Source organism: Melopsittacus undulatus, chromosome 8, assembly GCF_012275295.1.
Source record: "Melopsittacus undulatus isolate bMelUnd1 chromosome 8, bMelUnd1.mat.Z, whole genome shotgun sequence".
Lineage (NCBI taxonomy): Eukaryota > Metazoa > Chordata > Aves > Psittaciformes > Psittaculidae > Melopsittacus > Melopsittacus undulatus.
Window position 1 is genome coordinate 10,189,438 of NC_047534.1, and position 58,572 is coordinate 10,248,009.

The following is a 58,572-nucleotide window of genomic DNA, read 5'->3' on the forward strand; positions in this document are numbered from 1 at the left end:
GCTACATACCTATAAAATCCCTTCCTATTATCTTTAACATCCCTTGCCAAGTTTAGCTCCAATTGGGCCTTAGCTTTCCTAACTTGGTCCCTAACTACCCTGACAACATCCCTGTATTCATCCCAGGCCACCTGTCCTTGTTTCCACCTTTTATAAGCCTCTTTTTTCCTGTGAATTTTTCTCAGCAGCTCCTTATCCATCCAAGGAGGTCTCGTGCCCCTCCTGCTGCACTTCCTTCTAGTCGGGATGCAACACTCCTGAGCTTGTAGCAGGTGATCCTTGAATATTAACCAAGAGTCTTGGCCCCCCTTACCCTCAAGGGCTATATCCCATGGAACCTTGCTAAGCAGGTTCCTGAAGAGCCCAAAGTCTGCTCTCTTGAAGTCCAGGGCAGTGAGCTTACTGCACGCTCTTCTCACTGTCCTGAGGACCTCAAATTCGACCATCTCGTGATCTCTGCATCCAAGACTTCCCTGGAGAGTCACATTTCCAACGAGCCCTTCCCTGTTGGTGAGCACGAGGTCAAGCAGGGCACCTCTCCTCGTCGGCTCCTTTATTGCTTGCAGAAGGAAGTTGTCTTCCACACAATCAAGAAACCTCCTGGATTGCTTGTGCCGGTCCGTACCGTTGCCCCAACAGATGTCAGGGTGGTTGAAGTCCCCCATGAGAACAAGGGCCTGTGAGCGTGAGGCTTTTCCTATTTGTCTGTAGAGATCTTCATCCACAGGTTCCTCTTGATCAGGCTGTCTGTAACATATCCCCACAGTAATGTGTCCCATCACCGATTTCCCCTTAACCCTGACCCACATATTTTCTGTTAACTGATCACCTGTCCCCAGACAGAGTTCCATACTCTCCAGCCTATCCCTAACATAAAGGGCAACTTCCCCTCCCTTCCTACTGGGCCTGTCTTTTCTAAAAAGCCTATAACCCTCCATTCCAACACTCCAGTCAAAGGAGCCATCCCACCATGTTTCGGTGATGCCTATTATATCATAGCCCCATAGATGTGCCCACATCTCTAATTCCTCTTGTTTATTCCCCATGCTACAGGCATTTGTATAGGGGCATCTGATCCAAGCTCCAAATGAAGCCAGCTCAGTGGCTGGAGCGGCTAGAATATTACTACATTGCTCAGAGTATTTATTATAGGTGCTGGCAACTGACTGGGTGTGTTGGGATGGAATGATGCTCCCCTCCCCCAACACAACTAGTTTAAAGCATCCTTGACAAGTCTGGCAAGCCTCCCAGCAAAGTCACTCTTCCCTTTCTTTATCAGAGCAGTTCCACCAGCCCCCAGTAGGCCTGGCCTACAAATGTGGGCCCCATGTCCAAGATGCCCAAACCCTTGACTATGACACCACCCTTTTAACCATTTATTAACTTGTCCAATCCTCCTTGCCTTTGGAAGGTCCTCCCCTGTGTCTTGGAGAATTGTCGAAAAGACTATCTGAGCTCCAGAACCCCTGACCACCTCTCCCAGGGCTCTGTAGTCCTTTATACTCCTCAGGCTACTACTATCTATATCCCTAGCACCCACATGTATCACTAGAAGTGGGTAATAGTCCGTGGGACTTACTAGAGCAGGCAGCCTCTCCGCAACATCCCTGATCCATGCCCCAGGTAGGCAACACACCTCCCTTGCGACTGGGTCAGGCCGACAGATGAGCACTTCTGTCCCTTTCAAGGCAGAGTCCCCTACTACTACAACCCACCGCTTTTTCCTGGCGGCACCAGTAGAGATCTTCTGTACCAGTGCACCAGCCAACTGTTTCTGATGCAAGTGCATTTCCTCATCAGCCCCTTGCAGGGCAGCAAAGCAGTTCTGGGTGGGAATGCTTTTATTTGTATTTCAGTAGTGTTACTAAATCACCAAATGATTCCTTTCTTGCAGAATAATAATTCTATTATTTTTGAAAAGTGTAGCAGCACAGTAAGTGCATTCCACTCTACTCCATAACCACTTACTTCCTTCAGTCACAGGAAGAAACATATACTTGGTATAACACAGCAGCTTATTTTATTTGGAAATATGTTTAACTTTGCTGAAGAGATTCAGTAGGCCATGGTGAAGGTACAAAAGAACCATTTGCTGGTAGAATTAGTGATTAGTACAAATAGCACTTCAGCACTTTTTCTCAGTAGACCAGGATCCTTTCCTGAATATAGCCATGTTCATATAGGAACAGTGTGTCAAATCCACCTTATTTTCTTCACTTTCTGATGCCTTACTTGCTTTCTGAAGTGATAGCCAGGATGTCCAGAAGAGATTTTGGATCAACTGATGTCCCTCTTTCTTTGCAGACAAGAACAGATATCTGAAAATCAGCTCTGAAATTATGCCAGTTACTCGATGTAGTCACCTAAAGATCCTTGTCTGATCCTTTCTGCTGATTTTATATATGGGGATTGCTGTAATAATGTGCTCTGTTCATAGGATCATGGAAGTTACAAAGCCATTGTTCTTGGGAGTACTGAGGGGTTTAGTCTGACTTTAAGAACAAGAACCAAGATTCTTACGCACATAGTTCCTTCCTAAGTTTAATTTGTTCAATTACAACAGTTGTATGTAAAAGTAAGCCATTAGAGCTCTGCTGTGTTCTGGATGGACAACGCTAAGCCTCTGCTGAACACAGCTGAGAAGTCTGACCTCAGTCTGAAAAAATACAGGACTTTATCACTAAGTGGAGTCACTAACCCCCTTCTAGAGGAACCACTGCTGCACTGCAGGCAAGCTGTTCAAACCCACCCAAATAGAAACAGAACTGAAGCATTTGCTAATTAAAAGCAAAACAAACTCGCACAAAGAAAACTTTCCAGCTGAGCCATGCTAGAACTTCTGAAAATGAAGTTCACTCTCACTAATACTGCTCTAGGTAGGTCCTTTTGGGCCACTGCCTACTAGTGCTAACTGGATATGAATATTACATATTCATACTTGCTGCACTTCCTCTTCTTCTTTTTAATTAAAAGGGAGCTCTGTAGCCTAGTCATGAGTGTTGCATCCCAGAAATAACTAGCTCTGTTTCCTGTTAGTAAAAGTTTTCTCATACAAACCTACATTCTACTGATTTCATTTTTCTTCCCAAAGGAACACATTCTGTGCAGCATGCAGGGATCATCTCAGTCATCAATACAGCCTGGTTTAAACACCGGTGTGTAAGTCACCTCTTGCCTTACAAAAGCTGTGTGCCAAGTTCTTCAGGACCCTTTACTTACTAACATTCACAATACTTGGTTTTAACAGTAGATCCTAAGGCTTTAAGTTTGGTGCTTTACTACAGGTTTTTTCTGAACTTCCATTTGCCTTTATGACTGGCATTGAGCATCTGCCTCTTGTCTTCGGATATTGATAATTACTGATGTCTTAATTGGGTACCAGCAAATTCAAGAGGCTGAATTTTCCAGAAGCCAGTGGACATTTCTTCCCCTCCAGTGTCTACTCTCCCTTAAAAGCAGTTTTCTCCATAACTGTTAATGTACATGGGTGCTCTAGAGAGTCCAACCCATACCAGATCCAATAGCTGTTAAGAGCTACAGAGCTTAATGTGGTGATGCGTGTATTAACAAAGATGTAATAATTATATATGACTGTTCAGCCTTTGGATATGTGATGTCCTTTTTCCTGTGTCTTTGATCAAAAGTAAGTACAAGTGTGTCAAGTCTTAGTGGAATGCTTTTGTGTTTTTGTTTTCTTCCTTGATCCTTAAACCTTGAGGAACTTAGTGGTGTAGGTTCTTTGTCTCAAGTGAGTCTGCAATACCAAAACAAATTATTCTGGAAAAACAAATCTTCATTGAATCAGTCTGATGCTAGGGATTAAGTTTTATTTGTACAAGAATAGTCTGGGTTACTTTAGATTATGTCTATCTTCTTGAATTTAAAGATACTTCCTCTTTTAAAAAAAAAAATAAAAATTACTGTTTAGCCTTTTGGCGTAACTGCTGTTATTTCTTTTCTCCTTTCATATAGCTGTGGTTCCTTTCTACATAGAAGCGCAGATGTCACTTAGCTGGCTTCAAAAAATGGAAATTCCTCTTGAAGAACTTTATTTTAGGAACTTTTTGCTATCTGTTATTTCTAAGCCTGAGATTTTCACATTAGATCCATATACATTTATTTTACTATTTACACCTATCACAGTACATTTATATGAAGTACCATCACACAGAAAAACTAGCTACTGACAGCTAACATATTAGATTCCACAAGGCTTAATCTGCATAGAGACCAGAAACACATTTAGTAGTGAAACACAGGTAAGTCTTTCTGTATTTCCCTTAATTTTAAACCCATTTGTGTAGAATATGATCTCTCTATCACAACTATCTCCTTCTGTATTTGTGTACTTGTCTTGTGGTCAATTTGTCTTGGGGTGACTACTGTTCTCCTATGCTTGAAAGTTTATATTTCTTGTGGTCATGACATATGCAATTAATAGTTGTTTTAACTGTTTTTTAAATATTAAATTGTTTGTCTTCCACTCTCCTCCCAGTAACCTACCAGTGCTACATAATGTCATACTGCATGTAACTTCTAATAGTAGACAAAAATCTCTGGGTAAATATTTCTGTGACTCCATGTGAGGTGCAAATCTAAAAAAGAAATGGTACAACTCTGGACTACATCTATTTGCAGTTACTGTAGCTCTGCTTGTTAAAGCTTCATCAGATTTATTTTTGGTGTAAGCAGTATTAATCTGACTTGAGTAATTTAGGAATCATATGGGATATAAAAATCTTTTTCTACTTGCAACATCCTTGTCACTGATCCTCTTTCTAAAGAATTTGAAGTGAAAATCCACAGCAAAGTAGTTGAAGATCATAGTAGTTTGATAAAGATTCTGTATGCAACATCAGTTATCCTGAAATCGCTTCATCTATCAGTTGTGCTATATACAGCATATACTACTGTGGTTTTTGTTTAGAAAAGTAGCCAAAATGGGTATTTAAGCAATTTTTGAGTGCTGTTTGTCAAAGGGAAAAGTGTACAACATTCTTACCAAGTGTTGACCTATTAAAATTGCCATTTTACACCTTACTGGATGAAATATACCCTCTTTCCATTCACTTCTGTCAGTGGGGTGTTTTTGTTGACTCTACTAACTATCTTTTCTGGTCACTGGACAGCCACTATATATATTTCGTTTGTTTTTAGGCATGCGTGTTGAGTGATCCATGCAACAGTGAAGAACCTGCCATTGCACATTCCATACATAACTGTTGTACCAGTTGCTCTTGATTCTGTTAGCAGGATGCTGTTAGTTCCCCTCACTCTACACAGTTTCATTCAATGAAAACATTTAAAAAGACAAACATGGTAGAAAGCCCAGAGCTACATGATGTTGCATTGTGTCGCCCCGCAACAATCTTTAATAATAGCCAATCCTGCCTTGGCAATGGTGGGCTTGCTTGGAGGAGGTTCTGCCTTCTTTTCTGCTGGGCTGCCTGCAATGTTCAAAAAAAGACGCCATTAAAAACAAGAGCTGGTCAAACTCTTTCTTCTTACTTCTGGCTTAAACAATGCAAGCCTTTCCTGCCATCTGCACTCAAAACCTTGTCTTTCCCAAATATCTTAACTTGTTAGAACAATACTTCTAACACTTGGTAGTAACCAAGCTGGTATGTGAAGTCCAACTGGCTGAAAAATCCAGACATCTCAGTGTGGGGGATAAACTTCTTGCTCCTTGTTCAATCCAAGTGTCCCTTTTCACAGCCTTAGAGTCAGGTAATAGATCCTTCTACAGAAAGTCATCTTACTATCCTTAAACCCCAACAACTAAGGAGTTAAACAAAAATATTGCTACAGTTTATTCTTTTGTCACCTTGGATGCTGTAATTAAGAGAACAAGATAAAGGTAGGCTTTAATTTTTCAGTGTGAAAAGAATCTTTAACATTGTATTTAAAAGCAGCAACGTAAGGAAATTAACAAGGGAGATGAGATATGCTCCCTGTGACTAAAAGGGTATAAACAATTAGTGAAGCATCTTAGAATGTCTTTATCAACTTGGTAATTGAACTTCATGGTCATTCCATTTCTCTCTAGAAAATCTTTAAGAAGATCATTTGTGCAAAATGTCAGTGTGTTTGGTTATAAACCTCTGCAGCTGATGGACCAAATCCACTAAGAAGGGCACCACTTGCACTTGACTGTCTCCCTGCTTAACAGCTCAGTTTATGACAGGTCAGAACCTGTTAACTTTTAGAGCTCATTCTGTGGCTATATTTGTTTAAAAGTCGCAGCTAAAAGCTTCCAAGGGATCATATAATCCACTTGGTTTCTGAGAAATATGTTTGCAGATCCATAAATTTGGGTTGAGGTGACTGAAAAGCTTATTTATTCTAGTAAATGTAAGAAATTTGGGGCACCTGTGGAAGTTTGCAGTCTTTTTTCTAGTTTCCATCTTGCCTGCTGTAAATGGGTAAACTTTGCTTCATATATCCTAGTGTTTTATCTGAAGAGGGTTTTTTTTCCCCAGCTGTTTCTGCAGAACCAGATGGGAAAAAGATTGGAAAAATAATCTACTTGCTTTACAAAAGCAGGTTGTGGCAGTGGGTATTCAAATGTACTTTGCATATTTAAAACAAAACCATTTTAAAGTGTTTTTCCTACTGTTCTTGTTTTTCATAATATTTAGGAACTCACTAGTAGGAGATTGTGTAGCTTTGTCTATGGGTTTTAACTTGGTGCGAAGGAATTCAGCCATCTCTCTGTCTTCTTCTTTCTCTCTGGAAAAAAGAAAAAGAAATGTCATAACAATGTTTTCACCATAAATGGCGGCTGTAAAAGCTAGAGTAGCTAGCATCAAATTACTAGTAAAAAATTATTTTACTGTTTTTAGGAACTCTTAATTTTTCTGCTTATTAAAGAGCAATATATTTGCATAAACAAAAAGAGTAACAAACTTCTTGTAGAATGCAGAATTTTCACCAAGATTCTTCTCTCTTGATACTGTTGGATTCATTATACTCCCTACTCAGTGGATTCAAACCATAATGTATCACCTATTTTAAGCTGGCCTCACAAGTGCTTCATGATACTTCCTCTACAAGGTGGAGCAGAGGATATATATGGCTGTAATTATAGTGCTTATTTTTAAAGGCTGGATCTCATGTTCTTCTGCTGTTAGTATATATTTTTCTTTGCCTGAAGCTGACAGCATTAGACCCAAAATAAAAAGATGGCATTGCTAACCTTAACTGTATCTATTGAGGGTATTTCCATATTAGTTTCTTTGCTATTTTGTTACTTCCAACATTGAGTTCACTGATTGAACATCTCAGTTTAGAGGAAAAACAGGTTTTTATTATCAAGAATTTTAAAGAAAAGCCTCTGGTTTTGCTCCAAATGTGAACTGACATTAATGTATACGCATCTGCATAGTGCATAGCAGTGCATTCTCAGCAGCCTACAATTAGGCTTCTGCATTGTCTGGCTGCTGATGACGTTTCTATGATTTGCACATCAAACTAGCAGTTGAGAACTCTGGATTACATCTAGCTCAGGCTTCTTGTCAGCTGCCAACTTTGGCCAGCTCTCTTTGATCAGCTGCAGGACTCTGGCAAGCTTTCCTCTCTTCTGTCCTGTCCTCGCTTAGAATTTAAATGTGTTGAAGAGATACTGCTGTTTAGAATAAATGGATTGATGAGCCCTGAATCTTTACTGTAGAAAGAGGCAGGGAAAGTAATAGCAAAAATATGATTGTAGAGTAGGATCTCAGTGCAACAGCTGGAAATGAATTTTTGAGGAAGATCACAAGTTTCTTAGCAACTTTAGGCTAAGATACTGAAATGAAATCATTCTGTACTTGCTTATGCTTTAGGTTAGGTAGACATGTGTTACTGATTGCATTCTTGCTTTTTTTTATCATCACTTGCATGGTGATCATAGTAATAATAAAAACTGACCACATTAATAATTTGTTTAAAAATAGAAAAAGGCACATTTTAGTTGTCTACAAATTAAAATTGTAAAATTCTATTTCATGTCTACTCATGCCAAAAGGATCCTCTGGTGGCAGCAAAAATCCTTCTCTCTTTAATGGTAATGCCCAGACATTTTCTGGTAGGAATGTGAGACCAAACCCTGCTCTATCCCATTAATGATTCAGTCATCTTATGATTAAAGAGCCACAGAAGTGGCATAATTCTGATTTCAGTGTTTTTCCTATGGAACTAGGAGGAGGCTTTTGACTTGGGAAGTTGTTTTAAAGGATCAGTTTTTTCAATTAATGTCAGTGTAAATTTTGTCACTCCAGTATAGTACCAGACTTATGAAACCTCCCTAAGTTCAGCTGCTTTTAGTTCTTACCGTAATCTTTCCACCTCTGCATCATCTACAAGAAAGTCTCTTTTTTGTACCAGTCTGTGAATCTTCTGAATCAGTTCATCCTCTCTTTGTTTGTCCATCTTAGTTTTTTTTTTTTCTGGTCAAAAACAGAGAAAAGAGGCTATTACTTTAGATTATAGGGAGCAGAGTGGGAAGGTGGACATTGCATGTGTCTAAGAATGAACTGCTGATTGAAGTCAATGGTTCTTCAGACCTGAGTCACCAAAACCCCAGCAAGTTCTGGTCACTGCCTCTTTGTTCTCTTCTTGCTGCTCTTTCGTTTGAGCAGCTTAATGGTCTGGAGACTCTGTGGGGCTTGCCAAGCCTCCTTTTAATATTAAATTTCTCTGCAAAACAGTGCTTGGAATTTTTTAAGGAGCTTTGGTGGGAAAATAGTCTATGATGCTTCATTAAAATCCACGGTACAAACTCCCTTTGACCTCAGGGGAAATGAGACCATACCAAAAGGAACCATTTCTCTGTACTTCATGACAGCTTTGGCTGTTGACTACAACAGCTGTTTTCCTACTCTGTAAGGCAGGTGAGCAACAAATCCACATAACAGCATCGACTGTAAAATGTGGAAAAATAAATGCAAAGTGTTTATTTTCCCCATGTTTCAAAAATCTGAGTAATATATATGTATGTCATTATTAACTGGCCAGTCTAATGACTAGGTTGTCTATAAACATTGATTTTTGTGACACAAAAGATGTGCCTGTCACAAACTAACACTCATAAATGTTAGGGATTACAGAGGTGTAGTTTAAGGTTATAAAGCAAATGTAGTTAAGACAGAAATCTTCAAACCTAGGAAGTAGAATAGAGATGAGAAAGCCAGAGGCAAATTCTAACCCACATATTTCCTCAAAAATCTGAAAATTTTGATTTGTTGTGAAGACACTTTGCATTAAATCAAGAATTCTGGTTTTGAGCAGTAGAACTCTGTTTAGAGAACCATAAAATTAAGTACATTGAGAGCTGTGGAAGAAGGGCAAGCTGCCTGCAGTCTGCTGATTGAATTTACAAGATATTTTGAAGGGCTATCTAAATCAGGTACTTGAAAAGAATTGTTTTGTACAGCTTAGTTTTGCATCGTGGGCTTCAGGATGCTTACTGCTGGGAACTTCTGTAATAAATCCATTCCTTTAGATAAGCACACCTTGAATATATTTTCAAGACAAATTCTGTAAGTCTCAATCTCAGTCATATTCCTTGTACAATTTTAGGTTATGGTCTGCCAGTAGCAGAGGAAATAATCTGTAATACAATATACAGCTGCTTTGTCTGGGATGTATTGTGTGTGTCTTAGAAATCATAAAGGAAGGTTGACTGCTGCAAAGATTTCAAGACTTTGGCTTTGTTTCCTATGGAAAATTCACATGAATAATCTGAATTTGCAGTAGAGAAAAAAGAAAAATGCTTTGAAATCACTGGTTTTTTTTTTTGCTTTGGCATTTATGCCTATGGAGCAAGGCATCTCCTTCTCTCACTACTGAAGATAGAAGCCACTTCCTATTTCCTTTCAATCCATCCTCCTCCCAGATTGAGATCTGCTCTCACATACCCTTCAGGAAACTGCCTGCCAAATATATGCATCCTGAATTGTGCTAAGGAGAAACTGCTCGCTGTGGATCTCTGCTTAAGACTCTTTGATCAACCCTAACTGCAAGTTAAAAGTGTGGGTAGGAAAGCTTCGGACTGGAAGAGGCAAGGCAATGGGAATCATTCATAGATATTTTCTAGGATTCATAATCCTTCCCAGTACCACTTAAACCCATAATGTACCAACACTGTTAAAATGTGACCTATAAGTAACTAAGAAGTATGAAGAAATAAAAAAAGATTATTAATCCACTTCTGTTGAGTGTAAAGAAAAGTGGAAAAGGTTCTTACACAACTAAGAATGTGGCCTCAGAGTAGTCCTGTTTCCCAATTCATAAGTGACCTTCTCCTTTCTGGGGAGAAAGCTGTCTTTCAAAGTTGCAGAATAAAATATCGAGAAGAAGTGAGATAACCAAAGGACAGTCAAAACTTACCCTTAATAGTTAGGCAGCAGCAAGTTATTTGTTAAGGGTGCTAAGAGGCCATGCAGTAATATCTCTGTGACAGTTCTCTGTGATATACTTTAAATGGCCCACTGCAGTTGCTTTTCAGGATTTGTCTGTACTTTTCTTGAACAAAAGTAGGATTGTTGTGGATGATCTAAAACAGCAAAACTGCAGTGAAACAAAATTCTCCACTGATTTCAGCTGGAGATTGGAGTTAAAGACTGCAAAGTTGTCTACAACAGTGACTTTGCAGGGAATTTTCCCCATGCTTTTTGTAGAAACCTTTTACTTTATTCTGGATGGTAGGTTTAACTACAGGTGTGACAATGAATTGGTGTATCTAGAGAAAAAAAATCAATCACATTCACAGTTATGATTATAAATCCCTTTCCTTTCTGCCTTTTATCTCTGATGTGTCAGCACCATCTTTTTTACCTGACAATTTCTATGCCACGTGTTTCCCTTGAGATTGCCAAGGGAGTACAAGGAATGTGCACCTTGAGTGATATTGCAGGGTTGCTGCAGGTTTCAAGGCAGCAGTGAAATACAGCATGAAAAGAAATTTGGAGACCAGGATATTAAAAATGGAAAGGGAAATTGGAAATAAATACAAGGATGGGAGGAAAGAGATGAAATTCAATCTTGGGGGTACATTTCTGATTGTTAGGGGCAGAGGGGTGTCCCTGACACCATCCCCACCTGTGCATCACCCAAGCATTATCCTAATACTGGGTTGGGAAATGGCCATTACCTGGGATTGCTACCAAATTCTGCAGCTCGCTCTTAAGGTTCATAATGTCTTTACATAGCTGGATGTCATCCATCCTGCAGAAAGAGAAAAGCATTGTCAGACACAAGCAAACTTCACCCTGTGTTGGTGCAAGCATCCAGATCTCATCTGAATATTGTCCCTTGCTGGGACCTGTGCATCAGCAGGAAATGCAGAGGTTTAACCTTGGGATACTGATACTGTTCATTCACTAGTTTTAACAGATAGCAAATTAACTGACCAACAGTAATAGGTGGAAAGGTTCTGGGGAGTTATTAATTCAAGACATGATTTATATTTCACTTCCAACTTCCTTTGTGATCTTACTAATAATTTAACCCTGATACCAAAGATCTGGAAACTGATATAATTTGGCATATAACTACTCTGAGGTCTTGTGCCTTGGATGAATGTCTCCCATGGCTGACACGAATGCTTCCCATCCTCAGTGTGTGCAGAAAGTCCATTAATGTGAAGACACAGAAGACATCTAAAGAAAAATCAAATCTGACATTAGCAGAAACTGCACCTTTAGTTCTTACTGAAATTCGTACTTTTCCTGAGAGCTCCTGTACTGAATTACTCCCTGACAGGTAGCAAACTTCAGCATTAGCCTCCTGGCAAATGTTTTGTTTTAGTGTCCTGGCCACACTGGCAGCCAAGGCTCAGGTGTTGGTTTCAAGGGCTGCATCAAGGGCTTCCATTTTGAAATGATGCCCTGAAGAATACAAGAAACAGCCTTTGTGACTGAGCATTCTCCAACTCATGTCACCAGCACTATTCTTGCCCACAGATATAAATCTTTGCTTCATAATACTGTGCCTGAAGGGTGGATTGCCTATCGCCTAAGTACAAAGGTAAGCTGAAGTGCTTTCAGAACATGGGTTAACAGTGGTATTTCAAGAGAGGAAACCTGAGGGATTTGTGTGTGTATGTGAGAGCAAGCACACAAAGGATAATGCAGCCAAATAACTGAATTAAATGAGGAGTGGAAAAAAAAGGTAATTCTGGCACAAACAAGGTTTTAATCACAACACAAGAGCTTTTATTCTCCCTGCTGCCTGTGCATGGAGCATAGGTCTCTGCAGGGAGCTGTCTGTCCTTCAGCTGCTTTGCTCATGTTATTAAAACATGTTGATCCTTTTATTATTTGCTGCTTTGGTTAACACCATCTTGCCTGTTCTGATACTTTCACTGTGTTACGACAGCTATTCCTGCTGTCCTTTTGCTTCTCTCTTCCCAAAATATGACAGTGAAATATCTTTGATAATAATCTTTATTGCTGGCATCTTTTTCTTGTTTAGGTGCCATTGTCACCTCAGCTGTGGATCAGGTCTCTCACTATCCGTCTTGTAAGTCTTACTTTCACTGGGAAGACTGGCATGATACCCTCAGGGCTAGTCCATAGCTCACTGCTGTATATGTTAGGGCCTTTGGAGGCAGAGACATTTATACTGATGATTATTCTTTGGCTCCTCATATTATTTATACTGATCATAAGCAAAGCCAGTTTTACTCTTGAGATCCATCATGCTATATAGTACTGAAATTCCTTTTATCAATGAAGAATGTTAAACACCATCCCTCAGGAGGATCAGTATTCAAAATATGCTGGGATGTGAGCAAGCCTTACAGCTCCTTATCTGTTCAATGTTCATGCAGTTTGGGTGTCATATTAATATAATGACTGTTAATACATTTGAGGGAAATTACTGTGGTTAACAAAGATGACAGTTTCTTGGTAAGAAATGTCCAATATTGAGCTGCTGTGTTCAAATCATATTAGGGGGCAGATCCTCAACTAGTGAAGAGAACAGTGAGTTTCTACAAAAGCCATCTCTGTGACATACAGAGAGAGGATATTTTTTTCCTGTACTGGGTAGATTGGGATTCAGTCTGGAAAGATCTGAAAGATACCAGTTATGGTACTTCACTCTTACTAGTTTCACTGCCTGCCCTCCTCAAAGACTTCCCCAAAGCCAATGCCACTGCTCTTCTCTCAGAATTTTCAGGAATTTAAAATGTAATAGGCAGTATGTTCCAAGTAAGCCAAATCCTTGATGTTCAGCTGTACCTACAGTCCCTTTGCTCAATTTGTGGCAAAGGTACTGCCTCATGCTTCAATTGTAGTTGCAATTCCTCCCATTATTTTGGCTCTTTTAAAACCTGACTGCAGAGTACACAGCTAGCACTCTCCATGTATATTCTTAGCACTTCTTTTTTGAGAGACCTAAACTTTGTTCCTGCCTTGTAACTCACAGGAGAGAAGTGGCCAAGCACTTGTGGGCTCCAACAGCATTATGATGATCTAAATTCCAAAAGTCATAAACCAGATGATCTTGCCAGAGTCCCAGCTGTGTAGGCTAGTGCATTCTGATGATGAACAAAGACTAAACCCACCATCTGTACCAATCCCCTTAAGCATGTGAAACATCTTTCCTCCCATCTGTGTCAAACAGCCTTTGTGCTTCATCCACTCCATAGTGTTGGTTAGGGGAGAAACAAAAAAAAAAAAAAAAAAGCTATGGTTAAAGGAGGGCTACGTAATGTGCTAATAACAACCATGTGAAGGCTTCATTCACCCAACTTAATGAAAGCAGGAAGTATAGTTGCTTGTACCTATAAAGCACATCACACATCTGCTAGTAATACTGAACATAGGGCAGTCTTCTTGTCCTGAGCAAGAATCACATTGCTGCCCTCAAATAAAAGGGAAGAAGAAGAGCTCCTGGGAAAGAAAGCTCTTGGAATGCTGTTCAATCTGTACTGGTACTATGGCCCTTCCTTTCCTTCTCCCCTTATACCCTGGTGCTTGGATGTCAGCAGTACAGGAAGCCCAGGAGAGGTTAATACTGCTTCTGGGAGGAAAAATAAACAATCAAATCACAGTGGATTTCTCATTTGAAAGCTGGATTGTCAGCAGGGTTTGACTGAGAGCATATTTTTATTACTGTCAGGCCTCTTTAGGAAGTAAACACAGCTTTTGGGAATCTTAAAGAGCAGTAATCTGCAGAGTAGAGAAAACTAAGTTCCTTTGGGTCCCTTAACCTTCTATAGAGAAGCTGGAGAAACACGCTGGTCCTAATTCTGCAGCACTCTCTGCTGTAAGTCAAATCTACCAGAGCACAAAACAAGCAAAAGGAGAAATAAGACTATTGTCCAGCTTATTTAAGAGCACTGTTATGCTTGCTGTGCACTTGGTGCTTTCCTTGAAGGAGAGCGGCACAGTCAGGTTGTTAGTCTGTGCAGAATGCAATGGCTTTTTCCCTGTAGATACAGCATGGCATAGGGTACTGAAAGGACACTCTTCAGATCTGTGTAAGTTACCTGCAAAGCTGCTCGAGATACTTGCATAAAATCTGCAATATACAAACAACCTTTGCTGAACTCTGGAATAGACAGTACATTCCTGCCAGTCCCTGTGAAATCATTTTGATGCTGTAGAAAAAACAGCAGTAAAGCCAGCAGCAGTTACAATAAGTCAGTTTTTCCCCTAGGGCTGAGCTTTAAATGTCTGCCCAGTAATCTTAAACACATGAGTTATGAGTATGATAAAACATTTCTCTTATTAGGAGCCCAAATCCATTCCTACAGTAATTGCAATAGCATTGAACTAGGGATGAATTCTCAGTGTGCTTTAATATATTCCTGACACTGTCTGCAATTGTGTTTTTCCGTTTCTTGATGGCTTATTACAAGAAACCCTCTGTATGCTTGGAGATATCACATAAGCATCTATTCTTCTTTTTTCTACTGGTATCTCAAGCTGCAGCATCAAAACCTAAAAGCAGACTCTGTTTGCCCCCCAAAAAGATAAAATAACTCATAATGAATAAACAGCACAAGCAAAAGATCTTCTAAACATGATACAAAATGACAGGAAAATAAGTGGGTCGGAAGAGCCTGCAGTAATCTGGCACAGTGACTCAGCCCCAGTATGTGTTTCTGTGGTCCAGTTACTAGGAGAAGAATGCTCTGAGCTCTGTCATTCCCATAAAATCTGCAATGAGATGACAGCATGAGTCACCTCTGCTGTGCACCATCTGGACTGAGGGGGAGCAGGGCAAAGAAACAGAGGAGACCTCCTATTCAGCTGTGGTCTGACAGGTCTCCAAGGCTATGGAAGATAATGGCAGGCAGGATTTAAAAAAGAAACATTCTGTACTGGACACAGAAGTGTTAGAAATTATTTTTCCATTTTCAGCTGAGGAAGAAAACCAAATTCCCTAGTATAAGACCTAGGTACTATCTAAAGCTAGGGATAGAAAAAAAAAGCAAACATGATAGTAAAAAGCAGTAGAAGAATCACTGAAAACACTAATGGTCAGCCAAAGAAGAGATGCCCAGCAACTTTGTCAAATGCTTAACACTTGAGAGTAAGAGCTATTAATAGCAGCTACATAAGCATCAAGTATCTTTTTTCATTGATTTTCAGGAGGAGCAGAGCAATTCAGTGTGTCTAGAGAGCTGTTGCCTTTGCTGAATGACTTTCAAAGCTAGAAATAGATCTGTGCTCCCTCTAGCATGTCTATAAGAGAAGGTCTGAGATTCTTTTGTTTTCTGTTATTGCGTTAAAGTGCTTGAAGTTAAAAAGTGAATGTAGAGTGGATTTGTTAGTTTCCCTCTCTCTTCCAAGAGGGTTTGCAGGCACTTCAGTTATTTTTAGTTCTCTTTTAATATACTCCTGTCTCAGAAGCAATGTGCTTGTAATTGTTAGTTTCTGAAGGCCATGTCCTAGACTGGGAACATCAAAGTCTAAGAATCAGGTGTTACGTGAAGTCATGAGTTGACATGATTACATGTATCTGGAGAAGGTCTCAATATAAGGATAAGAAGATAATCTTCTTGGTGGTGTCACAAATTAACATGCTGAACACCAGCCAAGAGCAGCCAGCAGTGATGGAGAAATTTTTGTGACTGAAGAGCTGTGTAGAAAAGTAAGAGAATTGCTATAGACAGACAGTGATGTGTTGTCAAGCAGCAGATTTGTTAAAATAAGGACTGAGGTGGGAGGAGGGACATCAGTGGAGACTACCTTTGGGGCCTGTAGGTGTTTAAGGCCTTGCCAAAGCAGTGGCAAATGTGGAATGGTGAAAGTATCCTGAGAATACAATAAACCAAGAAGTTTATGTATGTCCCTCTTCTACATTTGACTCTGTTTTGTTCCTGTCAACTAATTTTAGTTTCTTAAAACTTCTAATTACAAATCTGTGAAATCACAGACAACATAATGAGTCGTCTGAGTCATTTATGGTGTGTGTTTATCACCCTGTTATTTAGCTTAGCACCTGGTGCTGCTCAGGCTGGAAGTCACAGAGCTGGCAATTAAGATAACAGATTGCTGACCAGCCCGCTTGGCAGGTCAGGTTACAAATCAAAAGCCCTATGATTAACTTTAACTAATAAAATAAGTGTGTCTATCTTTTCTTGTTAAAAGTGCTCTCTGATGGAGGAACAGTGGGTAGAGGCACTGAACCGCAACTTGCAAAGTAACAGTGTAATTCAGCTGTCACTTCAGACAATTGAAGATGGCAGGACTTGAAAATCTTGGTCCCTGGAGTTCATATTTAAAGTATATTTCACAGAAATTCAGAAGAGCGTCTAAAGGAGCTGTCTGTATTTCATTCTTATGGACATTGTTGAATTCCCTTGAGCTTGGCCATTTCCTGTCAGTTATGAAGTTTTACTCTCAACTTCACTAGTAACAAGAGGAGCCCCACTGTGAAGGGGAGTATTCCTCTATATAACAAAAATTGACTAAGTTAATTTGTCTAAAAATATACAATAGAGAAGTTAGATTTAAATCCAGAAGCATAACCCCATTGCAGAAGCATACATGTAAAAGCCTAGGGCCAACTTATGTGCATGGTTCATTTAAACTGATCTGATAGTTTTATTTTTTGTTATTAGGTAGCAGAAGGGGGAAGTTCTAGGTTTGGCTATGTGTTATGTGTTGTCTCCAGCAGAATCAATGATACTTTTCCTTTTAATTTGCCTCTGTGTTTGACCTTTTCACATATTTAATCTTTGCTTTTAAACCCAGAAGAACAATTATTTGGTATCAAAGCTGGAAAGAATATAAAGGTATCTGGTATAAAATGAAACACTGACAGTCTATTTCGGGACTTTTCAATTCACTGTTGAATCACCACTGATCTATGGTCTCCTATTTATAGCAGAAGGCAAGTGAAAGAGGCTGCTGAAATACCACAGGTCATCAGTTACAGGTTATCACAGAGTATTCTTGCCGTATAGGAAGATTAACTGTGCAAAAGAGTGGGTCACAGTAACTGTGAGCACTAGATATGTAAATGATGCATTACAAATACATTATCTTGGATGCATGGTCTCATGGCAGACAATTCATTCTACCATCCACTCACGCAAACCAGACCACACGTAGCTATGCATGGGGAAATCAAAACCAGTTTGGAATTAAAGGTTACATTTGGATATACAGTGCTAAATTACTGACCTAAAAATTACTAAGTCAAAAGATTAAAGATACCTAGAGCTGCTCCTTCTTCTGTTAACAGCAATTTGTGACAACCATGGCATATATTCAATGTAGAAAATGCATTTCAAGAACATTTTCTATGAAATAATTATTTTCCTAGCTGTCCAACAGAGATGATAATGAAAATCTCTCCATTTAATCTTTTTCTCTTTTAAGCCACAAATATCCCAGCTAACAGTTATTAAGTCTACAATTCACTAAATATTTTACTAATTGTATGTTCAGCATTATACAGCACTAAAAAATGCTTTTCCTTTCTAAGCATTTTAAAATAGCTGTTTTTGTGCCACACAGTTGAAAATGTAATGTCATATTTTCTTCTGGGGTTGACTGTTTGCTGTCAAAAAGGACAAAGGAGATGGCTCTGCAGAGAGATCGGACTGAGCAAAGGCATCTTTCCTCTTTTGGGAGCTATCTTGTTCAGTTTAAAGTGCACAGTCTGGAATTTTGCAATTTGGTCCTCAGCTCATGTTCCTGTGGCTTCCAGGCTCCCATGTGAAGAAGCAGGAGACTCTCACCAAAGCTGGACCTTTCAGGAATTCCCAGTTCTACAGATGGCATGCTGACATCCTTGAGGCTCCCAGATCCATGGCAGTCCCCTAGACATATTATCCCTTATCTCAGAAGCCCCAAGCTTTGAGTATTTGACAACTTTCATTACAGAAACCAGACTGTGCCATTTTCAATCTTCCAGTTTCCTAATTATTTCCTCAAGGCTTCTGGATATTTGCAGGTGAGACACTATTGCAGTGTGCTTGGGATGGGAAAGGCAAACGGGGACACACAGTCACAACCACGTATTAATCCTATCTTGCAGAACAGTGTGTGACACACCAGGCTGTATCAATGGCATAGCCATGGTATCCCTCATAAAGCTGGGCTTGGTATTTTACCTAATGGTACCTTATCTTCTTAAACTGATAACCTGACATGCACATTTATTCAAAAATACGTATCATCACACAACTGCCTCCTTCTCTACAGCATCAAAGTGCAGCCTATAATCCTAGAGCAAGATACAATAGGGGGGAAAAAAGGGAATTCACAGTAAGTGATATTTTGTTAAGATTATAGAAATGTGAAGGAGAAAAGATTTATTACTCCTTTCCATTAAAAGACAGATCTTGCTGGAAAACACTAACAACAACTACTCTATTAATAAAAAATACCCCCCAAAAAAAACCCCATCCAAAAAAAAAACCAAACCAAAACAACAAAAAAACCCAAAATCAATCCACCAACACCAAACTGGGTTTGTTGGTGTTCCTTCTTTACTCTGTACCAACAGCTAAGTGCCAAAACTCAAAGAAAAGCACTAGATGCTGCACATGTAAGTAAACAGTCCTCACAATTCAATGCTTAAGCTCAGAAGAGAGAAAATAGGTAAGACAGTACAAAAAGTAGCAGAGGAAGCAAGAAAGTAGAAGTCAAAACATCTGCTTAGCAATATACAACCAGTAAGTTACCAGTGCTATTCACACTCTTGACAGTCTGTTTATCTTTTTACACTCTACCTCTCACACTTAGCCAGGGTGATACTTCAGTGTGTCACTGTTGCCACAAGTGACATTAAGCCATGGGAAGTCACAGTTGATGCTACATTAGTGAGTCGCTAAAATAGAGATAAAGTATTTGGTTGAAAAAGTAACTGAGATTTGAAATGAACCTCATTCATACAAAGACAGCAATCTTTGCTGCCTTTTCTCACTTCAGAATGGAAACACTCCACAAAGCAGACTTTTTTGTACACTATTACTTTTTGAGTTTAGCCAGTAATGAGGTTGTTTCATGTTCCCCCTTTGTCTGAGTCTGCTGGATTTACTGCACTCATTCTAAATTGAAACATATGATTTCTAAGTTGATTTACTGAAGGTTATCATCACCGAAGGACTTAACATCTCACTTCTGTGATTATTGTGTAGCTTAACGTTACTTCACTTTGCAGTGGTTGCATAAAGCCAGGCAATCGGCAGACACACCTTTTTATGCTACAAAATACCACTGTGCTATGCATACTGCAACAGACAAAGGTGAGAATCCTATCTATCTGATGTGTTACTCTTCTTATTAGAATATGGACAATAAATTTTTCTCCATGATAGAATTGTCCTAAATTTGAGATTCTACTATTGCGTCCAATGCCCTATAGAATGACCATTACTGAAGATCCCACCTCTAGTGCTACTAGAAATGGATACATCGATGTCACAGCAAATTGAGATTTATGGGGTTGTTTTTCAAAGTGGGAAAAGGATAATGCTTAAAAATGTAAGGAAACAAAAAAAAAAAAAAAAACAAAAACAAAAAAAAACCCCAAACCGTAAGCCTAATAGGAAGCAAGAAAAAGCAAACAAACCAGGGATTAATGATGTACTCTGGACAGCTAATTAATATGTGGGACTGCTAGGATGAGTTTATTACCAGGACAAAGTCAAACTGCAACAAACATATCTACATAAAAGGTAAATGTTTCTGGAATTACAAGTAAACAAACGTAACAGTATGAAATGGTCTAAAAACCTGAACAGACCTATGGAGAATTTGGGTGATGTAGCTATTAGGAGCACTCTGGAGAAGAGGGAATCTAAGTATGCAGTAAAAGTGTACAAAGACAATGATCAATTTTAATTCTGCTAAGTCAATGTGGAGGTGAATTTGGCTTTTGTACAGTTTTAGTTTAGCACTGTAATAACCACACAGACATTAAGCAAATACCAAGGATTACAATATTTTTACAGATAAAACAAGTTTAATGAGGTAAACCTGTTTTCAATAACCACCTAAAGCAACCTAATAGAGATTATTGTTTAATATATTCCCTATAAATTTAAAAATTGCCATTCAGTATCACCTACATGGCAGAAATAACCACTCTGGAGACAGGTGGAAACAACTTTCACAGTTTTAGTTCAAGGTCATCCAACATAGCTGGCTTCAAGTTTTTGCTTTCCATCTGGAAAGCCAGCAGTATCAGGCACTGACAGATTTCCTGAGGAGCATGTTTCATGATGACAGTGAATGCTATTTTATAAGAGCTCCATGCGTCTTCTATTCATAGGCATAGGCAGTAACTGTGGGTGGTAAGATCACACATATACTATTAATATTTATTGGGTCAGAATATGATAATACATTTTAAAATGCATGTATTTTGCACTACAAATGATTTTAAGGTTCAGTTTTGATCTGTTCCTGTATCATACAGAGGTCTGAGGTTTTGCTGCCTGTCTCCTCTGGCAGCTAAAGTGAGTTAACATATGCATTATCCATTTCTCACAATTGTGTTTTCCATCACAGTAGATTTCCATGCCCCTGAGTGACACAAATCCTTAACTGCTTCTGAAGCCACACACAACTATCCACAGCAGTAACACATCATATGTGCAACAGAGAGTATGCTGCCTGAGCAGCTCCCTCAGCTTTTGGGTCTTATCTCACCAGGAAAACAAAAAAAGGAAGTGGGATAAGGAGAATTAGGAAGGGAGAGAGAGCATGCGTCTTCTGCAGTGGTGTGGTTGCTTTCCTTAACAGAGAAGACAGACTGAAAATTTACAGTTTGACCCAAACCTCTTTTTTTATAGAGAACATTTTAAGAAATAAGCTGAGAGAAGTCTGAGCCAAATGAGGAGGAATAGTGGCTAGCTGTAAAATTACAGCTTTTCCGTACATATTGTCTCCTTCATATCAATATGGGCTGAGTCCTCAGCTTTCTGAAAATAAACCCAGAAGAGCTGGCAATAGCATACAATGGCCTTAAGCTGTATTTTCATTTCCTGGGCTGACTGGAGATGGTCACCACAGCTCCTGGCATAATTTTATGAAATTTCACAGTATCAGTAGCATAGAAGGAGAGATGCTGCAAAAAAACCACAATTGCTACGTAACCCTGATGTATCCTGAGGTGGTTCATCCTGGGCACTAACTGAGACAGGGCCCTGAGACAAAAATAAGTTTCGACAATGTAATTACAGAGCAAATGACAGTGCATCTGCTCTGCCGTGACTATGGCTGCCTGAGCTAAAAGATGATTGCACAGCGTAAATTGTGGCATTACCTAATTGAGGAAGGCTTGATTTTATAATCTGAAAATCAGTTCCACATAAACTCTAGGTAATTCTTCATAGCAAGCAGGTATTCAGCTGGAAATAATATGGACTTCCTGCATATGAATAGTACAGCTGCCTCCAGCTATCTTCCTTTTCTTTTTAAAGGAGGAAATAGCATGGAGCAAAGCAAAGGACAGGCTTACAAAGGCTAATAGCATATTTGACTCTCAATTCATACCAAGGTCTGCAAAACATAACCTGTTAATCAATTGCTTCAGCTGATTTTGCTTTATTTTTTTGTAACCATAAACAGAAAACCGAGAATTATTCTTAGAATTATTAGAACTAGAATTATTAGATAGCTGGGCTCTTTTAAAGTATACACAAGATGAACTGTTTCACTGTGGTATATAGCATGTAATCTGTTAAATGGATAAAATAGTTCAGTTGCTTTCCTTGGCTTTCAAATACAAAAAATTCAGGGGCCAAACTAAGACCATGCCCTCACACATCTCATTTTATTGCGCTTCACTCAGCAACATTGAAAAGCTGCATTTTGCAATAAAGAAGCCTCGCAAAATCAGAGATGTCAGTTGGAGTTTCCTGTACAGTGTGCTTTTGCTTCACTTCAGAGTTCCACAATGTTACATTGTTTAAATGCATTTTTTGTCTTCCGGTGCTTTAGTTTTTAATTGCTGAAATGAGGTTGTACATTACGTTTAGTACACTAATAAGGAACTTCCACTGTTCTCTGCAAGGCAGAGACAAAAGACCATACAATGGAATACAAGGCAGTACAAAAGAGAAAAAATCACATGGATTGAAAATGTATGGTTATTTGTGGTCCTCACTTTACTTTTGGTGTTCCATTTTTAAATGGGATAAATCCTCTTTCCACTGTTCTCACTGAATGTTCACATCTCCTGTATTTTGGGGATTTTTTTCTTTAACACAGTGACACAGAAATACCTATATTTGTCTAAGAGCAAATACCAAAACCAGGTATTCCCCTTCAACAGTAAATTACTGGTCACTAAAACCCAGCATATATTGCTCTGTGGGCCCAGTACAGAGATGCAGAAAAATTGCAACACCTTCTTAAAGGTATCTTCTGAACTTTAAGATAATTGTGATGGATATTACTACATACCTCACTTCTTCACCAGTCAGGAACGACACAATTTCTGGAAGCTGTCAGTAGGTGTCTGACAGTTTAATTTTCAGAGCTATGCTCTGTAAACTCTGCTCTGAGTTCAGGTTTGAGCCTGGGCATGTGGCCACCTTGGGTGCTGTACTTGGGGCCATTCATTGCCTGCTGCCAGAGCCGGAGGCATTGGAGGTGGTCGCTAAAAAAGCATTGGTTTTTGAGGACCTTAGCTGGCAGCCCATAGCCCTCTGTGCCACACAGGCCACCAGACAATAAGGAGAGTGCACAGAGTTTGTAAGGAAGGAAAAAAGCTCCTCGGAGCTGTTTCAAGAGCAAGGTGGGTGTCAGAGAAAAGGTCACTGCATGGGCCCAGCAGACAGGGTGGCCATTTTGTACAGCATGGTTGAGCTGCCACAAAATGGCAGCCATTTAGCCTCCTGCAGCCACAGAGCTCATTTTAACTGTGAGGGCAAGCGGTTAGCACTGCAGTCATGGCTCTGCAGTGAAAGGGCCCCTGCGAAGGACTTTTTTTAACCAGAAGCATAAACCTGCAAGCAGGTGAGTGACTTCAGTATCATCTGGTGACTGAATTCAGTATCATGTGAGTTACTGTTCCTGACTGACTGTCCAAATCTCTTCCTAAAGGTGGAAAATTCCTTCCCGGGAAAATTAACCTTTCTGACAATTACACAGACTGAAGATCGTGAGTAATTTCAATATCCAGTACAACACAGAGCAGCTTGATTATTCACACTGTGACTGTTGCAAAGAGGTGGGGGGAAAGTCATAAACTAAAAAAAAACAAGTTTTGATATTTTAACTCAATACTTAATCATAGAAATGTGTGTGAATTTTGTTTAAATATAATTGAAATTTTCCTCACTTTAATTCTGAAAACTGAAAATCTGGGTTTCTTGAACTAATAGCATGATTGATAAATACAGGCTACAACATGAGAGAATGAGCTTGCTTGAATATGCATGAGGAAAAACCCATATATAGTTTTGTATGGGTTTTGAACAGTATTCTATACCACTTCTTAAGTCTAATACTATTAAATAACTTTATTTTTTCATTTAATCCCACTGCTTGATTCACAAATACTTTTAAGACTTGCTTTGAAACAATGATGATTAAGAATCTCACATCTATCTCTTCATCATCCCACTCATTCTTTCACCCCTACAGGGTGATCTTCTAAAGCTTTTAGTGTTGATGAACTGTTAAGTAAAGATTTTATTTAGATACTGAAGTGTTACCAACTGTGAGTACTGTAATATAACATTTGAGTAAAGACGTAGGGGCAACATACTTCATTTTATCCTACTTGTTGAATTATAGCCTTCATTAGTCATTAGTGTTATTTTGCTCAGTGGGGAGAGAAGAATATGGGCCTCATGGTATTACTGTGGTAAAAACAATACCCTTGACACCTTAACTTCCAAAGCAAGGCAAGCTGTCTGTATGTTTTCCTAAAGACTCTCTCATGTAAAGTTCATGTTGCTTGCAGAGACACACATGCCATACAGATAACAGCTGAGGAACTGCCTGAAAGACTATTACATTATCAATGATGTCACATATTAGCAGGAAAAGTTTTTAATGGTTCATGCACAGATGTCAAAAATGCAAACCAACTTCAGGTCTGCTCAGCATCCAATCCTTGCTAGGTTTTTGTTGGTTGTTTTGTGAGGGCAGTTGTTTTCTGGTTGGTTTTGGGGGGTTTTGTTCTGGCTAATAATGCTAACCTAGAGCAGTTCTCTGCCAAATGCCCTTATTTTCTGACTACTGCATTTGTTTCCGCAAAATGCTGACATAACATATAAGACAACATATTTTGTTACAGAGCTGTTCCAAACATCAGTAAGGGTGTCTTTTATTATTATCCCATTTCTATCTTCTTTGTGTGTCTTCTTAAAGGAAAACAGTAATTTCAAGTTAGCAGTTTTAGAGCAAGCTCCTTTCATAGATTAAACCTGCATTGCTCTGAGAGGGAAAGAGTCTGCTCTGATTTCTATCAGCAACAGGTCTAGCTTGCAGTGTGGGTTTTTTTCCTATTCTTAAGTGTGAATACTGTTAAAACAGAATGTCTGTGCTGTGAAGAGTTGTGGTAATTGCTGGTTTGTGTAAGTAAAGCTGACAGACTGTATTCCTCCAACAGGAGGAAGCCCTGGTCACCATGAGGACTAGTGATACACTTGAGAACAAGCCCAACAGCTTATTTCCTTTATTTTTAGTTTTAAGGTTTTGTTTTTTAAAGCACAGCTACAATGTACAATGTAGCCAGATCCTAGCTTCAGGGTCTGGCTACATGTGTATAAATAAAAAAGTCATACAGAGAGACAGTGAGAATGAACCACTACTTTTAAAAATCATAGCTAGAGATGTAAGCTGTGGCTGGATGTGTAAATGATACAGAATTATTTCATCATATTTGTGCCTTTATAAGAACTAAAAGAAGCCAAATTTAACTCAAAAGAATTTCTACTCTGTTGCTAACAGCATGAGGGGAAAAAAAGAGAATAGAAACATACACATTTTCTCCACTACTATATGTATGTTTTATCCTTTTTTCTACAGTTGAATGACAAGCTAAAGCAGGTACAAGAACTAAAAAGATCTGTCTCTCATTAAAGCTGGTTTTGAACTCAGCAGTCTGAGCATAGGAGTACTGCTAGTTAGCAGCTACATGTTCAAAGTTGAGTCTTCCTTAAGCCTGTCTGAGTTGGCTCAGTTGCATGCTGTTGGTTGTATAGGTCATTCATAGGGTCATCTAGTTCTGTCAGAAGCAAACAATTACTAAAATTCATGACCTACATATAGACTTCTGACCTTGAGACACTGGCAATGCATTACTTCAGGAAGCAACCAAAAATATGGCTACATATAAAGTTTTTTACAATATGTCTATGAATTAGTTCGCGTAATTTGCTTAAATGGATGCAAAACTTGGACCACTGACATAACCATGAGCTGTGCTGTTAATCTCAGCAAGAGCTCATTAAAAGACATTTGTCACTGAAGACAAATGCAGTTGAGGCCCTCTGTCAGTGTAAACTACCCTGAGTGAAAGGTAGTAAAGAACATGTGCTGCTCTATTACTTGGGCATCGCTAGCAACATGCTTCTCACTTGTCAGGAATAAAATGTAAAAACATTTTAAAAACTGAGATAATGTCAAACAGACAATTTATTGGACTCCTAAAAGCTATTAATGGAAGCCTGTTCTCATTCTGGAGGCCATTGTTGGGTGAGAGAGGCTGCTTTTTCTTTCACACTTGAGCCAGTATGAAGAACCTGCTGGTTGTAAATGAGCTTAGAAAGGTGGGAAGCTTGAAAACTCATGATCAGTGCAGTCTTGATTTGCAAGTGGAGTCCCAGTGCAGAGACAGATGCCATACCACCATTTCAGTCAGTGGTGTTAACAAACTGAGTTTAACTCCCTCAAGGATTAATGAGCAGTGTCAGGATATTCTGTCACAGAGAAGGGAGCAGTCAGACTATAAATCTGTGTGAATATCTGTGAGAACACTGTCTCCACATCCCTAGAAAAGTAATCACTTGGTCCTGTGCACTGAAGGAATGAGAGGGTCTATGGCAGTGGCACAGATCTCAGCTCCTCTTGCTGAAGACGGGCAGCAGCAACAAGCTTAGCTTTCCATGACTTAAAAAAGACAAATGCATAGGGCCAGCAGTTGCTGCCGATCATTTGTCTGCTTTGCTAATAACAAGGGCCAAACCTAGTGGAGACTGTGATGCTCAAAAGAGCTTTCCGCAGTCAGTCAGTGAACCGGTGGGGAGTGCTCCCATGTAGCTCTAGGCACAGTGTATTTGGACAACATCTAATGCAGGAAGAGTACTGTTGCACAGTACAAATGTCAGTTATGTCCATTTTCAATAAGCAAGCTCCTCTGTGTTAAATTCCTCCCTCAAACACTTGCCAGGCAATACACAGTAAAGAGTGTAATGAGTGTGAGCATGGGGAAAATGAAAAGAACAGACTGGATACAAGAACAAACAGAATAAGTGAAGAGCATACAAAATGATGACAAGCAGATGTCCACCATGGCTCTCATTCACTGAGATAGTTTCAGTATTTTGTTTGATACAGAAAATATCAAGAAAAGTGCAGGGTTCAATGATGAGGCTTCTTACGGATTAAATCTATGTACAAGCCAATAACCAAGTAGTATTTGACTACCAGGGACAGGTGTGACAAAACCTTTCCTTTTATTTGTACCACTACAGCATTATTAAAGGTCTGTATCACTGCTACCAGTCCTTATTTCGAAAGGTATCTAAGCAGTGATTCTGGGCTGGAAGTCTTCTGGGATAATAGATAGATATCTGTGTTTGTTTGAGGGTGAGGCCTTCAACCTCTAGCAGCGCAAGTCAGGGCACTGAAATTAACCTCGGTGCAAGGGTTAAAGTACCAATCCTATCTTTGTATTTTAAAGAGAGAAAAGAGCAAGTTTTTTTCAGACTACTTCATTAATGCCAAGGGTCTGGGTTCAGCAGGTATTAGATCTGCTGAGGTTCTTAGCCTGTCAGCAAAGGTATTAGTTTTTGACCCCAGGTACTCATAGACAGATGGGGCTTCAAACTAATATACTACTTATTAGTAAGTCCTGGTCTTCTAAATTCAGTGATTTAGGAATATAAACCCTATTGACTTCATCATCGGAACTAGATTAATACTCATGAACCTCAAATGAGGCTCCTATGTCTGGCCCTTTTGCCAGTTTTGAAAATCCCAAAATCCCACTTGGAGTATTGATACTTAATTTGATACACCAAAATGTGTTTTGTTTTCACAACTTAATGGCTTTCATTTAACAAATGTCAAATCATGTATGCTATTAGTCCAGAACACGGTGTGCTCTCTTGTGACATGAACTATCTAAGACCACTAATGAAGTGAGGAATAAAACCTGAATTAGGTCAGACTGTGGAAGCTCCAAATCCACTACCTGTTGATATTTTCTTCAGACAAATATTCTTCCCATAAAGATTGACATCAGGTATAAAAATATGCTCTAGACATGTGTTTTGCTAAAGTTTCCTTTGTAAGAAATAGATCCCTTCTATGTCTTCTGCAAATCATACTGAATAAAAAATGTGCCAAATAAAAAAGGTAATTTCCTTTGCAACTACAAAAATAATTTCCCAATGGCATTTTGCAAGCGTTCACCTAACCGGAATGCTCTTTATCTTTCTTCCTTTTAAAATGTCAAGCAGATAAAAGTCTTCTAAATAGTATTTTTCCTATTTTGATTAATTTTGCAAAGTGTTTTCCCAAAAGTATTTATACTTACATAAACCTGAGTTCTGATTCTCTTCTAACTAAGACTTCCCGAAGTCTCTGGATCTTTGCCATCTCAAGCTCAATTTCCTCGGGCATCATTGTTGTTTCAGCCATTGAAATGATGTCAAGTTGACCTGTATGTGAAAGCAGAGAAACTGGGTTAAACTAGTCAAACCACCTTAATAGGTTCTTTCAGGAGTGTAAATTTAATCAGAGAACTATCTGACTACAGGGTAATTAATGCAAGTAGTAAAGAATATTCTAGCTAAATGCTGAGTGGTTTCTCTACTGTCTTGCTTTTTATTTTCCATATAAACATTTTGAAGTGAAAGAATCTGCAAGCCAATGACTTTCATCTTATAAGAATCTATGTACCTCTAAGGAATCCCAACTCAATACATAATTATAGCTACAGTTCCTTAATTGGTATCACTACAAACTTTGAAAGAACAGCCATAGATGGCTACAAAACTCACTGAAAGCCATTACTTGTAACTCTTTGGAGTCCTATTTTGGTGCAAGTGCAGGCAATGTAAACTGATGAGGGTTTCCCATCTTTAATTCTTATAACTCTTCATGCCATTCCATCCTCTCAGCTGGACTCACAGCTACACCCACCAGAGAAGGGGCAAGGATGTGATGAGAAGTGACACAGGACCTAATTCTTTGAGAGGCTGAATGTTTCTCACTAGTGCACTGAAATCAGTGAGAAGACAAATAGCACTTTGTAGAAATTGCTTGGCAATTGGTAATGCCAGGGTCCTTCTATGATTATTTCTCTGTAATTGATGTATTATCTCTTCTAATCCAGAGAAACAGAGTTATGAATTGTGCTCACTGAAGGGAGAAGGAACCTATTTATAGAAGCTGGATTTGCCAAGAGGCAATCAGGCCTCTGGAAAACCTTATTCCAAGGGTTCCCTATACTTGGCCTTCATTGAACAAGAATTTAGAGACAAAAAATAGAGTGCCTGCATGTTTTGGTACCCAAACGGAGACATATTCTGGAAAGCAGGCCTCTTTCAGCTGATTGGTTTAAAAAAGGAAAATAGAGAGGTCAAAGTATACTCCGCATGATTATGCACAAAAAAGGAAACAAAAAAAATCAGAAAAAAAGTTTAGTTAACTAAGAGGAGACAAATTCTGAAATCCCTCATGACAGACTAAGCACAAACAGCTGAGAAGAATTTCTGACAGAAACTTGGAGTAGGAATTAAATTACAAAATCTCAGTAAACACAGCCTCTGCATGACCTTAGTTCACAAAGACCTGTTCTCCCAAAATAGAAGCAAAATAAGGAAATTCTATAAATATATATAAAGTATATGCTTTTTTTTTTTTGTTATCCTGCTCATATTGTAAGTTTTGGCTTTATTTCATAATTAAGAAAGTGAGCAAATAAATGTTAAAAATAACTTTTTTTTTTCCAAGAGAACAGTGTTTTGAGGAAAAAAGTGAGACAGATTTTGAAATGTCTCTCATGACAGAGCAACCATTTCTCAGTGGCTGTTTTTAAAACTCAAATTGCAAAACTGGTTGGTAAAATAAGGCTTACCTTGTGTGTCTGAACACACAACTGCTGCCTGTAGGAGATGGATTTTCCTATTAGAAATCATTGTGTTTGTGGGGGTATATTTAGTTGAGGTGTAGCCTGGATGTCTTAAAAAGTGTTGTTGCAGCTTGTCATCAATGGCTAACTTCACAGTGTAAAGCACATGGGTCTTTTCAAATTCCAGTCACTAACCTAGACATTGAAATAGAACCTAAAACCCTTTGAATCCTAGATCTGTTTGAGGAACGTTGAACACAACTGAAAACGCCTTAGGGACTATTCATTAGGGACTGTAGTGATAGGACAAGGGGTAACGGGTTGAAACTTAAACAGCAGAGGTTTAGACTGGATATAAGGAAGAAATACTTTACTGTTAGGGTTGTGAGGTACTGGAATGGGTTGCCCAGGGAGGTTGTTAAAGCTCCATCCCTGGCATTGTTCAAGACCAGATTGGATGAAGCCTTGGGTGATACAGTTTAGTGTGAGGTGTCCCTGCCCATGGCAGGGGGGTTGGAACTAGATGATCTTAAGGTCCTTTCCAACCCTAACTATTCTATGATTCTATGACTGTATCCAGCCCCCACCTTTCCCCTCACACCCTTATCTACGTGTGTGGGAATGAGGAACCATAGCAAAGTCTTAAACTTCATAGCAGAGTACCTAATGTGCTGTGCTATCAGTAACAGATGGCAGAATTGTAATTCAGTATTCACTAGATGTTTATCAGGCATCAGCTAAAAGAAACTAGAACAAAGATTCTATAAGTTTTGCCTCTTGTTGCTTTTTGAGGTTCTGGAGTTATTTTAACTGCTTGCAGCATAATTGGCTTTGGAGCAAATTTATTTGCCAAAAATATGAAGCAGTAAGGAAGTCATTCTGATGCTACCATGAATTAAAACCAATAATGGTGGTAATTAGGAAAACAAAGTACAAATATATTACATGTACATATGTATTTTAAAATTAGTATTTGAGCTCAGAAAACGGGGCGGGGGGGTGGGAGGATGACTAGAGTCTGCAACTCTAGCTGTAAATGCCCCAGTGTTACCCTTGGATGAGATCAGCCATCATACTGTGATTTCAGTAATTCAGGAGGGGAATCATGAACAAGCTTTACATCCTAAATATGTGCTTAAAGTCAACACAAGAATTTCTGTGACAAGCAATAGTCTAGTCTGACCTCTTGCAGAACAGTGACAGATTCTCCTTCACATCCCACTCAACGTGTGCTTGAACCAGAAAATATTTTTAAAAGCTATCCAAAATTATCCAATGTTTTCAAAAGAATCAAAAATATAATCAAGGCACCACAAGTCTGGAAGTGGAGGGAAATAAATATAGAAACTGTAAGAGATTAGTTCACAACTTGTCTGTAAACTTAGAGATGTAGCTATAATAATAGAGATATAAGGAGTGGCATAGTTCCTCAGTACATGTGCTGTGAACATACTGCGAGGTGATTAATTCTCATGGAGATCTCAAACTGGAGGGAGGATTGGCCAAAGCTTGACTAAGGGAACTCTGAGAGGAAAAAGCGGACTAAGCAGTTAAAATGGGAAGAAACTGGGAAGAAATCTGAAGGCAAGGATATAGAGAACTGAGTATGGAGACACAGGAATGCTGGAAGAGATTAAAAGCCAGTTCCAGAGGGGTAGGCATGGTCTTCCAGGAGAAAGAACTGAATTCAATCCATACTTCATACATGTTCACCTGTGCACTTTTAAGAAATGTTATCATTTTTGCATCCCATCTCCAGCTTTTCTAAACCTCCCATCCTAAAAGCTAAAGACTAAATGAGCTCCTTTGACAGCTGCCAATTCCCTTTACACAGGTGAGTCCACAGGTCTCATAAACCCAACACAGCTGCAGTATGCCTTGTACTTAGGCCCCTTCTGAAGTGTATGCATTCTAAAGGTAGGTTTTGAGGGAAAAGGCACAACTGAAACACTTTAGTTCCCAGAAATCCTGAAATAGTAGAGCACAGGTGTGAGAACACTCTGGAAATACGAGCCTCTGAAGAGGCCACAGGTCAGGATTCCCACCTTACACCTTCACGATTGTGATCCCCACAAATTACCAACCTGTTTGTGTCTGAATTTCTCTTCTAATAACTGTGGATAACTGTTTGGCCTACCTGACAGAAGCTATGCTGAAGGATAATTAATTATTTTTCATAAAAGAGTTCAAGCTCCTGGGATGTAAACCACTTCGAAAAGACTATATTAACATTATTAAGCCTTTGAGTAAAGCTCTAGCTCTGTCCCAGTGATGAATGACACCTTTAGTGCTTTGAGACATGATTCTGGACAGCTTCACACAGAAGTCTGTTACCTTTTCATGCAAGAAAGGCAAAATGTTTAATATTATTTAAAGGAGGCATGCATCAGTCAATTTTTTTTTAGCATATATTGTTACTAAGCCCTGTTTCTGCTTATGAGCTAAAATTCATAAAGTAAAAGTGGAGACAACACTGAGATAAGTCACAGCCAGTAACAAGATGGAACTATTGTATCTCCTCTACAATCTCCGGGATGATTTTCAACTACAAAAACATTATTACTGTATGCACCAAAAGGTACTGGCATGAAAATAGTTACTATATAGAAATAAAATTATCAAGCTATTACATATAATGAGAAGGACTGAAGAGGTAAACCTGAAGCTACTTATTCACATTTTTGCTTCAATTTAAATGCAGACTGGTGTAGTTAAACTGGGTATTAACTTAATGATCACATTTCACCCAGATTGTACCAGCCAGAAACACCAGCCACCTGTGATGAAAAGCAACAAAAAAATGCCTACTAAGTCAGTGAGTGTAAAAAAAACTTAAAAGAAGACTGAAGTAATACAATGAGAAATGCCTTATTCCTGATGCCAATAGTTTCAGACAAATTGGTAAAGAATGCTGTAAGGAAAAGGTAATTATCAGCAAAAATCCTGCTGCTGTTACTTGATGTGAGGATATTGTTCACTAAAAAGCTCACAGTGCTCTACAACCATTAACTGGTTTAATTCTTATTTGGAGGTTTTATTATCATCATCTTTGTGAGAGACAAAGGCATGGAGAACGTGAGGTGTATCAGCAACACAAAGGGACCCAAACCTATGCTGTAGGAACCCAAACTATGTCATTGTTATTCTGGTGGTATCCATATGTTGAACAGCAATCAGATCTCTAGTACACCAACACCTAAAGCAGTGTGCAGGCAATGTGCAGTCTCAAGGCAGCAAGAGCTGAGTGACGAACTGCTTTGGAGGCACAGCTAGTCTGCGGCAGAGCCAGTACGAGGTCTGCTGGATCAGTGTCTCTTCAGGACATTGTTTATCCTTTCTCTTCTATGTCAGTCTGTTGCTGTTGGCAACTGTCAGTCATTCACCCTTCAAGAATCATCTCAGTCATTTAGCAACAGAAGAGCTCCAGCATAGCTAATGGTAATGGCCCAGCTACTCTGAGTTTTTGGTTTTTTTTTGCATTGATGAGCCATCATAAATGAAACTCTGTTTGTTCAACCCATGACTGCTGAGAGCTCTTCAGAAGATTGTAGTATGAATCAGCTGCATGGTTTCTTTAATGTGGACACCACTCAGGAACAAACCTGGCTGCTCAGCCCCCTCAATTACAGTGCTTCCATTGAAAATTATTTTAAATCACTGTTGTCCTGGATTGGATTTAAACTGAGAAATCTGAGGCCTATTTCCACTCTCTTAAATTGTCCAATTACAAGATAATCCTTGTTAAAATACTCTTAATTGCTAAGTTTTATTCCAAATCTGGGTCAGCACTTTTGGGGCTTTCTGAAGAATTCAGTGAAGTTCTCAATTCTTTTTTCACTGAAATATGTTAAATGGTAATAGAGCATGGTACAGCAAGTGCATTCTTTATGCTGTTCCGTATATCAAAATCAAGACTTTCAAGACCGCTATTAGTTGATGAGCCAAAGCAGAAGCAAGAGGCACAGGTTGGAGATGCATGGAGAACCAGATGGTGCAACTTAAAACCAGCATACTTGTGGAAAATGAAATAGTTGCATAATGCAGAGAAATAAATTGCTATACTACAAAACATTCCAGGTAAAAATGTCCATATGAAAAAAATGAGGTGATTCCTGTAGTTTATTACTAGCTTGACACCTGGAGGCACAAATAATTAGTCTTGTAGCCAGGATTTCTACTATACCTTTTACTGTTGCCTCAAATGTATTCAGAGGCCCAGAGCTGGGTTTGGAGGTTTTCTGTTTGGTTGGTTTTTGTTTTGCTTTTTTTTTTATCTCTTTGATTTAACCCATCTGGAGCAGGATGCAGTGGCCAAGTGGCCAGTAACTAACCTGTGCAGAAAAAAACTACATCTAATTGCTTATTCCTAATCTAGCCTGCTGCAGCATTCTATTACTGTGAATCCTAACAATGATTAAATTTGGCATGTGTGTAGAATGGTATTCAGTGTTTTATGCTGGAATTACAATATAAATATAGCCAATAGCTAAACACAATACAAACAGCTGCAGTGTATTTTGCTGCTGGCTTCCCTAACAGGCAGGTAACATTGTGCAATTTAAAATGCGAAGACTGGCATAAGATTGTATCAGTGTGGAGATAATCTGACTGCCATGGTGATGACAGCCAATTTAGTCAAAGTTGGAACCATCCTGCTGGTTTTATTAGGCCTCAGTAACTAGGTAGTAGGTTATGCTGAGGGAACAAAAGCACACGTACCTGATGAGTTTTAATGCTGGAGTAAAAGTAATCTCTAAAGACAATAGCAGTATGCAGACGCTATTACCAGAAAAAGTGGGTTTTTATTACCACAAAAGAGTAGCAAAAAGTGGTGTTTCTACTATCTTTATATGTGCTTCCACTGTCATCAATAGCACTGAACGGTGGAGATGATACAGCTGAATTTTCCTTGTAGCAGAAAGCCTTTTTCTTCTCCTACTGTGCCAGTTACAGCTTTTCAATCCCTATTAATACTTCCCCATGGGTTGAACAACATATTTATTTTGTAATTACTGGAAGGTAGTGCCATGAAATGCACCTTATGCTGACACAAACTGAGCCCACATCTGTCACAGGTGGTAAGACGTGCTTTGTCCCTGCCAGATGGTGGCCAGAAACTTTCTGACAAAACTGAATCTGCTAGAAAATGCCAGTGAAGTGGCATTCAGAGTAATCAGGAGATAACATCTTGGATTCAGTATGTTTCCTATGAAATATAAAGGAATGCCTCTGTGCAAAGGCTTGGTTTCCTCTCAGTGCATTAGGATCCAGAGCAGCCTTGCAGTTCCGAAAATGCTAAATTCTCCATAAACGCTGGAAGCAGAAGTTTCAGCTATTGTGAAACTCCTAGATGCATCAGAGATAATTTCCTTCCAAGGTATATTAAATCATCTGATTTCATAGATTTGAGATCTATTTAATTTAATATTAAATCATCTGATTTAATAGATTTGAGTTCTATTTAATTTAATATTAAATAATCTTATTTAATAGACTGGAGATCTGTTCAGCCAGCCAGATGTGGTCACAATTAAAATACTGCGATTTATTTTGTTCAGGTCATGAATACTTTTTTTAATTATCACAGATTTATACTCTAGACATATTACAACCTAAGTTTCCACTTCAGAAATGTCTAACACTCTACCATATCACCCATTTTTAAATTAGGTAAGCAGAGGATATAGAAAGCACTGTGTGTGTTTGCCAGCTGCACTTCCAGAATCACTGCCCTGCCTGTTCTATATTTAAGGGTCTCTTAAGATATCTTAAAAAGATTCTTCTAGTTGCCTATTGTGTATGTTAATATCTTCAAGCTTTGACTTTCTACTGTTCATTATTTACCTTTGCAAAAAGCCTGTTGGCAGCCGTCTATTTTTTTCCACTTCAGACTTTCGTACTTTGAGATTTTTTTGAAATATAAATGCCAGATTCACAGCATTGACTATTAACTCTTTCCTCTAACTTTCAAATTACTTTTGGTTTCTATGGTATTGGACTCGAAGTATTGCACACAATGACTCCTTTCATGTCTAATGTAAGAAAATGCCTGTACCTGCCCAGCGCCCAAATGAGATTGATTCTTAGTGGCTTTGCATCTTTCATGCCATACTTCTGTAGATTAAGTAGTACTGCACTGAAGAAAGGCTGGTATAAAAACTGAACCTGAAAGACCTCCTGCTTTGAGTTTTCAAAATCAACTACATATTTTCAAGCACAAATAGACAGGCAGTCAAAGTGATTGCTGATTAAGGATAGTCTTCAGTACTTTGCTAACAAGCAGTTTTACATTAAATGATGGCTCCAACTTTCTAATTTAGGGACTGTTTTCTGCCCTCATTCCCTATTTAAAGATTACATGCCAACACAAGTTCTTAATGGTAAAAGCTACAAAGATCTTGCTTCTCAAAAAAAAGCCTCATTTAAATCGTCTTCTTTGCTGTCCTGTGAAATTTATAAGCAGTAATTATTCTTGGCTTTGTCTTTTGTCAGTTTATGACAGTCACTGTTTCCTAAGTGAGTAATTATGCAACCCTTTAATCTTACACTTCTCCCAGGAAAAAGATCACTTTAGTCTTAAGAAACTGTTCAGCGCATAAAAGACTTAATTTAGGTTGTAATGATATCCTGAAAAAACAGTTAATCTCTCAATAGTTGTTCATCCTTCTCTGACGAGTCTGGAGTTCTTGTAGAAATCTAGTGTGATGTATAGGACTTAATGTGATATTCAGACTTAATGTATCTTAAAATCTATACTGTCAACTTGTATTTGGATGATAAATTCCATGTGTTCTATCTTACACCTTAAGCTTTCAGATTTCAGCATTCTCCTGACTTTTGATGCTGTCAAAACTGTGGTATTCATCTACTTGTGAAGATGGATGTTTTGGTTAGCTAAGAGGAAAGGACTGTTTATGTTAAATGACAAATTAAGTAGAGGTAAAGAATAAGCTTAGACTGGAAACTATCTAAAGCAATAACGTTCTGAAGCAGTCTTTCAAATAAGATATTGGAGGAAAGGAACCAAAATTGTGTTAACCATATGATCCTTAAAGGGCCTGGCCTAATTCTGCAGAGAAAAAAAAACATGCAGATCCTGTGAATAAACTCAGGTATTGTATGATTGTCTACAATGGCAAGAGTGTAATCAGGAAGTAGAAAAGATTAATTTGACCATTATCTGGGGCTTTACTTTTAAAGGCAGGATTTAGGGGTTTTGAGGTGCAGTGTCCTCTGCAGTCAGACACTGCACACACAAACATTCCAGACTCCTTCTCCACGTATGAAGGATCCATCCCATCAAATTAAACTATCACTTCAAGATAGTGCACCATATCTGCTTTCATACTCTTCCATCTGCAACTAAGGGTGTTTGCTTATGCAAGAAACTGACTCAGTACAATAGGACAACTTGCTACCCACTTATCTGTAACTATAATAATTTCTTTCTAGCTATAAATCCATATATGATTTGGTGTTGGTTTACAGCACTATCATTATGATTAACATGTATCTTTTTTCCAACACTAAGAGTTCAACTAGCTTTCTCACTTTTAATATCATGTCTTTGATCTGTGATTCACAATACCCTGGGTAGTCCCCTAATAGTAAATTTTAGGGGAAGAGAGTAGACTCTTCCCCAGTGTAACACCTCTGGCAGGAGTTTAAAAACTAATGCAAAACATATTTACAGATCAGGAAACAGAATTCCAGCTTTCCCAGCAATAAATGCCTAAGGAGCCAGAACTTAATACTGGACTAAATGTTTCTTTAGAAATATGAGATAAATACAAGTTCTGTGAAAGTCTTCCCGTAAACAATGCAATAAAAGCCCTAGGCCTGATTTGGTTGTGCTGTAATATTCAGTCAAAAATACAGATTTTTTTTTTTAGGTGACTGAATTTTGCAGAAAGTGCTTCTTATGTAAATAAATTCAGGGTAAGAAGAAGTATGACCACTATCATAAATTACTCTAATGACATTCACAGATTGAGTCTTGAAAACCCTTAGGGGCTTTGATACTTCAATCATAAGGCTTAACCTCACTACTTTGAAGTTGATTCCAAGGCTCTGTCTAGCCAATTTGCATGCCCCAGCCAATTTCCATTACAGCTGATGATAACAAAGTTGCACAGATCTCTTCAACCTATTAGAGGGCAAATGCATAAAAATGAGGGGAAACTGAATCATGAAAACAGCAAAGGGAGTTTGGAATTAATGTCTTTTTATAAAATAATTTTTATACTCAAGTGCCATTGAATTAAGAAACCCCAGACAGTATATGTGGATTCACATGTGATTCTGCATACAGCTGAAATTGAATCCTTTTTGTTTGTTTGTTTTTAATTTTTATTTTCTCTTTATGGTGCCTGTAATAAGGTCACTACAGCTCATGCCTTCATATGGAAGCTGGTCTGCAAGTGACTGCTCAGTAGCCAGCTTACAATCATCTCAGTTCCTACCACACATCAGACATAAAAGCCTAGGAGCACAGAGTGGCTTTACTGGTGTCTCGGATACACTGAGTAGGAAAAGGACTTGCTCGCAGAGAAATTTTTCAGAGCAATTACAGCACACTGGAAGGGCAAGATGATTGGTGTGACCATTTCACACATCAGTTTCCATCATCCCCAGTGCCTGAACTGAGCCACAAACACTCTTCAAGACTAGTACAGTCCATCTGCAAAATAGCCTCTGGTATCTCATCCAGCCATTTCTGTAGTGTATAAAGAAGGATTAAGTGGTTTTGAGTGGGTTTTAAGTAAGAGCTGTCCATATAATTAGGTCTGCAGAGAATTATGATAGACTTAACAAAGTACCATAATTGAATTGTGCAAGAATGTTTTCCAGGCTTCCTACTGTTATTTCTAATTTTAAATAAACTCTAGTTTGGGTATCAGTACCACATTCCTTGTTGCCAGATGCTCTGACAACAGGATTTTTCACACATTTGGCTAGTGGCTTTAGGTGAGGTGTGAAAGCAATTTCTCCTAGACCACATTACATGTCAGTCTGAAACTAAGCAGCATAATTTGTCTCGCTGTAACTGAAATAACATAGTGGCAGTTTTCCACCTCTTTCTAGATGTACCACCATGGATTTCAGATCATTGATTCTCCTACTAACCTAATCTGACAGAAGGGTGCCCTCTATTTCCCAGTGTATTTAAAACCAAAACATTCTTCTAATACACTGTTCTTCTGGTGTCTCTCTCTTCTCTCTCTCCCTACGCACACATATACAAACAACTCTCTGTAGATGAAACAAGTTAGTCGATCTTGCATGATACTGTTTTAGCCCTCAAGTATGTTACTACCTGCAGAGCACCCAGTGATTTAGCTCATTTGTCAGTGAATAACAAGTGATTACTGCTGTCCAGCCTGCCTCGGCCTGACCTGGATTTTGTGAGGAATGGCAAGCAGCTTTGGTGCAAAGTTGTTTTTGTCTGAGCTTGAGAACAGGGGCACCAGCTAAGGGGCTCTGCATCCAGCTGTGCTCTCTGCTTCCACCTGGCTCAGGAGAAGGTGTGTAGTAAACAGCTGTACACATTTTATGTATCTACATACATATAATGCTCCATCCCTGGTGGTGTTCAAGGCCAGGCTGGACAGAGCCTTAGGTGACATGATATAGTGAGGTGTCCCTGTCCATGGCAGGGGGGTTGGAACTAGATGATTTTAAGGTCCTTTCCAAACTTAACTATTCTATGATTCTGTGATTCTGTATTTCCATTTCTACTTGCACCTGCCAAGAGGGACAAAGTAATGGCTGTGCCAGTTCCTCACCCCTCCCCATCTGCCTGTTTTAGGGAAGATACAGGCCCTTAACTGCTGTGCTGTATTCATGGGCAGCTTTGGGATGGAAAGGGAGATGCTTACTTTCTTGAACAAACAGCTTTTTCTTATCACAGCCTAAGAGATTATTTTCTTAATTATATACCCAGCCTGGAAATGTGTCCCATTTAAAATGCTGCCCAGATAAATTCTCAGTACCAAGGTAATATGTGACTTCATCCCCTCACAGCAGGAAACAGAAGGGAAATCTCATTGTTCACCAAAAATCAGTGTGTGTTACAAATACTCAGTACAAAGTTGGACACCTCTATATGAGAAGCTTTCTAAAGAGGGACATCTTAGAAAAGCTGATAGGGTTTTTTTTAAATCAGAATCTGATTTCATTACATCTCCACATCACAAAGCTTGAGGCCTAGATCTTTGACATATGCTGAACATAAACATCTCTGGGAATTAGCCACCACAAAACCAACAGCCCAGACTCATGTGTTTCTTAAGTGAAAATTCACTGTATGAATTAAACATAAGCTCAAAAAGAGCCAGAAACAGATTTCACATTCAGTAAAATATTGGGATGCCACCAGCATGAAATCTGTTGTTTTTAAAAATGAATTAAGCTAAATTGCTTCCTTTTTTTTCTTCCTCTTTCTCCCTCAGGTAATCTTTCCTATTCAATTCTTTGGCTCTACAATAAGATTTTCCTATTTCATTAGCTGTTTATATCTCCCCTGTTGTTACATGAAAACTTCTTCCAACCAGCAGAGAAAATAATACTGATTCTATTCAGGAAGTCTTATCAGATAGACTGAATAGATAAAACCCACTCACAATAACCTGTTTCAGATCAGTGTGCATATATGTTGCTATTAGCATACTAGTAATAGACCTTACAGAAGTGTGATTTAAGTGAATTCTACAGGATTAAGTAATGAATTTACCTTTTGTTTGCAATTTTAGGTTCTGTTTACAATTTTTTATTTTTAATGGGAATTTATTGGGAGGATGGGAAAGATCTTTTTAATTATTTCCTTGAAGTCTCTATGCAAAGTTAATCACCTCCTGGATTAAAGAAGCCTTTGCTGATGAGTCTCATTTTTACCAACCTTTTTTCTGAATGATCTCTGACCTAATTTTTGTTGGTACAGACTGGGGTATAAACTAATACTCAAGTATTGCCATAAACAGTTTATGCTATTTTATTTGCATCTGTTTGCACAATTTTCAGCTCATCTGCAATACTGGTTCATTTAGAAATATAAACATCTGAAAACAATTGTCTTCAGTGCTGCCTGTTTCTTTCTTTGACGCACCAGCAAACATCCATCTTATCCTAACCAACACCTGGCAATGACCTGGGTTTGCCCACATAATTGTCATTGCTATTCAGTCTTCTTGGATAGCACAGAAAACTCTCTCTACTGTTTGCAGCAGAGCACTTTCCATCAAACCTAGTAACTCATGAGAATTCTGACTGTTCTAGTAGATACAAAACAGTTTCTAGGTGGGATATTTTGCCTTTCTACCATAGAATAAGAAAGCCTGGGGAAATTATTAAAAGGCTATTCTATGAGGAGTTCTGTGTCCTGCTTCTTGTGTATTTTACTCCTGTGAAGGGCAATGAATGGCTTATAAACAAATTATTTGACTTCTAAGAAATGTATTTTCTCCTTTGTGCAGAGTGAATGAAAACACACTACAAGGACAATGTTTTCTTTTATGTAAATACCCATATATGTGGAGACAGTTTTTAATTGCTTGCAACAGAGTGGTACCACACCTTCCCAGCAGGAAAACAGTTACGTTAGATTTACTCTGTTGTGACTAGCCACGTAATTTGAAAACGATGAAACTAAGTGCTATGAGTTTATTTGCTGTGAGAAATTATTACAAAGTTATTTTATATCCAGACTATTCTACATAAAAGGTAAACACAATAAAAATTCTTAACAATTACTGAGGAAAACCTTGCGTCACCAATTATGAAATCACTGCAACAAAATAAAAATAGGAAGATGCTTGAAAAAATGCTTTCTCCAGCTAAGACTCCTGTTGGAAGAGCTCTCATGCATGCTCTTTATTTCTGATAAGGAGTTAGCCTGAAGTTTCAGCACCCCTGTAATATACTTCTGCTGAACAGACATAACTTGGACTACACAAGCTCAGAGTGCTTTACATGCATTCAGTATTGCCTGTCCAGTCCTCAAAACACTGCAGTTTTCCATACACAAACCCCAGAGTAGGAGTGCTGTGGTTTGAGTTGTAATTGTGTTCTCTTTTCATTTGAATGAACATACTTAGGAGATGAGGGAGGGAGGAGCTGCAATAAAGAGAGGAGGAATTGAGGAGAGTAGATAAATCAAGCTCAGTCATTCATTCTAGCACACCATGTCTGTAGTAACAAAGACAATAATTAATGTAGTGGAAAATGTTGCTGTAGCAAGTACAAGAGCTCTAGCATCCATCTTGATCAGAACCCCCTGGTAGTGTATGGAGATAATTTCATAAAATGTAGTAAAGCCTTGAAATAGGCCTTAATATTCCTCTCTTGCCCTGATTATCATCCTAGTACCACTGTCACATCTCTGCTGAATACTTTGCTCATTTGATAAATACAGAAATAAAAAGGACCATGCTTATTGCTGACTGCCTCCAGGCACCTCAGTGCTTCTTCTCACACTACAAGCACCAGTCAGTCCCTTTGTCCTCTCTCTAGCGTCCTCCAGCCAAACTGTATTAGTTATCTATTTCTAGAGGCGTGATTTGTGAGAGCAGAGGATATTTTTCTAATATCTCTCTGATTATCTTAAAGCTAGTGCAAAAGAGACATGAATTACTACTATGTTAAGTGTGTAGCTCTTGGTATCTGTTCTTTAATGCCTTCACACCAAGTGGGTGGGGGGAGTGCAGAACAAAGAGACACCTGCGAGAGATGAAAACCTGGTTTACATTCAAATAAATAATGATGCTGATGATGTACTTACCGTTGGTTTTGCATATTCCTTTTTACCTTTTCCCATCATGTTCTGAATTGAAAATACAGCCCTGTGCACTTTAAGGCAGCCTGTCCTTCAGAGAATAAGTATAATATGCAGATGTAAGCAGCCTGGTGAGAAAATTTGCACAATGTTATGATCTGACAGCTGTTCCTATGAGAAGATGGATCCAAAAGGAGACAAAAAATGAGGGAAAATTGCCTTCAACGTCTGACCCAAAAGCCTTTATTATGAGTTTCAGTCAGTGGCACTGGGTTACACCTTTATCTGCAAGAAGCTATTGTAGTCTGGCTCAGGAAAACTGCCAGGAGTCAGGAAAACTCAGGAAGGGGTTTCCATCCCCAGCCCTGCCAGAGCCCTGCATGAGATTCAGCGCTGTCAGAAGGCTGTAAATAGAAACTGGTACAGCTACTGTGGAACCTTTCCTAGTGCAGAGCTTCCATTGAAGCCAATGCATATTCCCAGCTGGAGCAATGCTGGGTTTAAGCCACTCTCCAAGGAAAGCAATTCATGCTTCATCAATTCACCTTATGTGATAAGAATTAAAAAGCAACGTTAAGAAACACACATTACTTGTTCATTTATTTATGTCATTTTGCTCAGAGGCCAAAGGAAACACCCTGTGGCTTTCCATTTTATTCCTCACTAGAGTCATATTCCAATGCTGTAATACTAACACAGTGTCAGCATTTAAGTTTCAAATGCTGTAACAGTGCCAGCTACAGCTAATGCTCAGGTTTTTAAAGCTTATTTAGCTTGGTATTTTATAAAGACTTTTCCTACTTCCATTATTTTTTTTTGTTTCAGAAAGAAAAAAGTAAACAAAAAATTCAGACTCAAAAAGTTTTGCAAAACCTCTTTAGGAATATGTGGTTTTATGGTTTTTCCTATGAGCATCAACTGATAAAGAGCAGCATGTGCTGCAAGTGAAATAACAGTAAAGTGGCCACTGACATTTCTAAATTTCATACCTTTACAATATTCTCCTTCGAAATGATCCAGTCACATACCAGGAAGCTTGTTTGTCTTCCTTCCCTCCTGCTGAATGTGATTCTCTAATAACAATGTTCTACCAGTGCCCTAAACCACTTCCCAGCAGCTGCTAGGTAATTTTAGGCAACTTTAAAACCAGTGGATAAATATGAGTCCAATCCAGTAAAGGCCAAAGTGATACTGGTATGGAGAATTGCTTCAGATAGTACAGAAATTTGTTCATTCAACAGGTTCCCACTACAGAAAGTAATTAAATATTAAGAAGATGCTCTTCAGAAGCCAAGAAAAAAGGCGTTTCACATTTCATAGGAGAAAAGACTAGTAATTTCCATGGAGGATGAATGATGCTATTCCTATGTACACAAAATGTACAGTCTGACAGCAAAGTGGAAGGCCAGGCAGCAGAGCATCATACTGGGATCTTGTCCTCCAATGTGTGAGGCATCCAGTGCTGCCAGGGAGCCACAGGCAAAAGCTGTGCCCTTCCTTAGAAGATGAAATTGCCAGAGCCCATTGAGCCAAAACCAGCTAGTTTTTTTTGCAGTGTATGCTCAGGTGAAACAGCACCAGGCTCCATCTCTTCAACTCACACAAAATGATGATGACAGTTGTCAAAAAAAGCACTTGCCTTTCATCTGTGAATGTGGAGTCATTCTCTAGCAACCTCTGTTTTCACCAAGGTAACTGCTTTTGCATTCTTTTCCTTAAATAGGCTAATACCTTCTTTTCACAACTGGCATTAGGCTGAACTGACTGCCTCCCTAGAGGTCTCAGAGGCAAGACAATGAAGCCAGTACAGCAGTCTTGATCTATACCCAGGACAAATGGCTAGCTGGCTGTCCCCTCCTCTTTGAATGAGACACTTTATAATGACAGGATGTTTTACACCAGAGACAAACAGATCTTGGTTTTACTGGCTTTCAAAACTCCATGGCTGTACCCTTCACTATCACATCCCACATATTCTGTGCTACAGCCAAGTATCAGCCTGAAGGAAAATGTCTAAAGTCTGCCAAACTGCAGTAATTTCAGTCCCCTCCCAGGCACAGTGCCCAGAGGAAGTTGTAAGAGAATCCATGGTAGAAGATGAGACGAGAGAAACTACAGATTGGATAAGTATAGCGGGGGCACAAAAACATAAGTACATTTCTGTGACTTCCTCTTCTCTTGTGAAACAGGATAGTTTGAGAACAGCCACTCACCACAGAGGCTCCAGTGTATTAGCTAATGATTCACTGCTCAGACACAACGAGATGGAAATGGCATTGCCAGTACCAGTGCAAACGGCTCTTCAGGGGGTAAATGCTTGTTGCTGTTTGCCAAGGCTCTGCAGGACGTACCCAATGAGAAGTGAGGGCACACATACCAAACTCACTGGGCAGCCTGACACAGATCCCCAGGAGAGTCCTCATGGAATTGACACAGCCTCCCAGAAGAGTCCTCGTGGAATTGACACAGCACCCAAATTCCCTCCTTTTTTGTTTTTGGAGTTGTTTTCTCCAAGAGAGGAGCAAAACCATTAAACCACTTTATAATGAGAATCTTTTGTTCCAGTTTTATCTGTATATAAAAAGCAAATGTGTCTGTCCAAAACCTCTTAAATCCCTAATCAATAAAGGTTTGGGTGGAGGGAGGGCAATAAAAAGATCTTTAAACACTGCTGATATTCTTACAATAACAAATTACCTCTTGCAATTTAGTAGTGTTTGCAATGATTAGGCATTTGCAGTGAGCAGCTTCTCACTGAAAATCATTCATCCTCATTTAATGACAAATTCTCTTTGAATTATTTTCTCAAATATTTTGCCCTTTATGAACTGACACAATGTTGATTCATGTTTCTCTGCTGATCCTGAAGGGCAACTAAGATAATTATGCAAGAATACTCCTCCTGATTTCTCATAGTTTACCCTCCAAGCAGATATTTTTCACCTCTGAATTCTGAATGCATTTATACTATGCCTTTTATGTAGCTAGACAGAAGAACATGTTTCATGGAAATAAATTAGCATATGATTCTATGATTACTTATTCAGTCTCTGGGACTGTTTTACTAAGTAAGGCTTCTATGAAAATAGAACATACTCAGCTACAAAGGAAAAGCACTTTGGGATTTAGGATTACAGAGTGCTGAGTTCTAACCTTTCTTGTGCTCAGTAACTACATGAAAACTTTATAAACTTCAATCACAATACACAGTATTTTGCAGCACATGCCCAATCCTGAATGTATGTTTTTAATCCTGTTTTATAATGCACCCAACACACACCTGATACAGACACACACACATTCTCACAAGCAGTTACTGTGATTAAAATACGCTGTGCAACTAAGGGATCAATTATCAAACAAAGTCAAAGAAATTACACAGACTGAGCCCATAATCACATAGGCTAACAGCAGCAGATATGATGTGTGTAGCTCAGTGTCCTACTTTACACGTTTAATGCATTTCTTCTGTAAAATATCTTTAAAGAAAATAGGAAAATTCATGAGCAACAGTCACAAATATGACACTTTAGCCTCAGCTGTAACTTTTCCAGCAATTATCAGTTAGCACTGGTTTAAATGTAGACACTGCATTACACATTAAGTGTTTATTTCATGCCTAGCACACAAAGCTGGGCACAAAGATTTTGGAAGTCATTAACCCTCTGATTTACAAGTATCTTAGCCAAGAAAAATGTCTGTGCTGACATATGCAAGTAGATGTGCAGCAGTAAGATCCTGATCCATAATAACCATGTTTTTTGTAAGACAGCTCCTACTCAGAATTTGCCAGACTTCTGCTACACTCAGCCCCTCTGGCTTTGATTAGATTTGGGTGGGCTTGGTGGTAGTTTTTCTCATTTGCCTTTGTTTTGTAGCACAGGTTGGACTGTGTAGGATATGAAGTCAGCAGATAATTATGTTCAGAACCATGGGACAAGTTAGGGAGTAAGTTAGCTGCACTTTTTGTTGAGAAACTGTGAACACATAGGCCACAGCTAGAGAAGAAAGTGAAGGGCAAAAAATCATCAAATGTAACAGGGAGACTATGGGGCAAGGGTAGCCCATTAACTGATTTTATTTTTGTCACCAGATAGAAAAGTGTATTTCTATGGGGATATGTGCTACAGAATTGGACTTGGGAGACCAACAGGAAGTAGCACCTGAAGATGCTACGCTAAGGGTCACAATTCCTCCTGTTGTTGACAAGTATTTCAGCAGGAGTGCACTTTGAGGCACTAAAGTCTTTTCAGTTCTCCCTTTTCCTTCTTCCTTTGTCTCAGCACCTGCCTGGAGCACCCAGCAGTGAGAGGAAGAATTAAAAAAATGAGATAATACATAGCTAGTATAAACTGGATTAGTCTCACTCTACATCACTCTCCTGGCTGTTTGTGAAGTAAACCAAAGTGAAGATACACCCTTCCTCTGTGAGTTACAGGTGATGCAGGAATGACCAGGTGGAGATTATTAAGTGATAGGTTCTGTATTTAAGACACATTTTGCAGGAGAAAGATGAGGATGTAGTATATGTAAAAGCACATAAGCAATAAAAATGCAGATAAGTTGCATGTATCATGCTGGCCAAAATTGCCAGTGACTTACAGAAACACTAAGCTGCATTTTAGACCCCTCGGACTACCATTGAAACAGGTGAGTTTTACAACTGTTTTGTAGAATCCTCTCTAGAAATCCTTTCTGGTTTTTAATGTGGAAGTTCTGTCTTGGTTTCACAGATCAGACACAGGCCGCTTTTCTTCTTGAACTGCAATATAAATATATTAACATTAGTAACTATGAACAAGAAAAAAATCCAGAACGGGCACAATCCTCTGAATCAGTTACCTTCATTGATCACAGTGTTTTGCCAAATACTTTTTTTAAAGGTGTGAGATTCACTACTAGTGTTTTATTGTCATATCCGAATTTCTTGGTCACTCACTCTTCAACAATTTTACAGGTTTTTATTTTAATGGAGACATGGAAAAATATTAATTACATTCTCTGTTGAAGCCAGTCTTCAGACTTTCATAAAACCAGCAGACTTGCTGCTTCTAGAAAAAGAACTGAAATTGTGTATATCCTTCAGTTAGCTTCTTTCCCACATATTTTAATAAATGTTCTGAATAAGCCGTATCTGTTTTGTCTGTTTGATTGCCTGAAATAGATACAATGGACCATTTAGGGGAATTTTAGATTGGATATAAGGAAGAAATTCTTTACTGTTAGGGTGGTGAGGCACTGGAAAGGGTTGCCCAGGGAAGCTGTGAATGCTCCATCCCTGGCAGTGTTCAAGGCCAGGTTGGACAGAGCCTTGGGTGGCATGGTTTAGTGTGAGGTGTTCCTGTCCATGGCAGGGGGGTTGGAATTAGATGATCTTAAGGTCCTTTCCAACCCTAACTATTCTATGATCCTATGATTGATAGTAACACAAAGACGTCACTCTGGAGGAACAGCAGTGGTAGTTGGGCTATATATATTATATAAATTGGGGGGGGGGGGGGTTGTGGCAGGCGGTTTCTTTCGTAAATCAGAGTGGAGACATGATGAGACTGGGGGACAGTATCACGACAGCACAATAGGCAGGGTCATACTGCATTCCTGACTGACTGGAGAGGTGTTACACAAAGCACTGAAGTGGGTTTGTGGATGTTTATGCAATATGCAGGGTATTATGGAAGAAGGTGTGTGTTTGAATATTTAACTACCAGATAATAGAAACAGCTACAACTGATGCAGGTCTGGTTTTAACTGTGGGTGGTGTGGAGTAAACTTCAGTCCCCTGTGAGTCCCAACTCTTCCCTCATACTGACAACTCCTGAATTCCCAGCACTGCTTTGTAGATTCTGACCTGACAGCCCTGAGCACCACTGCAACTTTCTAATCACTTTTCCTTCCCTATCTTGTGAGACAACACAAATCACTTTTCACTCTCATGAACCAATACAGGAGAGAGAAAAATGAGGACACCCACCAAGTACCAGGGCTGGGTCCACCTTTGTTAGAGTCTAAGTAAGTTTGCTTTTCTACAGTACTTGGGACTGATCCAGCACGAATAACACAGCAGTGTACTGCTGTCTTAGAGGAACCAACATACTGCCTATACTAGATACATAGAGAGCTATTAAATCTCCAAATTTTAGGAAGCTGACACAAAATTCAAGAATAAATTGACATTTACCTACTTTATGATTAACACATATAGGCTGTGATTAATACAAACCCATCCTAACTACTGAATGGTGACTGGAATGACAGGTCTCACAGGACACACTGTGCGGGCTTTGCTGTGCAAGACAGATGTGTTTCTCTGTTGCTACTTGACTTTTTAATATTGCAACAGAAATTTTTCAAATTATAAAATGTTACCAAGCAACAATAAAACATCATGAGCTAGATCCCCTTCTAAGATGTAGCTATTCTGTTCTGCCAATGAAATCAGGTCTTAAAGGTGACACAAGCAGTTGCCAGTAGATTAGATAAAGCAAGTAGCCGTAATCAGGGTATAAATGCCTTTTATTTATTCTTCCTTCACCAGAGAGAAAAGATGACTTGGCTACAGGACTATTAGCTATGTTATTGCAATCTGTGGTAATTTTTTTTTTACCTTTTCAAGTTTCTGCAAGCTGCAAGACCATCTCTGTGCATAACAGTACTTCTAAAACAAACCAGTCTTGAAACAGAAATGTTTCAGATAGATAGAAACCAGCCACCTTCCCCTGCTGCCAAGAAATGCAACCACAAAATACTAAATAGTACATATTTTCAGTGTTTGATCCACTCTCAGCACTCAGCAGTGGAGCGTATGAATATATACAAGAGTCTCCTTCTGGCTAACAGTCTTTGAATGGTTTTTGAGCCAGAGTGTGGTGAAATAAGCTTTCACATATGTCAGCCAAGGATCTCTGTGAACCTGGGAACAGTAATATCCTTCTGCTATTGGAACAAGGCAAAGCAATTTCAGAACTAGATAACATCACCACACGGGTGCTGTTCTGGAGTGCACTGCCATCTCCCAGTACCCTGCCTGGACATAATCTATGACAGTCACAGCATGAAGGGAGAGCAAGTAAAGCTGGCTATGAAGGCTTCATGCCATTACTGAGTCTCATGTTGGGAATCTCCAGTCCCCACTTCAGTGCTGGCCTGTTACAGGGCCCAATTCCTTTAATCCCCTTTCTACTCAAAACCAGTTAAAAAGGTGGACCTCTGCGATACAGGAGTGTGGCAGTTTACCTCCAATGCCAAGTTACCATTTGAATGAACACAATAAGCAAATTTCATGGTGCACTAAATTGCATCAATATATAACCTTTGCATGTTTTTGACATTTCTGCTTCCTTATACTGACTAAGCTGGGGCATTCATCAGGAATTTTGCATTTTCCAGACCTCATACAACTGAAAGAGGAAGAAAAAGATCAGCAGAAAAATATTCAAGAAGTGCAATGTTCAAAAAGATGTTGAAAAACTGCTTGCTTTCTTTGTGGCTATTTCCCTGGTGTGGCACACAGTTATTTAATCAGGGCATTATGAGTCCCTGCTGATGGCAAGACAGATGATTCTAAATGAAGCTGTGCTCTTAGTAATGAGGACTGACCAAAATGCTCTACTGCTCTGTTTCTAAGCAGACTCCCCAAGACTACATTGTAAAAATAATTTACTGAGAAGGCTGTAATCACATTGTTGTTGTTATACAACCCTGATAATTTATAAACGTAACTTTGTTTACATGTGTGCACTAAAAATGCACAAGTCGCTCTGTACCTTATTTTTAAGGTTTTTTTGGCCCTTGGAAATTCCTTCCTGTATGTGAAGAGACAGTCTTCAGTATCTCCTTAAAGAGACACCTTTAACCAATCTGCTTTTTATTTTTTTGCATGTAAACCCACTGGAGATTATTATACCCTCAGGTTGTGGAGCATCAGACCCTCAGCTACTGTGAACCAACTTAACCTCATTGATAATCTGCCTTAAAGAAGCCAGTGTAGAACAGAAATACGCATGATGTTTGTGAGTTACGTGAAGTAACTCATCTTTGGTTATAACCAATACCCAGCAGTGCTTTCTATACCATAGATAAAAAAGTTAGCACAGAGCTCCCTTCCATTTAACAGGTTACACAGAAACTATGTAACTTCTGTGACATTCTTTCTGTAATGGACATAATCAGGATATACATTCTCTTGTGGTATGGCTACACCCACATCAGAAAGCACTGACTAGGAAATGGCACTCCATCATGCAGAGTGTTGTACAGATACACAAGTTCTACCTCCAAACAGATCCTGATTTAAGACACAATCATCAGAGTAAAAAAAGGCAAACTCATATGTGGTGAGAGGCTTCTCCTTTTGTTAATGCTATTACTTACCACTTCACATTTAAAACAAATATGCAAATACCAAAGGGTAACTGTTGACATTACCAAAAAAAGGGGATGACACTTTTTCAGCTTCTTCCCAGACCTTCTGGAGACCACTGGCATCATTCCATTTAGGACCATTTAGGACCTATGCTGTAAGGGATCACTAAATAGTAAAGTCTGCAAAAGTGTGACCAGAAGTCAGCATAAATATTAAAATAGGAAAAATATGCAGGGGTCATCTAAAAGCTCCCATAAAGAGCATTTTCCACAGCATTTTAAGAAAATTTAAGGAAGTTGAAGACCATCAGCAAACAAAACATCAAATATTCAAATAGCAAAGTCTTAATACAATAATTTACTACTTTTCACAAAGAAACATTCTCATTAAACTGAATCTCAAAGCTCAGCAGCAGAAACAGGGTGCAGACATCTGCGCACTTGGTTCTAGTCCTACCAACAGCTCATATCTGGTACCTGGTCAAGCTGTGATTTGGGTGGAAGCTCAATGCTGAGTAGGTATTTTTGAGCAGATTGAGTCTCCCACTCTGTCTCTGTGCTGCCCTCTGCCAAGCAGATGTTCTTTTGTTCAAAGCTTGCAAGATGTAGCCCTTCTGTCACCTCCAGCTACAGTTACTATTATTACAAGTGCTGCACTGCACTCTGCTCCTGATCTCTGGAACAAAATCAGACATATTTATGAGAACAAGAAAGCAAATGCTTGTATCTTGCCAGAGAACCTACAGAACTGTTGCATGTGTCTGATTCAACCAATCCAATCAACAGTAAATTCAGCCTTCAATTCCATTTTAGAAAGCGTGGAGTTACTCAGTCCTGAACCTCTGCCAGGCACTGCAACAAAACCAACACTGCAACTGAAGCATCAGAGTGGGAGAGTTACACCAGTGTCATCAGCATGCAGCAGACAATAACACAGGCATGAAAAACTGGAGCCAGAAGTGAAGTATGATTCCAGATACAGTGATATCTGAAACGTCTAAACATAACAAAAGTGCTGGCCAAAACCTGGTACCAGGGTGCTGCAAAGCCACAGGACATCAAAAGGCATCCAGGTGAGGCTTCAGGATGCACATCAAAAGACGGATGGTGAATCAAGAACACCAGCAAGCCTGGCATCAGCCAAGGTAAAGGTGTCACAACAGGTACACATAAAGCTTTTTTTTTTTCCTGTGGCCTAATCAAGCACTTGATGAAACTTGGAAAATATTTTTCTTTATACTAGTAGAGAGCTTTTTGCCATAGTCTACTCAAGCTTTCTTGCCTGAAGGAAAATTAGAAGGGGTTTAGGCTTACTAAAGATAGTTATACCTAACTATATGCCTATAAAAGAATAATAACTGATACTTTGGGGGAGATGAGGTCTCCTGGATAACTGGAATTGGCAGCTATTCATCTTTTTAACTATTCTTTCCATCAGCACTTTGGCAAGGTTATGTCAATTGCTGCTTTCTGGAAAATTATGAATTCAAGAAAGCTCTTCTGCCACAGAGTATTTGTTGAACTCATAAACAGAGTGCAGCCCTGAAGAAGCAAACCAAGTGCTGTCTTCCGTGCCCTATATCTGAAACAACAGGAGAAAATAACGAGGCTGTCATCTGTGCCTTTCAAACGTGAAGCACATTAAAGACTACAGATATTTATGACAAGCCATACATTAAAACCTGCCTAACCTCCCTGTCACCCTGCCTGAGCCACCCGCTCATCGCTTCACTTCGCGGAGCGAACGAGCAACCCGTTCCGCAAGGTGCCCGGAGCTGCACCGGCTCGGCTCCAGCCCTCTGCCTCCCTGTCCCTCGACAGAAAAAAGCCGTTTGGGTCCGACACAGCCCCCTTGGGAAGCACCAGCCTCAGAGGGCAAAATGGTCACCCAAGCCTTCCTCCTCGAGAAGCCCACGGCGGCTTCGCCTTGTTAACAGGAACCGCCAGCGTGCTCTCCTGACGGGGGCCGGAGGATAAAAGCCACCGCTCGGGGCTGCCTCGGCCAGCCGGGCCCGCGCCCCCCACTCACTTCTCCCCAGCGCCTCCGCCTTCCATTCCGTCTCCTCCACTGCTCCGTAGCGCCTCATCGGTCTCTCGGCCTCCGCGCTGGCCGAGATGGACCTCTTCAGCTCCATGGCCGGGCCGGGCGAGCGCGGGGCTGCGCAATTCACTTCATTCCAGCGCGCCCACGAGCCGACTAGCCGCGGAGGCGACTCGCGGCTGACCGCTCCTCTGCGCGGAACGGGAGACCACGGGCGGAGGGAGGGAGGAGCGGGAGAGAAGGGGCGCTGCGCACATGCTCAGTGAGGGGCTGGGGCGGGGGAAGCGGGGAAACAATGCGAGCTGTAAGCCCCCGTGGGAGGCTGGTACTTACTGCACACAACCCCCGCCCGACGAGGGTTCCGAGCGGATCCGTTCTGTCCCTCCCGCTCGGGTGGGTAGGCAGGCTGACTTGTGCAGCTGTGCTGCCATGCAGCTCGGAGTCCATGGTTAGCTGGTTTTGTCTGCTGATCCCTGCACCTGCCGTACGCATTCCCATCACATAGCGGAAGCGACTCGGGCAAGCGGGATTTAGTAACTGCACTCGCTGCCAGGGCACAGGAGGACTGTTCTTGTGGCCAGTGCAGCTCTGAGCACAGCTGCTGGCTTAAGCATTTGGGAAATGATGGTTAAAATCCACAGCCATTCACAGCTAACATCTCAGGTTGCTGTGCACGCAGCCTTTGGCTTTCCTCAAAGTCCTGTGCTGAATGGAATAACACTCCAGCATCATGTTGCCAAAAGCCAGAGGACAGCACCCAAACAAGTGATGGGATTTTGTATTTCTCATAACCATATGTATTTTTCATAATCATGCAGCTTTGCTACTTACACAGTCTGCTGGGGTTAGAAGAGAAGGAAATGACTATGAGAAAGCACAAATGTGGTGATAATTGTTACTCATTTTTATTTTTACCATAGGGGAGGTTATACGGATTAAATCCCTGAATAGCATTTTAGAATTGGACAGTGCTTTTGCTAGTGAAATCCCATTACACACTACTGAGTGTGGTATCATTTCTGATGTAAAGACAACAAAGTAGGATTTGAGCAAGTTGCCCCATAGCAAATCAGGGATTTAGTACTCCTTGCCGGATTTATGAAGAGTCATGGGATACTGGCAATGCTGAATACATGATGGGTGCATGAAAGGCTGTTTGTGTATCACCTGCTTTTGCCTAGAAACTTTATCTTGCCCTTCAGTCAGCAACACTTCATAAGTACTATCTCTGTATTCAGTGATTACTAATTGGGCTCATGCACATTGCTGGCTATACCCCAAACCAATTTTGTTTGGGGGGCACTTGACATGTTGGAGGACAGAAAAACGCCACATCAGTTTTAAAATTGTGACTCTGAAAATCTCTGTAATGATTTCTCTGCATTTCCAGAAAACTGGAATTAGCTAACAAAATGACTCGGACAATGTTTTAGGAGGTCATTTAGGAATGTTTTTTCTCTATCATCTGTGCTCCCAGGGATATGCCATGATTTGAGCACCAGACATGCTGGAAGAGCACTTGCTGACTGTGCAATGCTCCATCCTTGCTGGTTTTAGCCTTTGGAGATGGAGACCAAAGACAGCTCCTAAGTCAAGCAGAAAAGCTGGTGGCAGCACTCTGCACAGCTGATTCTGGGTGACAGTGCAGCTGCCTGCTGGGGTGGGCTGGACTGACTCACTTGCAGGAATGAGGAACTCAAGTGTGGGAGGAACATAAGATCCCATCTGGGATCTGGATGAGAATTGGACTAAGGGAAACAGTCTGGTTATGGAGAAGGGCCAATTTTGGTGGATCTGAAGACTATTTCACTTCAATCTACCCCTTTAAATTTTTTAGGTAATTATAATCCAAGTGCATTGTTTAGGAGATGGAGGCATGATCCTAGAAATTGAATATTTAAACCTCTGCGTTTGTTACTATGGGAGAAAAACATCCACTGGCTAGAAACTTGGATGCAGAGTTTAGTTACACAAAGTCATGAGAGTCTAAGGTGATGTATTGTAACTACAAAGTTTTTACCTGCCCATTTTGAAAAAGTCACAAAATCCAGTATGGGCGCAGCCTTGCACTGTTAATCATAAGAGCAGGTATGTGGAAGTCATCCTGCTGAGTTCATGTGCACAGTTGTTTTTGCAATACTAAGGCCTAAGTCTGTACCAATTATTTTGCTAATGCTCTGAGTATTTTTGCTGTTGCAACTTTGGAGTATTGTCACTGCTGCATTTGCAAGTGGAATTCAATTTCTCCCCTATTGATGACTGCCTTCAGTGTACCTCAGCAATATATATGCATTTCTTTACTCACAAAAGTTGGTTTTCTTCTGCTGAAAGCACTGGTAAGGAAGAAAATATAAAAATTCAGGTCTCTCTTCACTGCTTGTAAGATAGTGCCTGGTAGAAAACCAGAGGTGCACTTTGCTCTTGTGGTTACTTTCCCTGACTGCAGTGAAGGTAAGAGTCAGGGTCATTTTTTGTCAGGCAGTATAGATCTAACATAAAAATAACAAAGCATTAAACTTCTGCCCAGGGTTTTTATGGATTTATCATTATAATAAAAGCAGCTTGGTTGATGAAACAAAATTAAATTAAGTGGAAAGTGGGGACTGTTCAGCCTGGAGAAGAGAAGGCTGTGTGGAGATCTCATAGCAGCATTCCAGTATCTGAAGGGGGGCTATAGGGATGCTGGGGATGGACTATTCATTAGGGACTGTAGTGATAGGACAAGGGGTAACTGGTTCAAACTTAAACAGGGGAAGTTTAGATTGAATATAAGGAAGAAAAAATTCTTTACTGTTAGGCTGGTGAGGCACTGGAATGGGTTGCCCAGGAAAGCTCTGAATGTTCCATCCCTGGCAGTGTTCAAGGCCAGGTTGGACAGAGCCTTGGGTGACATTTTTTGGTGTGAGGTGTCCCTGCCCATGGCAGGGGGGCTGGAACTAGATGATCTTAAGGTCCTTTCCAACCCTAACTATTCTATGATTCTATGATTATGCACAGTTACTCCATTTTGTATGTGTTAATGCCCAGATCCATAAGGGGCACTGTGTTCATGTAAGTTGACTATTTGCATAACATAAATTGTGGGATTTATGTGAATCTGTCCTATAATATCTTTTTAAGCAACTAATCTTGTTTCAGAACATTAATATGTTTGAGGAATTACCATATTCCTTAATATGTGATGTCATGGCTAATCTTATTTCCTATGAAAATACTGCCTCTTGAATCTTCATCTCCCGTTACGGTTCTCCATAGGTCCAGATCCTTAGAATTTTCCCGGTTACTCCTGATACCCTGTGGTACCCCTGACCCTTCATCCCAGAAGGTGTTTCAGCAATGCGTTAGGAGCATGGTGGGCTGTAGCCTCCACACCTTTACACCGCTGTGCTACAGCCTCTCTGCCACCTCTAAACCTCACTTGTCAGACATATGCATGGCACAAAAATATCCACGGCACAAAAAGGAAAGGCTGTGATAGAGCATTCAAGGAAAATGCCCGTCTGCTGGGAAACGTTATAGTCAATCAGATTTTAGAAGCACACACTTAGCTTCATGATGCTTCCTCCTCTGCAAGATCCCATGCAGCAGTGTTGCTGTGGGATGAATACAGAGGGCCACAGTTATGCTGAAGAATCTACACAAGCCCTTAACATAGTGTTGTTTTAGGGCACCATTCACATAAAATAATCCCTGCAATAATAGCGTTTATCTATTCTTGAAATTCAGCCAACTAACTTTTTCAAGGAACCAACTTCATCCTATGGCATGGGTAGAAATGAGAGTGTCATAACCTAGCACAGGTCTTGTCTGAGGCTGCTGCAGCCAGTATCCCCACTGCATACTGGTGGGCCACGTGGTCAGGGTGAGCACTGTGGGTAAACACACAAAGCTTCACTCAGCACAGTGCTTAACAATGAATGAGGACCTGTGCAGCCCTGCAGCTATGGCTGTATGATGTCATACGGCAGCAGCATGCTGTCCTGGGAGCTGTAGTGCTAAATCTGTATCTTGTACTTCACCTTTTCCCAAATCATTATGACCAGTCTATACAGACAGCTTTACATAGTGGGAGAAAATGGTTCTAATGTGTTAAGTGTTCCTCACCTTGTGTCACAACACAGCATGAGCTTGTCTGAGTAAATGGAATCTTACTGTATTATGAATTCAAGTTATCACAGAAAATCAGGTCTGTGTCATTCTAAGTATATTTCCTACACATTTGTATTATCACTCTCCCTGAAAAATCTGTATTAGACTAGAGCAAATCTCATTTGCTTTTCAAAGAGTCATAATTAAATATATCTAGTTAAAAAGAGGGGGGATGGGATAGCTAAAAGTTACAGGAAGATCCTTGATACAGAAAACATTTTCTTGCTCTAAGCTTCTGTCTTCAATTTTGTGCTAGCATGAAAGAGGTCTCAGAAACCTGGCCTCTGACATTCTGCACTTGCAAGAGGATCTGCTGTAGCAGTACTGTGAAGAATGAGGGCCAATGCAAGTCCTTATCATATTGTTCCCTTTTTTATGAATCCTAGCTCATGTTTAGTTAATGCCCTTTCTATATTTATATATTTAGTATTACAGGCTTTCCATATATTAACCATTCTTTTAAAAATATTTTTCAGGCTAAAGTAACTTTATAAATAATTACAATATTCACAGTAAAGTAACTAGGATGTCGGTCCTTTTCCACAGCTACCCTAGATCTCTATCAGGATAGAAAAGTGTATCTATAGCTCAAAAGTGGTGTGTATTGTGAGCAAGCACAGCATTCTAATGAGATTGTTGAAAGGCAACGAGATAGTTTGAATATGATGTCATGAGTCTGAGGTATGGCAGTGATCCAAATATTTCAATGTTCATAAGTATTTATACCTGAAAACCTATTAAATGTCATCTTATTCTGATACAGTTTTTTCTTTTTTAGTAATGTCTGTATGTGAAATACTGTATGAATGTAGTGCTGGTTTCTATTTGTCATTAACTGTTTTAACAAATATGTACTCAGAAAAAGATTGACTATATATTCAACTCACTATTTCTCCAAAGCTGAATTTCTAGTGGGACTATGGAAGCAAAAGACAAGCATTTAATAACAGATTTTAGTGAACAGTATGCCATCTAATCATGTGTTAGATAGGACACCCTTCACAGGGGCTGCGTTGAACTATACTGAAGTGCTCCATGTGGTAGAAACTGTTTTTCTAGGGAAATCTTCTTGTGTGTAATAAACGTTAAACGGCAGCACTGGGAGTACAGCATCTGACTGTCTGTCTCTTATACAGATTTGGAGATCTACGCTGTGAAGTTGTCTGATCTTACAAATATTTAGGTAACTGTAAGGAGGAGAGTACTTAATTGCTTTTCCTATATCAAAATCAAGTCAGAGCCTTGCAGTACTGAGCTCCACAAACACAATAGAGGCTGAACATAGCTTGTTAAACATTTGTCTAGTTTAAAATACGGTTTGGGTGAAACTGAATTGATAAATCAATGGTCTGTACTCAGCTATGACAAGCTTTTAAGTTCCTATGTTTGATAATCGTGTCCATACCTGTACTGAGCCTATTGCAAATGTTCATGGGAGGTGACTAATACAGACTACTAAAGCTGGCACAGGACTTCCCACTTACATAGAATTATCTCAGCTACTTTCAGTATATGAGGTTAGAAAAAAAAGCACAAATTC

At 39.5% G+C, this 58,572-nt stretch overlaps 1 protein-coding gene across 1 annotated transcript; it reads right to left on the reverse strand.

Annotated features, from left to right (window-relative positions):
* Window positions 1–3,815: 3,815 nt before the first annotated feature.
* Window positions 3,816–53,073, reverse strand: BMERB1 (bMERB domain containing 1). The gene is made up of 6 exons (XM_034065784.1): window positions 52,872–53,073; window positions 28,174–28,297; window positions 11,132–11,205; window positions 8,312–8,426; window positions 6,647–6,729; window positions 3,816–5,447 (listed from the first exon to the last, which is right to left on the reverse strand). The coding sequence occupies exons 1-6, from the start codon at window positions 52,975–52,977 to the stop codon at window positions 5,335–5,337; spliced, it is 615 nt and encodes a 204-aa protein (XP_033921675.1). The 5' UTR covers window positions 52,978–53,073; the 3' UTR covers window positions 3,816–5,334.
* Window positions 53,074–58,572: the final 5,499 nt, after the last annotated feature.

Excerpts from the sequence above, each read along its gene's own strand:
- BMERB1 (XM_034065784.1), bottom strand. The coding sequence starts at position 52,977 with ATGGAGCTGAAGAGGTCCATCTCGGCCAGCGCGGAGGCCGAGAGACCG. Across the intron at positions 28,298-52,871 it reads GGCGGAGGCGCTGGGGAGAA|GTCAACTTGACATCATTTCA; the intron begins GTGAGTGGGGGG and ends TTTCACATACAG. Across the intron at positions 5,448-6,646 it reads AGCTACACAATCTCCTACTA|GCAGCCCAGCAGAAAAGAAG; the intron begins GTGAGTTCCTAA and ends TGAACATTGCAG.